Here is a 72,089-nt window from a genome sequence, read left to right as displayed (position 1 = left end):
ACTCTGATTGTAAAATAATCCAGTCTCCCCCTGACATTTCAGTTGGAACTAAAACAGGGTAAGGTAAAAGGAATCAATAACTTAACCCTGAGCTTAGAAGCCTATGAGATGAGTATGTGATCCTAAATTGACTAGCATGTAGCAATGTTATGTTGCTCTATGCTGTAATGTTCTAATTTGGATCAAGTCATATTCATTTTTGAAGACTGTGTGTGTCATGGATCTACCACTTATGGGACAGTGAGGCTAACATCATCTAACAAAGATGGATAGTAATTTTCAGGATTTAGCCTTTCAAGCTATTCTCCGGTAAGTATTTCTTTTGACATATATCTCCTTTTGTTCGGCCAATCTTGGATCCTTTCAATCGTTGCTGATGTGAGAAGCATGGCAATTGTCATATTTAGTTTGAATTTGTACATTTTCATTTAGCCATATATGGCTCTCTCAATGTTATTGGGAACTTAATTATTTATTGATTTTGAGCAGACGTAATTCTGACTGATTTTATTATTTTTTTTATCAAGTCAATGTATTGATGCACTGAACAGGATGTAGGCCAATAGTGTAGATCTTTATGGTGTAGGTTTCTTTGTCATATCTATTAAAGTGCCTTGTGGGTGATTTCATAGGCTGATTATTAAAATAATGAGTTAAAAACTAGCCCAATACCTTCATTAACTTTTTAATTCAACCTTATTCATATTGAAAGAGAAATTCAATTAACACGCTTTTAATGTTATCATTGTCAAACTTTGAGATAGCCTTGGAATTACAGAGATGACAGGGAATGATAAGTTTTTATTTTGAACTTTTGCTGTAATTTGAGATGATTTTTTTTTTTTTTTAATATCACCTTTATTCAAAACAAAACAAAGGGAAGTTACAAACAATGAAAATAAGTCCAGGTTACTCGTTTTTTTAGGACGAAGTACAGGACTAATAAAAAAATACAGATACACAATATATAACATATCACAATCAAATTTACATGAAACGATTATACATGGTGATTGCAGGAAAAAAAAATGAAATAGATCAAGCACACTCCCTTACAACTGAAATGAAGAGAGGATAGAGGGGAGATAGAAAGAGTGAACTTTATGAAGGGAAATAGGTGGAAAAAAAGTGTGACGAATGGAAAGAAGGGGGGGGGGGGGAACAGGATAAAAGGAGAAGGAAAAAGAAGAAAAAGAGGAATGAGAAGAAGTAAGGGAGTGCAATACGAAGTTTTGTGAATGAGATATTGCATTACTGGATATATGTTAAAAAAAATCAGACTTAATGATATTCAATGAGTTTAAATGCAATTAGTGTGAACAGGCCCCTGTATGTGTATAATATCTATAGGAAATAAAATCAGATTATATGCAACCCCTCCTCCTGAGATTGTCTTCTTGTTTAAATGTGAATGTGGTCAGCCATAATCTTGTAAGCTTCATGAGTTTTAAGCTTCAGTGAATCATTTTTAATTAAATTTTGTCTCCCGCATGGAAGGAAATACATGGCCTGATATTTTTTCTACCTCGTTAGAAATAGGTCACTTTAATAAGCAAGTCCACCGTCCAGCTAAATTTCTTAGTATGTTGCTATTTTGATACTTTGAAAATGAAACATTATGGGTATTGGTTCTTGTAAATTTTACTTGCAATGGATGATGCATTGATCATTATGTACAAGATCATTCTTAGTATTCTGTTATTCACTCATGGGTTATCATTGTCATGTGTTACATAGATTTACATGTAATGGTATTCATACATTTTTAGTGTATCCATATATACAGAAAGGTAGGAAAATAAAAGTACTCATGCATTTTGCAACTTGGCTGTTAGATTATTCATTGATATTTACTCAGCAAGAAGATCCATACATGTATGTAAATTGAAAACTTGATTCACTTTGTTTTTTTTTTTTATTATTAATTTCATTATAGTGAATATGAAGATTACCTTAAAAAACCCTGCTTTGATCAGCATTCATAGATATAGTCACCATTTTGATCAACCTGTTGCTGTCTTTATAATATCATATACACTTGAGAACCTCCAAAGCTCATTTCAGAATAGATCCATGGTTGGAAAAAACCCTCCAGAAATGGGCCGGAAATCAATACACTGTTGTGTTCAGATTGTACAAATTACCCCAAGTGTAGCTGTTTATTATTCATTATTGATTCAAACACAGTCCAGTTGACTGACCCAGTCAGTGCAGAAGCCAAAACCTATATTACTCCAAAGGTAGATTTACAATACATAGATTTACTAATATCATATATAGTTGGAAGGATCCTAATGAGATGCAGTGATGTTGATTGATACTGTAGGTGCATAGGCAGTATTTTTCATATGGACATTAGGTTGTTTGACAGAACTTTTTATGTTCATGTGTTTTTATGCAGAAAATAAGAGAATTTTTTCACAAAGATTATGTATGACTGAAAATGGCTCTTATTCCAAATTGAATGTGGTATATAAAATCATTTATGAGACATACCACATTGATCTGAACATGCTCAAGGTTAAGAATGGCTATGGATTGAATAATACATTTTAATCTAAAGATGGGTTCAGATATTTTGAAGCTTTCGTACATGTAATGATTGATTTTTTTTTTAATACATGTACATGTTCTTATAAATCAAGTTCAAATCACTGTCTTAAATATGAAGATAGAATTCTATGGAATTTAAATCAATAGAGATCGTTATGCACTATCATTCCATAGTCATGATAACGAATCCCCCATCTGTATTTTCTTAGATTCGAATGTGCTAAATGTCAAATCATGTTATTGTGAATGGATTTTGAATATTGATGTGGGTACATTGTTAGCTTAAATTAGTAACTTCCAACAATACAGTTAATTAGTTAAGTGATTCATAATCTTATTGAGTAGTGGACAGTACAGTGTACAGTAGGAGAAATGACCAACAAATTGTGTTGGTGTTTATCTCCAATGTACTTTGTATATATGGACGTATCCTATAAGAGAGCCTCAAGCTTCTGACTATGATAGTGTATGTGTGGGAGAGGCGAAGAGAGAGAGGTGTGAAGATGCGATAGATGCTCACGAGATGAGCCAATCTCCACAGCCTACCCATGGTGATGCAAGATGTAATTATCAACACAGTCACATGTGTAAAATGGTTTGCCGGGGTACATGTAGATAGATAGGTGGATGGATGGGAATACATCATTAAATAGATAGAAAGATAATGAGGAATAAAAATGATACAAATGAAGAGATGGAGAAAGAAGGGAAGGGAAGGGGAGTATGACCATGTTTTACATTTGGCAGAAGGAGGGGGGGGGGGGGTATATGGATAGGTGAGATATGAAATCTACAATGGATGTATGATGCCTAATGATGCAAACTTTGTGTGTTAAAGTTTATGTGTAAAAAGGTATAGATGGATAATACTCCACACCAGTCTAGTTTTATCTTTTTTTTGGTTTTATTCTTTGAATATAGGCAAGATAGTACTTTATATTTCTAGAATTGATGATTATGATTTATCTTCTCTTTCCATGTCCTTCTTGAGGAATAGTGACAAGGATAGTCTTAATATGATAATATCAGACACATTTATATGAATGAAGTCAATATATCTTTTTTATTGTGGCTCTTGATATTGCCAAGCACTTTTCTGGGTGAATTTGTTTTCTGCCCTTGGTGATGAAAAGTTCTTTAATTATGTTTGAATCAAGGTCTTTTGAATAGAGATAAATAATTACTGAATAATATTTCTTGTAACATTTTTTAAATTGATCTCATAGGGCTGGTTTCAATGATCTATTGCATTTTTGCTTGTGATAAAAAACAAGCCACGTGATCAATCACAAATCTTATAACTCTATAGACAGTATAATTATTTCAAACCATTCTTTATCAGATTTTCCCCCTGGCATTTTAGGCAAGATAATATGCCTGTTTGATTCACATTGCTAAAGGATATAGGAGGTATTTTGCTAGTATAGATGTGGCAGGATGTGTATCTTTCAATGGTAGTACATACTTGGAAATTTTGAAATGACATATGCAGAAGAAACAAAGGAAAAAAACTTTATAAGTGATTGCCTTTTAACAGATCTGCAGTTGCAATTGATAGCTAAAAAATGGGAGTCCATAGCCGATTGAACAAGTCTGCACCAATATGTGCAGGAAAAGCAATTCTTACATGAGAGACTATCAGTTATTTGCTTGGGTGAGGTATGATGATGGTGTATGGTTGAGTTCAGGGTTCAAGTGTGATGTTACAGTCAACAAACTTGTTCAATTCCACACATGCAATAGATGATAAGTTCCTTGCAAACAAGCCATTCCCATACATGTATACACATGGAACACTATACCAATGAATGAAATAGTTTATCTCAAACTAGCAGTGAATGAAATACATGTCTCCTATGTATTGAAATGTATTTCTGAATAAATCATCATATGAGGCTGCGTTTATGCGACCTCAAGCCAGAATCGTGATTTGAATAATGATTTGAATCATGATTCAAAACACAAACATGAATCACAATATCACAGAATCAGCATTTAGACGACCTTCATTCAAATGCCGTTTCTCTTCAGTTTCGGGCCAATCCAGTGCGCATCACTAGTGCACAGATAGAGGCTATATCTCCTTGGTCTGACCATGGACCTACCATGGTCTGACAGAGGAAGTTTTTCGCACGTGCTTTGGCTCTCGAAAAATCTTTTGCATCCAGAATTCAGTCTTGCATGTATACCTCATTTTGTTAACTTCTATCATAAGATCCATGCTTCTATTCATCTTGTCGGTTCATCGAAAATTGTGTTCAGAAGTGCATTTCAGTGTAGATCCAATTCAATATTGACACTGTTAAATCAACAAAAACTGAGATATTTGTCTGTCCAATTAATTCATTTATTAGAACTTGAAGTTCAAGACATGACCAAAAAATGAAATGACCAACACAGAACTTGAACATGATGAACTTTTTAAATGCCTCTTTTTCCGTGTTTCGTGTTTGTGATTTGATAGACGTTTATTTTCACTTTTGACTAAACGCAATCGTGATTCTGCAAAATCATGATTTGAATCATGATTCAGATCATGATTCTAGGGTAAAAAGGTGGTGCATAAACGCACCCTGAGTTATTTTGTTAAAAAAATTGTTACTTACTAAACAGGTCATTTTATGCCATACCCTCCTTAGGACTCTAATACCCTTTTTACACAGGATTTTCTTAACCCCGGACTATCGCTAACCCCGTACTATCCTTAACCCCGTACTATTTTTTTTCCTTTTCACACATGCCAAATTGTTATTGCTAACCCCGGATAAGGAATGCTTGCTTTTTACACACAAAACTCGCTAACCCCGGACTAGTGGTTTTTGTCGATCATTCGTAGTACAAGTACTTCACTCGTACACTTTTTACACACGCTAAAATTTCCTTAACCCTGTACTATTTTGCCCCACCTATAGTACGGGGTTAAGCTTAGCCCACTTTCGTTTTACACTAGCGATCTTAACCCCGTACTATCGCTCTTAGCACCGCAATTGCTGGGATAACCCTGCTTTTTTGCAGGGCCAAATAATCCCGTACTATAGGTGGGGTTAGCCCACTTTGCAAAAATGCTGTGTAAAAAGAAAGTGGGCTAAGCTTAACCCTGTACTATAGGTGGGGCTAAATGGCAATTTAGCCCCACCTATAGTACGGGGTTAAGGAAATTTTAGCCTGTGTAAAAAGGGTATAATAGAGTACATAATGATTTTACTTGGTTTGCTGTATTTCATTTACAATCACAAATTGTACAGGGCATGGTACTGCTGAGAAAGAATGAATTCCTGTAAATAATATATGAGAGGACCAACAATTTATACACTGTCTGCGAGGGGTATAAAGCTCCTCCCCTATGAAAAAGTGACAGCCTAGACACATCCTTATAATTCTGTTTTGTCTCACCATTTCTTTTTTTCAATTCCGTTTTTATTACATCAAATTAAAGTCGATTACAAAATATAAAAATGATTATTAAGTGATTGCGAATCACATAAATTGTGTCACAATTCCTTACAAATTCGAGATGGATAATCTTCAAACAGTTCCCGATGATTCTAATTATGAAACATTATATCCTTTGCTTTGTAAGAAAGTCAAAGGAATTATTAACCTATCATTTTAAGGATATCAAGAAAATACATTTTTCAGTATTTCTTATCATCTTAACCAGTTCTGAATTATTACCAATAATGATAATCAAATATATGCTCTCTTGAAAAATATTGAGATATAAATGACTTTCATCTCCACAGATATTACACTCATCTCTAAATTTTCCACAAAACTTGAAATATTGGGTATTCTTGATGCTGACTTGGTAAATTTATAAGTCTATTCATTTATAAACTTTACCCATGACTGTACATGATATGATGGGGCCTTGGAATATTCTTTCAAGTCTAGGAGATACAGGAAATTTGGTTAAGGTAGGCCTAAACTCGTAATGAGTTTAGCTGATACAGTGATCTGATAATCAGCATTTTTAAAGAGAATCTGGCCAGACTTTGGTATGTATATCCTGTATTATAGAGATTAATATCGTAGTCTGTAGGCTAACATATGTATTTCAAGAATTCAAGCAAAAGCAAATATTTGAGAAGCATGATAGTGTCATCATTTTAAAACATACTGCACCATTTTTAAGATCTTGCATTGCTTTATCCATAAAGCTTTACTTTGAAAATTGTTGATTATAATTTCATTTTTGTAGGAAATACTTGTGATAAACTAAAACTTGTGATACATTTTGCCATTATGCATTTTTTAAGACAGAGAATTGGCAACATACCAGATCAGTTATAAATTTGATTCATATATAGGCCTAAATGAGCTAAAGTTATGATGAGAGTAGTACACGTATGACTTACATATGCTGTTTTGCAAACGCTATTCAAATCAAGATTTTTTTTTGTTGCTATGGTGGACTTGAGCTTTAACTGAGTAATAACATCAGTATTGGACATGACAAGATGACAGGATTTCTTGTTTTCCCACGAAATTTGGTATTCATGCTACAAATACGGAAGTACCAATATAACTTGCATTTCAGTTTGGGTTGATGTTCATGTAGGAAGAAACTACTCAATTTGATAATCAAGATTGAAACTATCTATGATGGGTCTGATGTGATAAAGTAAGTGCTGTGATATCCTTTTCAGTGATTTTAAGGCAAGGGGTATCTGGAGACTACCGATATTGGTGAAAGTTCAAAAACATATTAACATTAAAGCTAAATAAAAGTAGTTGCAGTCAAACACTGATTTCGGGAAAAATTCTGTATAGAACCAAGGTTAACTATACTGTATCATCGTGGATATAGGTCTGGTACAGTAACATAAACTGAACTTTGTGAAATCATAAAATCTAAGCTGAAAAACGATCACACTGAAGATCGCCAACGCAGATAGGCACACATGGGACAGTGTATTATTATTGCTGGAATAAAGACCCGACGGAAGTGCCCGAATCCACGCTTAGTTTGCTTATTTCTCAGCAATTACACTATTTCTTCCAGAATCCTTTGGCACATATTTTTTATCCATACAACCCGACACTTGGGTGGTCATTATATTGGATTCTATAAAAAGTCATTTTGAGATCGTTACCACAACTTGCGTTTACCTTTAAAGTGAATGGCTAGAGAAAAAAATGGGACTAAAAATAATGAATATGATGGGAACTATAACCTGCCATTGAACCCAGTGCTCTTTCCGAAAACCTGCTAGAAATTTGTTCTCAGGTGAAGACAGACTGTATACTGTGTATGTAGGATAGGTTACCGCAGGGCTAACGATTATTCACATGTTGGATTTATTTGTAAGGTGATCACTCCATGCATACAAATCAAATTTATCCCTGTAAATTCTCTCCTTAACCCCTTTAACCCCCCAGACTAAAACCCTAGCAAAGAAGTCAACCATCTTGCGTCTCACCATGTTGTATCATTCACAATCACATTATGCTTTTGATTACTGTAGTTTGGTGGAGGAATTTTCAAGTCACATCTGGGCTTGTTACATGATATCCACAAAAGGGGTAGTGTTTCTTTTGGAATGGTAGGAACAATCAATCGGTGGGAAAAGCAAGGTACATGATTTTCATGTTAACGGAACTACCATAATAACATTTTTATGGCATAGTGTCATGCAAGCTGTTTTCGCTCCTGATTTTGGAAAGTGAGGGAATATGCAGTTATTCAGACTGTCTCATACACCTTTAAAATATTTGTTCTCAAATTTGCGTAGAGAAGTTATATAGAGGAATGAATAAAGATTAATTCAGGTAGGCTTATACTGCATGTGCTTGTACTACATTAAATCATGGGGAAACCTTAAAGACAAAAAGTTTAGATTAAAAAAAAACAGAGAAAATCATTGTCCATTATAGAATTCGGTGAAAGTTCAAGTGAGGTACATATGTGTTTTATTTTGCAAACATGTCATCTATATTTTAGAATTATAGTCCAAGTAGCGTGCATACATTTTTTAAATGTGGTTTTATGGACGTTATTTCTCCTTGTAATTTTATAGCAAACGAAACTACAGAAGTGTCAGAGTAAATCACTTTCATTGCTTAATAACCAATCCTTCAGACAATTTTAAACTTGCTTTGCTTCTCATTTTTCAATAAAATAGTCTGTGTTTAGACACTCGTTTGAATGTATCCATTTATCTTACATGGTCTGTTGGAGTTCATCTTGTAAATATTTATAACACTTTCAAAATGCATGATAAGTTTAGGACTGAACACAACTGACATGAAATCCAGGTATATACGGTCCAACTTATGTGAAGTTATCAACATGATCAGTTGCGAGATATATTCCACTCTTGTGATGTGATCTTTTTTAGTAATGTAATTAAATGTCAAGTCCACCTACCCCAGAAACATATTTATTTGAATCAACTAAAAAGCAAGTTTTACAACTTCAGATTTGAATTTTTTCCTTACCGCTTGCTATCTATGCTCTCTCACGGAAAAAATAAAGCGTATATGTTATTATGATCAGATATCACTTTAAATATGCTTTTCTCAACTTAATTACTACTGAAAACACAAAATGACTTCATGCAGATGATAATCTCATGGTAAAAATATCTGTGTGCACCAATATGCCAATTTTTACATATAAGACCCCATTTTAACTGAGCCGCGGCTGAGCCCGAGCTGAATTGCGGTACTCGGCCTCCCTATTTTGTGCGTTTACAGACTTTACTTTTAGCCTTTGAATACTTTGTTGTAGTGAGGCTCTTCATGCAAACAAGTGATTATTTCCCACTGGCGCGAGAAGAGGCATAAAGTCCGAATTGCGAAACATGAAACTAGAAGTTATTTCCTATGATGTAGCGATCCTTTCACTTTCAGAGTCGCGATTGGTACCACATTTGGCCCTTTTTTGCGCTAATGGTGAAAAAAGGCTGGGCTGGGGTGAGCCGTGACCGCGATAATATCCAGAGCTTGGCCAAATGCGTGGCCGCTTTTGGTACCACATTGGCCTTTTGAGCGTTTACATTGAATTTTAGGCCGGGCTTGGCTTCGGTTCGGCCCGGCTCGTCCGACTCGTCATCATTGGCGTACTTCCCCCAATATACCTCCAACTACGTCACTTTGTTGTTCACTATATCATCATTGTCTTCAACATCAAAATCATCAATTTGAAAATCCAAACCTAGATAAAATTCTGGGTTTTCTTTCATTTCGGGATCGAAGTATTCAGTGACAATGAGGAAAAAATGTACCCTCGCAACAGGTTTTGCATGCAAGTAGAGCTTCACGTGGGAGAGCCAATCACGCCTCTCGTACGTCATAAAAAATCCCCAATTTCGCGGGTCGTAATTCTGCGTGTTTGAAGCATTCAGAGAGAGAACTTTAAACTATCAATTAACTGAGTTTCATCGGTCTCAATGATAAATGATGTACACCATCGTGTTCTCCTTACTTTCTCCTTTTATTTCATGTATGATTCTCCATTTTTACGATTTTCAATATATTTCTACTTCAATATTTTTTCGATGGGGGCATACATGTAAGCTGCAGGGTCGAGATCAGTTGGTAGATTTAAAAATGACCAGAATTTAAAAGTTCAAGAAATTCACATGATCCCTGAAATCCTTGAGAATGTTTTTATAATGTGTAACAATAACTGCCAAGTATGTTCTGAAATATGCTGTTAATTAAATTCAGTGATTTATAAAGAATTATGTCAAAGTCACATTTATTTATTTACGTGTATTTACTCTCAACAATAATATACAGTCGAATTGTAGCTTAATATTTATTGCTGAATGCTTAAAACGCATTGGAGATTAGATGATTTTCCATTGGTTCCTGTACATCTTGTCTACAACTGCTTGATTAAGACAGTTGAGCATGATCTCCTCTGACTAAGCTCTACAGTATTTGTTTATGTGCAAATGACAGGTAGTAAATATTCTTGGTAGTCAATGAGGAATTCAGATCTGTATTCATAGCAGTCTTTGACTCTCATTCATATTTCTTCTTTCTTTCAATATTCATTTGATTTACATGTACATAATTCGACTTTTCATCCATGATTTAGGGAAAGTTGCTGAGATTTCTTAATATGTCATTTGTGGCGAAAATATGTTAATTAAAACTATGTTATTATGGTTCATTGAATAGTCCAAAATATGTTTTTCATAATTTGTTATATCTCCAAGAACAATACACTTGATTTTTTCTTCAACATCTCTTTCTCTTTTTTTTTCATTTCATGCTTACATTTGCAATTCAACCACCATTATAATGACTGTACACTTTTCAGGTAAGTAACAATCTTAATTATTTATCAGACTATCATATGCCTGCAGAAAGTTTCATTTTAAACTCAATTTAAAATTTGTGTTTCTGATTGGTTAAAATCAAGATAATAATAATAGTAAGTGCAGCAGCAGTGAGATAGCACTTAATGCAAATGTTCTAAGCACTTCAGAGTTTAGTCTAAGACCCTTTCTCATCTACTGTCATGAACTGGATTTCCCTTAACCAGTTTAGAATATCGTTAAGAAGTTCACTATACTAGCATCCTCATCACCATCTCCTGAACTGGTTTCTTGTTGCTATGGGCACCCTCTCATTGGAGTCACATGTTTCACACAATAAGCTTAGCCATGCTAAACTCAGAAGCATGCCCAACAGGCATACACTTGTACTTCTGTGTGAAGATTTCAAAGAATGGGTATGTCCTCACCTACACTTAAACCACTATGTAACAAGCCAAAGCAGTCTTGAAAACCACATCTCATAGTGGTTTTCCACTGGAAGACCAGTTATGTTTGATTCCAAGACCACTCCTGGCATCCCCATTAAACTGGTTTCTACTAAATTAAAGAAGTAGATGAGAACGGGTTTAATCCCACTTTTGCCCTAGCCCCTACAAGATATGGTTATGTAATCTGGATATAGCCTATTATTGATGAAGGTTTGTCATAAATCCATCAAAAGAATAACTGAGTTGCGTTTGCTTTTGTTATATTACCTTATGAGCAGTTCCCCCATTTTTCATGTTATGAAATTCTATTAAATGCAATTTTTCTCAGAAATTTAAAAATAGGATAACCATTGCATTCAATGTTTTCTCGTTCACTTTATTCATAATTACATGCTTCTATGTGAAAATATTTTCAGTCATCATGAATCATCCACAAATGACATTTACATGGAATGTTTTATCACGAAATGTGATGTGGTTGCTCACATCATTGTAACAAATAAAAAAAATAAATACAAGTCTTAATCTTTGTTGGATTTTCATTAAACCTGCAATTTCATGGGATTTTTTCCATATTAAAACCAACTTCTGTTCAGGGTGAACTTCCTTTCTAATACCCCTTTCATAAACTCAATTATGCGGATAATAGCCGCATAATTTGGTTGTAAAATCGAGGACCAGAGTTATCCGCATTATTTCGATGCTGCTATTATCCGCATAATAGCAGCATCGGGACCAGATTTTGACTTTATGAACGCATTTCCAAAGTAATGCGGATGATTGCCATGGTGTGGTGCCAAGGTCACCCTTTTGCAATGCAACCCCATCAGAGGGGGGTATGCAGTGCCATGAAAATTATCTGCCTTAATCAGGTCAGGTGCTCGTAAAAAAAAGTGTGGATTATTTTTCGGAGTTTGTGAACGCAATTATTATTGAATTATCCGCATTACTCTTAAAGGCGGATAATTGGAGGATGGGTTTATGAAAGGGGTATAAAATCAATGGTAAGATAATGACAAAGACACAAAGAAATGTGAGATGAAGAAGTGTAAGAACATGATGATAATGATGATAAGGCAAGCAGCCTGCATCCAGACACAAAGACTTGGTGAGTGTTAGGTTGTGTCATCTATTTACTCTGTATTCGCTTACCTTGTTCTCCTAGAATGGGTAAGTTTGCTCAGCGGCGGTAGTGAAGGCAGGCAGGCATCCACGTAATGGTAGCACTTAACCTTGTCTACATTGCATGTAAATGGGAGAACCATTTTGAATGTGAAGATGCTGTTTGGTATTAGTGGATGGCATCAATTTACCCATCTCCCAGGTTATGTTGTGTGGAAAGTTCTCTCATAGGAGTTGTGTACAGTTGAATCTGAATGTACATGTAGGTTACTTCAAACCATTGGAGCCACACTGAAGTTATGCAGCTGCCTTTTACCCTAAATAGAATTGTGCAGCTGAATGATATAAAATACTTTGAATTGTGCATTTTGTGACAAATTTCAAAATATAGTTTTATATGTAGATAATTTGCTTTATAATGATTAAATACAGTGTACACATTGTCTATGTATGCTTCATACTGCAGCAAGTTGAATATGCCTTTATGCAGTATCTCTGTTTTCTTAACAGAATATACATGTATAAAGACTGAGCTCCTCACTATAATTGGCCTTGTCACAGTAACTGATAATATTCATATGTAAGATTTATGTTATCAAAATTCATTGGCAGCATGAGATTTTTAATTCATGAAAATCTCTTACGACCTGGCTCTTGCAGCATGTGTATATGACATCATCATACTAGATTTAAAAAACCCACATTATGAATGAATAGAGCAGCATTTGAGAGAGTAGCTGTTTCCATGGAAACATCAGGGACTCGCTTTCATCATTATATCAATGTATGAATGAAATAGCTAGTGCCAGAATTGTTCAGCTCAGGCTGTGTATGGATTGAACCATGTATGGCTTTTCATTGAGAGACTGTTTATGCAGACATGTATAGCATAGTGTAATTTATTGGACAATATCAGTCACACTATTGGAATGATGGATGGATCTACACCCTTTTCTGTTGTGCATTAATATTTATTTTTTAATATTTCAATCAAATTGTTGTCTTTGATGAACAAAAGATAGAAGATAATGGTCCAGCAATGTTTGATTTAAGAAAAGAATAAGGATAAATCTGATAGAATTCCCCGTAATCATTGTTTCATACTCTCATTATTGGTCAAAAGCTTACATGGTAATTTTTGTAAAATGTAACAAACGAGTTTGGTCTGATGTCATAAGACTACTAGTCTTTGGCTTTAGTCCATGTTTTCATTCATTTATTCCAATTTGTGTTGAGTCACTCAGTATCTACCTCCTTCCCTCATAAATCATCATGTCAAGGATGGATGAGCAAAAATACGAGGCATGGCTACTGCGTTGTCCAAGACTAATTTGGAGGTGTTCTTGTCCCGATAGTGCCCGATGAGTTTCGTGTGTATCATCTGGCCTTAGCAGATCAAATGTAATTATTACAGCGTTGACGTCAACTCATCCATGAGATTGAACACAACACATCCTTATTTAATTTGCATTGTCTCACTTTCAAGGCTGTTGTCTCAGTCAATGGTTTTGATGTATTATATATTCACTTGTTTCTGTCACTAATATGTCAGAAGATTAAATACTGTTTTTATATAGTTGGCTGATGTTTGATCATACATAATTTGCCCATTAATAAATTTGCTGAGATTATACTATCTTAGATTAATGCTGCAGTTTATTCTTTTACAATATATCTTGGTTAAGAAGTCCTAATTTTGCATTTCCAACAATTGGAATGATATTGTTTTATTTTGAATAGATTTTGACCTGGTCATAACAATTTTCATATTTTATTAATTTATTTTATTCTCTATTACAATTAACATATGAACATAATTTATCAGTTAAAAAAATGAAAATAACCAGTCTAAACAGACAAATGTTGGATTCTGTAGAGAAACTGATAGGAGAGGGTTGCCTCATCCCACTTCCCAAAAAACTTTGGCAACATACAAAACAAGTAAAAATAGTCATATTAGTGAAATACCCTTTTTTCATATTGAATGACATGATATTGTGATCTTTTTAAAAATCGTATAGGATGGAAATGATATTGAAATTTTATTCAAATCATTGTTATTTCATTTCTAGGAAATATTAATTGATATTTTTATATATGAAGTACCATTTAATATGATTAATTGCTTTTTCAGAATGATAATTTTTGCCCAATGTAATCTTACCCCAAATAAATTGTTTTGTGCTGCACACAAAAGCTATACCGAGTCTTGAATAATTCTGTGCTTTCTTTGGGGAAAAACTGTCATTTGTATCACTTTTTAGAGAATAAGATGAGTCATCACATGTCTTCAATCCATCTTTCTTTTATCTCTTGAATCAAATATCCTGAGGGGAGAATTAGGCAAAGTAACATATGAAAGTGACATCCAAGCCTTTGACAAGATTCAGGACAGTAATGATGAGATAGCATCAGGAGTATAACTTGAAGAAATTAAGACTGATCTGGGTTGCCTCCTGGGGAATGCTAATTATTCAAAATCATGGATGTAAAATGAATTTAGGCAATGTCTGTTATGGTTGATATATGATTTAATTTGGAATAAGTTTGTATGGCATTGGAGACTATGTACGCCTACAAATGTTCTAGTTTTGGACAAAATAATGGATGTGGATAAAATTAGAAATAGAACATTTCTCTGTAAGGGAATAGAATATCAAAGATATTAACGTCAAGATCGTTTCTTTCCTATTTTCAAGTATGTTATATAATATGGGATGCTGTGGATAGTAATTAGAAGTATATTTCTAGATTCATTATAATTTTTTTTATTATTTGAATTGAAAACCAAAAAGTAAAGCTAGTTCGAAATTCCCTTGCTCATATTATAATGTACTTAGTTATTCAGATTATAAATATATAGGTGTAATGTATCACAAGGATGAAAATGATTAAGTTCTTGATGAGCTATGGGATTAATTATTGTTTGCAATGTTCAAAAATTAGAATTGATATATAAATATCAAACAGTGCATGTAGGGAGTCTGAAGGACAGACTAATGATTGTATTGATTGTGTACATTCAGAACAATTCATGTCATTACCAATATAGATTTATTCAGACTTAGTGTCTGCTATATTAATAATATTCATGTAGGGCAAGCTGTGTAGATTATAAACCTTGTACAGTGGTGCATCTGTCCACTTCATGAAATTAGGATAGAAACATTTAATTAATGCATAATGCATAAGCTGACTTAGCAATGACCTGTTAGCTTCATTAAATTGCCCCTATATTTTTTAATGCAGGCTTTAAATGTATGTTCAAATTGCTTGTAGTCAAAAAGTTAATAATAATAACAATGATAAATACAAGCAACATTTATTATGTACCATCATATTGAATAAACATTCAAACAAGAAAATATTTTCATTAATTTACATTATGCATTTATTGCATAGTATTTTCAAATGAGTTTATCCAGCTTTTCCTTTTTTTAATCATGAAATTCAGAATCTTTGATTAGGAAGATGTTATTTCAATACATATTCTTAAACCTTACATAGGATTTTTAATGTAAGATATTTACACAATGAATCTTGACCTTTCTCCCATAGTATTTGCATTCATGGAAAATATTATTATACAAACATTATGACCCAAATTCATAAGGTGGTTTTTAAAACCATTTTTTGAACCCAGGGTTTATGCAGATTTCCTGTACAAATTATGCTTATTTACTGCATAAATAAAAAATGTCCAATGCTGATGTGTGCTTTTGTCACAGTGCGCCAAATTGATGCCTGTTGTCATGGTGAAGTATGCTATTTATTCATGAGTCCACTGCTTGAAGAGTGGGCACATTAATTCAAAACAGCAGACTCATGAATAAAATTGCATAAATTACCACAGCAACAAGCATCAATTTGGCACTCTGTGACAAAAGCGCACATTAGCACTGGATATTTTTTTAATATACTTGGTAAGGGTAATTTGTACAGGAAATCTGCATAAACCATGGGTCTAACCGATGGTTTTAAAAACCACCTTTGTTAATTCAGGCCTAATGGTTTTCATTGGATATAAGCCCTACATGAGACCCAATCAATACCTAATATTAAGTTTTAGGGAAAATCAATATCAAGATGTGGCTACACTGGCTTGTGTGATGCTTGAATATTGTTACACTGATTGCTTAAGGTTGTTTTCTTTTCTTTAAAAGGGAGGGAGAAATATTGGTAGGAAAATCACTGTTTTATTATTGTGATTGTATAGGACTATGGACCTAGTGATAAGGACAGAAGGGGTGCACATTAAAATGGAGTTGCTCTCAGGGAAAATTTGATTGAATGTTTTTTTTTATTAAATCTTGGATACTGGTAGCATATTATTATGAAATACTTTCTTGACATGTTAAAGCAATTGTCATTCAAAGTTATTCGATAATAATTCAATTAAATTCTATTATAAAACGGGTTCAAGGATGTAGCCAATGGTGAGTGCGTATTCAAGTCACGTGTTCATGCTTTAATTATGCGCAACCTTCCAGTCGTGCATTTTTCGTGCAGCACTGTGCATTTTTTGTGCAACACCGTGCAATTTGTATGCAGCATTAGTTTCAGTAGCGCGTAAAAACTGATACGCGTTCAGTAAAAGAGGCTGGCTAGGATTTTGATGCGCTTACTTAGGCGCGCATAGTAGATACGCCCGTGATGTCATAATTGACAGTCTTGTGATCTCTTCGTCTGTGCGATCGTACACAAGTTGGAGGGATTTGAACAAGATTTCCATGAAAAAATCATTTTGCCGACCCGTTTTATAAAACAATTAATGCACATTTTAAGATTCGTGATGTTAGTGACGATGCGAGCAACTCTCGGGCATTCACAATACTATGCAAAAGCACTCGGCGCAAGCGCCTCTTGCTTTCGCATAATTGTGAATACCCTCCAATGTGCTGCATCGTCATAACACACTCATAAATGTGCATTAATTGTATATTGTTAAATCCAGTGTTATTTTGCTCTGAAAGATTTTTTTTCAAATTATTGCAAATTTATGTGAAAAAAATATTGTAAAGATTGTATTAAGTTTTGGTAATAAAAGTTATTTAAGAAAGTAGGATTTATATTCGCTGTCAGGTAAAATGAATGTCACAATACAAATTTTGTGTGAAAGATTTACTTTAAGATCAGATATTCATATTAGGTATTTTAATTTGGGTTTTAAAAAGTTTGAAAATGTGTATTTGTTACTTTTTAAACCAATTCTCAAGCATGGAATTTGGTGAAATTTCAGGATGCAATCACTAAATATGTAAGAAAAGTTGTCAATGGCTAATATTTAGGGAATAAAAACAAATGTTATTGATGAAGTGACAAATTCTGAATTTTCACAATGATTATCAGTCACTGAAAAATGACATAACTTTCAAAGTTTGTAAGATTTGAGTGATAGAATAAACTATGATTCACATTTCAAATATTTACCAAATCTCTGGACATGCTCGGTTCAATACTGAATTTGATGAAACTGTCATTGACATGTATTACTATATAATATGTATTTATTTATATAATTATCTTGTGATACAAATTTCTTTTTCTTGACCGATGTGCATAAATATATCAACGTCTGAAATGTTCATTTCATTTGCCTTTGTTAGATTCAGGCTGTATATGAGTATATGGGCACTTTACCATTCATTATCAAGAGCTAAATGTTGCATACAGCTAACATATTATGTGGCGCCCTCAGTAGACCTTGTTCAGACATGATTCCGAGACACACAAGAAATATACATGGGGGAAATCATATTCTATTTAGTAGTCTTTAGCTCTTATGAATGACAAAATGTTGAAGGTAAATGAGGAAATATAAGATTTTAGGAAAGAGGGGGCTTGTTGATTAGTTTTTTATTCACCTTTAAAAAAAAACTTGAAAGATTGTTTTTCCCCCAAGTAACCAAGTGAATTCAAGAGCTATTAAAATGCTTTGGTTATTGGAAGTTTGTTGAGAATTAAAGATTTCTTTGCTTACTATAGGAATAATTTAAGAAGTTTCTTTTTTAAGAGTTGAGAGTTTTCGCTTGTATTAATTTTGTGAAATTGTTTATTTTAAAACAATGCCCCCCCCTCCAAAAAATAAGAGAGAAGAAATCTAAAGTATATTGAGAATTTAAAAGGGATTTCCAAGTTGTCGTTTCATCATTATTCTGAATTTTTTTGGCATTTGAATACTGCTAATAAGTAAGCAGATTACTTTGTGTTATATTGTTTTCAATTTTATTTATTAATAATAGTATTGATTTTATAAACAAAATTGCAAATACCAAACCATTGACAATAATGCCTGAAAATACTCTCAGTCTTGTTCATGTCATAACTTTCAAGTATATTATTGAAATAATATAAATCAAGCGTAAGGATATGTGAATGTAGCCTTTGTATATGGATGGAAAGTTACAAACTAAATTTTTTACTTTGGTTTTACATGTTCATAAATTATGTATACATGATATTGTAGACTGAGGAAGTAGGACTTCCTATATGAAAATGAGAGAAGAGGGAGTATCTGCATTAAGGGGGGGGGGGGTGGCAAAGAAGGGAATTAGGAATAATAAAGGCAAGAGGAGACAGAAAGATAGATAGTAGATGATGGGTTTACAATCAGAACATAGTTTACTGGAATCTGATAGAATGATGAGAACAGGGTCACGTCTAACAAAGTGATTTGATCAATCTCATCTATGGACATCAATGACATGACTTTCTTTCAGGAAATTTGTACATCACCCCTATGGAAACAACGAGGAGCATACTGAGTCGTCTAGAAACTGATGCATTAGAACATTATCAGACCTGTGTATTCTAAATGTTGGAGTTACCATAGTTGTAAATCATTGGATCAGTTGCAATTCTTTGTGAAGCAGGGGGCCTAAATGCCCTTTCAGTTCAAGGTTAATATTGTGAGATGGACTCAACTTCAAGATGGGAAATTGATTTACCAATCAGAGGGATGAGCTTTGTAAGAATAGTGGCACAGTAACACACTCTATATTGTGATAACTTCAACGATAATAGCATTGTGGTAACTCCATTGTGCCGTAGATTTGGTAAGTTTTCGGTGATGATGTATTCTATATGTTGTTTCATGGTAGGGTTTAGTAGATGGATTTCTGTTTCATAATTATTTTTGGTAATTTTGAGTAATTCTTTATAGATATAAAGACTACTGAGCAGCTTGTTCAGGCTCTTGTAATATGTCATCTAGATTACTCTAAAAGTTTACTCCGTATAGGATGCCAGATTCCTAAATTAACAAATTACAAGTAATTCAAAACTTTGCAGCACGACTAGTTTTCCATACTAATAAACATTCCCACATTTTACACCTGTCTTAGTTAAAGGACAAGTCCACCCCAATAATAGATTGATTTGAAAAAAAGGGAAAAATCCAACAAGCATAACACTGAAAATTTCATCAAGATTGGATGTAAAATAAGAAAGTTATGACATTTTTAAATTTCGCTTAATTTCACAAAACGGTTATATGCACATCCTGGTTGGTATGCAAAAAAATTAATGAGGAGACTGATAATGCCATCCACTCACTATTTTTGTATTTTATTGTATGAAATATGAAATATTCTAATTTTCTCTGATTAATCCCTCCCTGAACATGTGGAATTGTTTAATACTATGTGGTTCAGTCAAGTTGGTCCTTATTGTCAAATTTGTAAAAAAATAAATATTGTGTAATTCAAACAATAAAAAAGCAAAAGAAATAGTGAGGGACATCATTGACTGTCTCATTTTGCATGTCACTGAGTCGTGCATATAACTGTTTTGTGAAAAAAATAAGCAAAACTTTAAAATGTCATAACTTTCCTATTTTTACACCTGCTTTTTATTAAATTTTCAGCATTATCTTGATTTTTCTCTATTCAAATCAACATTTTTCTGGGGTGGACTTAATTTTCAAGTATGTACCGCCTTGCAATATTAGATCAGCTCAGAAAGATCTTTTGCATTGTCCTAATTTCCAGACCAAGTTTTATAGGGAACGATCCTTTGCCCATGCTTCATTTTTTATTACCACCCCATCATAACGTCAGCGTTCATGCAAACCAACGTAAATCTCTTAATTTTGGTCAAAAATTTGATTTGAGATTTTTGCAGAAAATGAAAGTACAAGTACTGTTCTATTAATAACTAAATTTCTAGGCAGCAAATTATTTTAGTTTCTGAGATATGAGGGTATTTTCACGCTGATGACATACAATTGCCCAAATCCCAATCCCCAATGCATGTGGTCAGCCAAACCGTCATACACGGCCATCGACACTGCATTGATTTGCACGTGAATAGCAATACGAAGTTTTGACAGAAAGCGCGCATTGGAATCGCGGTCAGGGTTGTTCTATCCCCTATGGCGTTTTTGTACAGGGGAGATCTAAACTGCTCAAGTGAAATTACGAGCATGGAGCTCTTTTTTGATATTTTTTTCTAATCCTTGATTTTGTGTCTGATGACTGCCGACGATATGTAAAGAACTCTTCTACACCTAGGTTTAAATTCACATTGAAAACAATACTTATTCAAAACGCATTTGAATGGGTAAGTGCCACGATTGCCAGCAATATCTTCTTTGAAGAGTGCATAGGACGCATTTGACAGTGATATGTGCTATATAAAGCGCATATATATAAGGACTCAACCGTGGGTTGTCAAAACCACCTTTGTGAATTCGGGCCTAAGAGTCACCTATTGCCTGCGCAATCACCATCATGTTGATGAGAAGGTGAATATCATCGTTAATACCTTCGGATAGTAGTGCATCTATTTCAGTAAGTCCATTGCCTCCGCAATCATCATGATGTTGTAGAGAAGAGGACTATCGTTGATTGGTGGTAGAGTCGCGCACAGCATCATCATAATCTTCTCCTTCCTCCAATAATGTCGGAGATCAAAACAAATCATCTTCTTCCTCCGCTTTTGTCAAATTCTGTCATCAGTGTAGCTTGCAGCATTTGTCCGCGTGCCGGACTCCCATAAATTTTGATGTATTTTTTTGTTTTTGAATATCTGCCGATCCAATATCCGAACCGATTTCGATTTTAGGAGCAAAACTTCCGAACTGAACTCCGATCCCGTTATTGCTCCAACTTACAATATTGCTGAATTTCTTCATGTTTATTCTCGATACAGAATAAGTAACCCAAAACTGACACTTGATCTAGATGGCACTTAAGTTCATGCAAGTAGAACATGTAGAAACTTAGGGAGTACTTTTGATGATTAATTCATGTTTGAACATTTTGTTTCTCAAACATGTCGGTCAGCATCTTTCAGACTACATAAAATAGGTAAAATTTGCAGTTTTTTTGACAAGACGCTTAATTCATGCTTTCGTTATGTACCATTTTGATTTTTTTTAATAGTTTACTTTTTGGTCATCCATCTCGTCTAATTCAAAGATTACAGCTAGTTCAAAATTCAGCAGCAAGATCTGTAACAAGAACAAAGAAACATGAACCAATCTCACTAGTCTTAAAAACTTACATTGGCTCCTATCCATTCCTGCATACATTATCCTACCATTATTTTGCTCCATGTATCTCAAGTAATTGTTAAAACCATAAGAATGCTTCGTTCAAATAATAAGTCCCACATACAGTGACAAAGTCATATGGGGAAAGATCATTTTCATATGCAGCTGCTGTTTCATGGAATAATCAGCCGGAAAATCTTTGGAATATAACAAACATATGAAAATTTTAGAAAGAGATTAAAAACACTACATTTTGTAGATGATTAGGAACCCAGTGCTTTTGCCTATGTATTTTGTGCTATACCGAAATGTTTCATCATTTTATGAGAACCTACATGTAGTTGGTACCCTGTGTTCATGACAATCAAACTTTGCAGTTGCAATATCATCAACAAATATGATTTATGTGTTAGCTACTCATTTTCAGCACTGGAAAGAGATTATACAAAACATAAATTTGATATCTGTCAGTTTTAAAAGCAATTTTAATTTTTCATTTCTAAAAGAAGGATTTTATGCCTCTTAATGTATCAAGATTAGGAAAATGGGGGAAAAAGGCAAAAGTAACTTTGACATTATGAATCTAGCCAGAATAGAAAGACAACCTACTCACTAACTCAACAAAATTAAATAACTCATGTATTTTACATAGATTCTTGATAATCTCATAATTGATGATTGTATTAAGTATACTTATGATTTAATAAAAGACCTATATATTCCTGCTTCCATGTCTATGTGCAGGAAATTTGAGGAGCGGTGAGTTCAAAATTATATGTTGCATGATGATAATTGGTTATTACTTAAAGCGACCTTATATGGAGTTTTAATATTCAGAAATTATTGGAAGTAAGCCAGTATACTCCAGGGCATTGGAAAGTTTAATGTGTAGGCCTATCCTTCACAAGACTATATCATTCTTGTTTGATAATAAATTGTTTTAGGTATACTGTTTTAGTATATGCATGGAAATAGGTATTCATTGTACCTCCATGATCCAGCCCAGTAGAAAAGTACAATATGTATAAAATTTGTATTTTCCTTGTGTATTACAAAGTGAAGTGACAGTGACCCCATGGTCCAAGAGTTATGTCAAAGTTTTGTACTTTGGAACAAGATGGTAAACAACAATGTCAATGTCAATACCAATGGTATTCCAACAAGATTAATGGTATTATAAAGCATAAGAATCAAGCTACTTTTTTATTGTCAACGATGATTTCTTTTTTATTTTTAGTTACTTCCTCTTTAGAATACGATCTAAGCATGTATTGTAAAGAAGATTTAGAAATGTGCTTTTGTAATGTTACCTTTTTTTTTTAGGAGGGCACTTTCAAAACTTGTAATTGATTTTGAAATCACATGGTTTATAGCCACATGCACTTCTTCCAACTGTTTGACACCTACCCCAAATATTTGGAAAGAAGAAATGTTTGATCATGGAGCTATTACATGGTTTGATACTATGCCAGCATAATAGGTTCATGATTCTTAGAAGCTGCCTACTACAATTATTTTGTGTTATATAAATTATTTTTCATAGAGATGTTTTTAAAACCACCAAATTCTCATGCTTTTCTTCAAGTCATAAGATTGAATCAGTAGCTTGTTTTATAAGTATACTATATAAATGGAAATTAATTGTTATTGTTGCCCATTTAATGTGGGAATACTACAGTTTTGTTTGAGTAGGCAACCCCCTCATTTCAACACCTAAAGCCACACTGTTTGTATTATACTTCTCAACGGAAATTGTCGTGAAGGTAAATATTCACAATTATTATTATTATCATTATTTTGTTCAAAAATTTTAGCCTCCTCATCAAATGATAAATTTGTATGACATTGTTTAATCATTGGTGTACTCTGGTATTTAAGTAAACATAAGCCATTGTTTTTTATATGTTAAAACCCATCATGCAAGACTTTATTTATAGAGGTTTTACAAATTATTGTGAAGAGAGAAAAAGAGTAAAAATTGCATATACTTCCTCCAGAAATTCCACGTACGAAAGCAGTGTGCCATTCTTTGTACAATACGTGCTTGTATATGAAAAGGAATAATTCATCGCAAGTCACAAAGAACCACATTAATCATGCATCAAACTGTAGTTGAAGAATGGTCTAGCCTGTGGCATTGCTTATTTTCTTAACCCATCTTATAAAAGTAACATGAATTGAGATCAATGCTATTTGCCTCTGGTTTGCTAACAGAGTAGGTTGTGGATTATACTGTTGTAGTGCTTGGATTGTTTCATTCACTCTGGATTATACACTTCCAAGTATATTATTTTAAGTAAGTATGATTATTTTATAGACCAGCTAGTTCATAATTGTAAATGATTTTTAATAATCACTAAGATAAATAGTAATACATGACATTTTGTTGGGGGTCATCTGAACCGTCGTATCACACATATGATGTTGCAAACCCATTTCAGAGAAAATCAACTTCAAAGTTTACTATAATTTCCACACTTACTTCCCCAGCTTAACATATTCATTGCTAGAAAAATACATGGTTGGAAAGACCAAGACCATTGCTTGACATTGTTCAGTCAAAACGTATGTTTTTTCACATGCAAAGTCAATACAGTGGTGATACGATGGTTTAGATGACCTCGCGCATTGAAATTGTGGTCAGTCAAAATGTCGTATCCCTCTGTTGCTCTCTTACAGTACACGTTTCCAATGGAATTTGTGCATTTTATCAAAAATTTGTATGGCATCATGCCTCATATCTCAGAAACTACAATAAATTGCTGCCTAGAAATTCAGGTGTGAGTTGAATAGGATTTGTACTTTCATTTCATTGCAACAATCCCAAAATCGATTTTTTTTCCAAAAAAAATTGATTGATATGATGGTTCGGATGAACGTGGACGATTTGTGGCCTTATTGGACATTGTGAAAAGGGTGGTAATACATGTATAAGCTTTCTTGGCATAGGGATGTTTAGGTATGTATTTAAAAGAATATTTATTACTATTTTTTTGGCCCCCATTTTGTACAACATTATGTGTAAGTGTTGCTTCAGGATAAACTAAAAGCATAATTTACGAACGTGGGCACTCTGCAGAATAGATTTGACGCATGATTAATCCCATTGATTTTCATAAAAATGTGACCCATGTGAAATATGTATGTTGAATTAATCATCAACCAATTACTTTACAGTTATTATGGGAAATAATATTTTAGTATAGGTTTTAGTGAATCAAGTAGCACAGACGGCACTGGAAGATAACCAACCCTAATGAATAAAATTTACACATGTGGCTTATCACTTGTCATATACTTGCTTAGTCTGTCATGTACGTGACCAAATTGACCTTTCCATTAAAAAAAAAGAGGAATTGATATGAAATAGTGTGAAACCTCTCTAGGGTGAGTGTAAATAAAAGGTGATGTATGTCACCCGTTCATCTTCACTCAAAATAGATTTATTTAGGTGGGTAATGTGGAACTCAATGATGAGATGTAAATCAAATCACTTTCTCTTTGCTTTTCCCTTCGTATTTGATCTAATTTTTCAATTAAAAAAAAATTCTTATTCAAGGCTCAATGTAGGTCTATTATTATCTATTAGGGTGTTTTAATAATGCATTAAAGAAACATTTTTTTTGTCTGCATGATTTTTCCGTGTCGTACAAATGGGCATCTGTATTTTAAAAAAAATTCTGGTCAGTATGGTACTTCATTGAATAGTTTAATCTGCTATTGTACGAAATATATAATTCGCACAATAATCAATACGTGATGCGCAGCATAAAGCGCACTGGTAGTCAGTGATGTCATACTGAGCTACATGTAAGTCACATTCTTATGATTGAATTGATCTTATATGAAGAGGGGCTACATTTAACTGAATGTGATAAGTGACATGATTTTCTCATTCACATCACAGTAGGGAATATATAATAATTATATTGGATAGCTTTATTTCATGGAATTCCAAAAATATTCCTCTCATCTGCGATTTGTGGAATATTGATTCTTACTCATGGAATATTTCTGATTTTCCATTCTTTTAGCTATCCATTATCTTCCAGTTTCTGTTGTTTCATCCCCTCCTCCACACTCTGTAGGCGGTGCTGCACCATCCCGAGTTTGCTCAATCTCTAGATTTTAGCCCGATCAGCCCTCTTCGCGATTAATCTCGAGATTCAAGAAACCCCGTCTTCACCATCGCAAGAAGAGTGATTCTTGCTCAAGCGAGGCAACAAGCCCGGTATTCCAAGCATGCGCACTTTCGATCTTGGAGTTTCAATGGCCCGCGCTATTGAATAACTTCCCGCGATATGCAATCAAGTAGTACATGTACTCTTTTCACCAGCACTTTCGCCGAATTCGACCGTTGTTATGCAACAATCCTCTCAGCTCAGCCGCGCTATAATTATAAGCGAGTGAAGTATTCTTCGTTTAATATGATGGCGAAGGAGGCAACGACAGAGGGGGAGAGAGATAGAGAGAAGGAGGAAAGAAATGCTATTTGCTCACATTTTGCGAAGGAATAAGACGACACTGCTGTCATTATTGTTATTGACTATGACCATCGTCGATAATGAGTGCCTCCCCCATCGGTCTGGTCTCTCCCAAAATCCATTCACCGGGGGGCTGGGGGGGACACCATCGTTGCTGATTGGGGAATTGATGAATGCTATTCGCGATAAAGTTGACTTTCGCATGCGTTCGGTACAATCGCGATGTGTTTATGTTTTGACCAAGGCGGAAATGGAACGCGAATTGCATTATGGACTGACTTCATGAATAAATTAACCCAAGTCCAATCCCGAGTGCGTCTGCACCTACGAATTAGCGGGATAATTCGTAAAATAGCGCGCTATTTTGCAAATAAACCCGAGTTGACTTGGGATTGCAATCTCGAGATTAATCCTACGAACTAGCGCGATAATTGCGTCTGCATTACAAACAATCTCAAGATTTTTCAGATTGGGATAATTTGCCGAATCAGAAATAGCGTGCTAATTTGAAAATTCGGGATGGTGCTTCTGATATTCCTTGTTTTATCACTCTTTCTCATCTTTCTGTGTTCTGCACTTTAAAGGTCAAGCCCACCCAGAGAAAAGTCGATTTGATTCAAAAGATAAAAATCAAACAAGTATAGCACTGAAAACTTCATAAAAATTGAATTTAAAATAATAAAGTTATGAGTGACACTTTTGCTTATCTTTGCACAAAATAGTTATATGCAAAACTCAGTGATATGCAAATGAGAGAGTAATTGTCCCTCACTATTTCTTTTGCTTTTCATTTTTTGAATTGTATGATGTTTTAATTGTTTCACATGACATCGAGGGAAATTGAATGTAAAATATTTATTTTAGATTTCATATAACGAAATATAAAAGAAATAGTGAGTGATGTCATCAGTCCCCTATTTGCATACTTGTGCATACTATATGTTTTGTGAAATTAAGCAAAATTGTAAAATGTGATACTTTTCACATTTAACATCCAATTTATATGAAATTTTCTCTTTTTTTTGTTTCAAATCAACTTTTAGCTGGGGTGAACTTGCTTACACTTTTTTGTTGTTGATAATCTATCCAGTGCACTGTGTTTGTATTGCCATTGCTTCAAATACACCCTCATACAAGTTTCTCTTATAAAAAGGCATACACTGCATATTTCTAATGACTACCTGTGTGATTTCCCTGTACTCATTGTGTTTCTGATACAGTGTTTCTTGCATTTGTAAATGCTGTTTTGTAATTAATAAAGGTTGTAAATATTTCAGATCAAACTTAAAAAAAGAGAAAGTTTTTGAGGTTTGCATTTCCTATTTAAAGTCAGAGAAACCTACAAATTTCTTGAGAATATTATCTAACTATGAAAAAACCTGATACTGAGTAAAAAAAAATAAGGAAACAATACTTACTGCATACCAAATAGATGAAATGACAGTGCAAAAAACATTAACGGTCTTATGGCTTATATCATTTAATGACAGATTGGATTTTGGGCTTGCTTCCTGTCTGATGAAAAAATGTGTTTAAAAACAAATAATAATAAGAAAAAAATGTAAGTTTAAACTTGAGGTGACTTATTGATGTCACTTTATGTATAAAGCATGTTGTAATTTTTATTTCACATTTCCTCTTTTAAGTGTGAACAAAAGACAAATTCCCCCCTAAAAATACTCCTTTTGAATAAACGGAACCTTTGAACCCTTGCCTAGAACAGAGGTGATATCTCCTTGCCTAGAACAAATAGTTTGATCCTAACATACATCCAATCAGTCCTTGGTCTGATTCCCATTTGAAGTCTAAAGTTCATAATAAGATTGAGAGGAGCTAATTACTGTTACTGATTGTATAATGTCTTTTATGATCAATTTTATCTGACAAAGGATATACCTTGTAGAGATAAAACAGACAAGATACGTGGAGGGATAGCTATGCAGGGGGTCGGGGAAGGGGGGGGGATAGTATCTTACATCTCACTGCATTGACACATGTATTTTAGTTGTTATGTCTTTTTCTTTTTGTTTCAGATTTTTATTTGTCCATAATATATTGAAAACAACTTTTGATTTAATTAATAATCCACCCAGGTCACACTCTACAAGCAGTGCTTTTTAGTTGATCCTTCAATATTCATATGATTTGTAGATATGCTTTTAGATTTGCTTTATTTAAATTTTCATTAATGTATATTGTCATTGTACACAAATTATGGGAAAGGGGGCTCTTTTTCTGGATATGAAGGATATCAGTCAACTCTTGAAATTATGAACAATGCAATTCAATGAATATCAAAAGGCTTGGTAAGTTAAATTGACAAAATCTGTCATGTTAAAAAGGATTTATTGAAACTTATTTGAAGGATCTTCACCTTCAGATTGACTTGATTTCAAATTCAAAGATACATATACTAATATATAAGCACTGTTTCCAGCTACATAGAGGCTGCATGAATGTAAGTCTTATTTCTCTTTAGTCTAAGAATCAACGTTTTTCTTGAGAAATTAAAGTTGAATCCGAAAGAGGACTAAGTTAAATTGTGAATTGTTTTTACAATGAACTGTAGTGCCAAAGATCACAACTCTGATGGAAATGTCATTTTTCATGCCAAGATTTATTTTGCTCTGTTCACATGTGTCCTTCACCCATGACCTTGATCCCTTTAGAGATTTTGTTGTATGAACGTACCTTTAGTATCTTTCATACAGTGTGAAGCATGTCATTTTAACTGGGCATTAACTATTTGAAACGTACAAAAAGTGCATTGAAGCTTGATGTTTTGCATGTTTTGTGTGTGCTGGGAGATTGTGTGTGTCTAATGATAAGTGCACTCTGGCCATGCATGGTGTAAGTCAGGGGGTGGAACCAGATATTTGAGGGTAACATCTATCACCCATGGTTTGTACTGGATAGCACCAGCTGTATGATTGTCTCCAGAGACAGCTGTGAACCGGCAAATCAATGAATGAACTCTCTAGGAAGAATAGGATCATCAGTAGACATCTGTATCAGCTCTTCTGTCAAACTGGATAACCAGATATTTAGATGCAGAATCTAATGATTTAATACTTTCTTCGGAAAATCAGTCGACCTTGTGTCTGATGTCTGTCCTTATATTGTGTGATCATTAGTGCATTCTGATGTTATTTCTGTTCGAAGTTCTTGATTGCCATTGGACATAGGTGAAGTTAACAGTTTCCAGATCATGCTATCTTGTCACATTCTATATACATGTATTGATATAATGTGAATATAACCTTTATTTCATACATGAGAACGAGATCACCTACATAGCTGATATGCTGCATGCTGATATTCAATGTTTTTAATTAATTGGATTGATTAACACAATAAACTAACTGCAAAATCATGATGCGGTCCCACAGGCGTAATTCCTATTCTCCCAGGTATGTAGAAAATTCATAGGATTTTGATAAATCAGTGTTGTAAGTGTTGACAATGTGTCGGCCCTTGTATATTATGTGTAAATTTGTTACATAAGTGAATCAATACAGAGAATTTGAGAATGCCTAATTAGTCCTATTACTAACTCTATAAAAAAATTCTAACTGAAAATAGAATCATAATCAATTTGCAGGAAAAATGAAACTACAGTCTAAGTAAATGAACATAATGAACTGATTTCAATGATATTGTAGAGAAAGTGATATTACAATATTGTAGCCTTCGTACATTACTTTTTTATACCCATAATCACTTTGTTGAATATATCGACATGAAGTAAATGTTTGGACATCCAATGATTATTTATTGAATGTTAATTAGTTGAAATTATGCCTTGTTCAGTTCCAATATAACATGAACTATTTTTGCTATTTTTTGCCACTTTTTTGTTAAACATGCAGGGAAAAAGGAACACTTGCATTTAAAATACAGTATTGATTTGAAAGGTTAAGATATATATGCCAGTGAAAGAATTAAATTAATTCCTGCTTAATAGTTGACAGGCAGCCATACAATAATCCAATCAACAAATACTTCATTTGCATACAGTAAGTAAGACAGGTTGCTCAGATAAGATTGGATCATAAAGTAATATAATTCTGTGGTCCTTCATTATCGATCAGAATTGAAGCGTCTTGTGTGAATCCTTGGACTGGTGCATCACGCGTTATAATCAACTCCTCATCTTCCAGGCCTATGCCAGAAGCTTGAACAGCCAAAGGCATGCTGCTACACAATTAACCTTTGGTTGTATCGACGTAACATAATTAGCTTCTATTAATTAAAATAGCTGGCATTGGCATGGCTGTGTTGGATTTGTAAGTAAAGCTGTCTAGGGACTGGTGTTGAAGTGGTCACCAGTTTACACCTAAGTGGTATGTCTAGGGGGAGTTGTCATCATACTAGGCATACTACTAGGCATTGTTCTCATTGCAGCCAGTGCTCTTCTGTTCTTACTATTTCAACTTGCCTTGCATTGGAAGTGTCTTAGTATGAATGTAACAGTCTTCTCGTGGATGGATTCATGGATTTTAATGCAACTTTGGTTTAGCAAGAAGTTTTTCAGGAAATTAATCTGTACTGAATATTGGATACAAGTAATCTCTTCCTCTCAACTTGACAGTGCATCTATTAATTTTGATACTTACCTCCATTTCTGTAAGTTGCTATTCATATTTTGTTGTATTTTTTTACCAGTTCAACCTTCTACAATATTTCCCTTTAATCATCTTCCCCTCATTATACTCTAGTGCTTCTATGATATCAGGGTATCTGATGTACATGTTTACATGTCTCGTAACAATCATTGGCCGTACATTTGATTAAAATCATTAAATTGTGTTTAGAAATAAAAAAAAAATTATTTAATTTATGAGAAACTGAATGTTTATAATTCCCAGTTTATCTTCAACTTTGAAAGATGTTTTCCAGCAACCCTTTTCTCTCTCATGTGTCAAATCTCTCTTTCATTCCTAATCTTGTTTCAATACCAAACCAGTCAATTTATGAATCTGATTGAATGAAGGCTAGCAATAATTGCAATTTTTAGGGGCTATTTTTCACATTGGGGCTGTTGGTAATCTTCCTTTTTTTTTTGGGGGGGGGTGGGGGATGATTTCATTTATTTTATAGTAAATGCAAATATCATTTTGTAGTAGAATATAGATTTCAATGATATCTTAGGGCAATTCTAGAAAAGATGGTTATCCCAAAGCAATCCATTTTTAAGGATGATTAAGGCTGTGATGAAAATGAAATTATCTTTTGCCATCAGGTTTTCTATGCTCTCTGATAGTTTTGAACATTGATGAGAGAAATGATATGATAAAAAATTAGTTTAGGTGCCTTCTTCAATACATTATTGGGGGTTGATTCTTTGAATAGTAATTTACATACCAACTAGACTTCATAATTATGTTTAAATCCGTTAGAAACTGTGGTTTCAATAACTTGTATGACAGTCTACATTTTGTTCTTCATAAAACAACCTTCTTTAAGCTAGAATTACAAAGTCGAATCACAAATCAAAATTATGCAAACATAAAATAATGTCACTGAAGGCAAATTTACAAGCAGTTTTATTTTTATAAAAACTTATCTTCATTTCAAGCCCACCCAATGCACAGTTTTACACATGAAGTATAGGTCCATGCATATCCAAACCTCAAGAAGGCCTGTTGTGTAATCATGATTGTTGTGTTGAATCAAATTTCAATTTTCAAAAATTGTCTTTCAAAGTGCCTGTTTTTCCACAGTTCATGTTTGTGATTTTAAAGACTTCATCGTTACGACTAAGGACTTTTGTAGAACATTTTTTTGAAAACTTTGTCTCTTAGGTTAAGAATGTGTGCAGCCCATATCACATGTACAGTTACATTTATTGAGCAATTTAGCCTTCCTTTAAAAGGACATGAAATTATTGACTAGTTTTGGTTTCTAAATACTTCTTTCTGAAAAAATCTGAATTTATTCCAATTCTTATTGTCTGCATTAAGAGCTATCTTCTTATTACATTGTTCTTCTAACAACAAACTATCCAAACTGTCAACTTGAGCAGAAATCTTGTATTGGTTTTGTCTTGAGTAGCCCTTGTGCCAACTGATATTCAATATGTTTTTCTCTTATACACAACCAAACTTGTCACATATCTAGATAGATCTTTGGATCACTTGTTTTATCATTTGCATTAAATTTTGTCTGCAATGAATAGCTAATACTAGGTCAGTGATCGCAGACAAAATGACAAAAAGTATAGTTTAATTAAATTCCAAAGTTGTATGTTTATTCATTCTGAAAAGATGTATATTGATTATGTTGAATTTAGTCTGTGTGTGTGCGTAACTATGTCTTGTATTCATCCCATCCTATGTAATCCCGATATTTTTAATATTGGGATTTGGCAACATATCGTTGGCGTTTATCCGAATTGTCATATCAGTCAGTTTTGGTAAAAAAAAAAAAAAAATTTTGAGATTTTGTAGTTGATGAAAGTTCAAGTCCTATTCTAAACATACTTAAATTTCAAGGCAGCAAATTATTTTAGTTTCTGAGATATATGGGGATTTTCACTGCGATGCCATACAAATTGCTGATAAATTTCACAAATTGCATAGGGAACGTGAGCTGTAGCAAAGCAAACAACAGCTGCGCGCACTTAATATGCAAATGCAAAGTCAGTCACACCATCGTATCGGCTATGCATTGACTCTATGTGAAAAACGATGAAACATTTTGACTGATTGCGCACATTGAAATCGCGGTCAGGGTTGTTGTATCCCCTATGGTGTTTTTGAACATGGAAAATCTAAACAGCTCAGATGAAATTATAAGCATGTAGCTCTAGTGATTGTCTTGGTCTTTCCAATTATTTCTAGCAATAAAAATGTTGCAAGGCTGGGGAACAAAGTGTATAAATTATAGTAAACTTTGAAGTAATTTTTTTTTAAATGGGTTTGCACTGTCATATGTGTGATACGATGATTTGCATCGGCGGATCCAGGGGGGGTGCGCAGGGTGCGCGCGCCCCCCCTAATATTTGAGGGGGGCGCGCGCAAAAACAATGTGCAAAAAGCATGTGCAAAAACAATAAGATGGTAATGTTACACAGAAATCAGCAAACGAGATTGAGCTACACAACTCGTTCTTTATTAAAAATCGTGCTTTTTTTTATTTAAAAAAAATAAAAAAAGTAAAAGAAAGAAAAGGCGCCGCTTGAAAAATTAAAATAAAGGAAAGAAAGGGAAAAGGCGCTGCTTAAAAAAAATATACACTGATATAACATTAGCAACAGTAAAGGAAAGACTATCCCCAGCAAAGCGTAATCATATCATCTTCCTTATTTTTTCTTTTAACTACCCTTTTCCCAACAACTTCGCCGGTAGCAGTGCGCTGCCTGCATATAACTGGCGCCAATCAAGAATAATCAGCGCCACCTTAATCTAAATCGGCGCCGGACAAGAATAATCAGCGCTATTTAGTTATAAATCGGCGCCAGTCAAGAAAAATCGGAACTGCCAGAGTGATCAGCGTCCCCTGATTTCAATAAATAAGCGCCGGTAGAATAATGAAGAAGGGCCTATTGCTAACCAAATCTAGATCGGCGCCGCGGTCAAGAATGATCGTTTTGCCCTCCCCCAATAATTCCGCATGTGCAAAAACAATAAGATGGTAATGTTACACAGAAATCAGCAAACGAGATTGAGCTACACAACTCGTTCTTTATTAAAAATCGTGCTCAAATTATCCGCTTTTCAGATTGGAACATAAAAATTTTCAGCTCGCGCTTCGCGCTCGCATCATTTCTGTAGCAAAACCCCATACTTTTCATGATTAAATAGGTGAATAGAATGTCCCGTTTTTAGTTCTGAACCTCAAAAGAACTCCCGCTTCGATTTGCAATAATCTTTTGTTGGATATAATCTTGTTCTTTATTAAAACGTACATTAAACTGTAATGTTTTCAGATCGAAATATCAAAATTTTAAGCTCGCGCTTCGCGCTCGCATTTTTTTTTAGATACCCATCTTAATCATTGGTACCAAGAATGCTTAGAATATCAAGCTTTCTGGTCAGAATATAAGTAAATTTCAGCTCGCCCTCGGCACTCGCATTATCTGTGTAGTAAGATATGTATCCTCATGAGTTACTACAAAAAGTCCTACAGGCACCTTTTTCCTGTTTTCAGGTCAGTATACTTTAAAAATTTCAGCTCGTGCTTCGCGCTCGCATTAATTTGTCGGTGAAATATGTGTCTCTATCTCATGAGTCATATACATCTATATGATATGAGTCATATATATATATATATATGCATGTGTGTGTGTGCGTGTGCGTGTTTTGACAGGGTCAGGCATTACCCCTTTTTCTTTTTCAACATTTTCTTTTATGGCGCCGGTGAAGTGCAAAAATATATGCGCCGCTCGGCAGTGCGCCCCCCCTTTCGCCAAAAGCTGGATCCGCCTATGATTTGGATGACTGCTTATAGTCTTGGTGTAAAAAATTATTATCAGACTGGTGTTATAAAAAAAAACACTTTTGAACTTTAAACTGATTTATAAAAACTTTTTTTTCTGGGCTGAAAACTGAATGTTTTATTTTCCCATTCCAGCAATGTTTTCTGCCTGAGTGAATGGCATGCCAATATGCTAGTTTTGTTACATCAAGAAATTTTTTATAGTTGTTTGCTTGCCGTGTTGCTCAGAAGATGATTTTTTGTTGATAAAGTGCAATATAAAGGCTGAATTGCACTAAATGGATTTGAAAAGTAGGAGAAATTATTAAGAAAATATAGAATATTAGATACAATGAAGAGAAAAATAAATGGGAGGGTTGGGGGGTTTAGAATGATTATTTTCCTATAATAATACATGTAATTAAAAAAAAAGATAATATATTGTAATAATAATACAGTAGCGTACGCAGGATTTTTAAAACTGAAAGTTTCAAGCTGAATGAAATGTTGACAACCTCCCCCCCTCCCCTCAAAGGTTTTTTCCTACCCCCAACAAAATTGACAAGCAAAAAAAAGAAAGGTCTTCGCCACCAATTTTAATTTGTTTTGTTCCTCAAAAAAATTGACAAGCAAGAGAAAAAGGTCTCCAAAAAATTTTTTTTTTTTGGGGGGGTTGTGTATCAAACATTTTTAGAGGGAGGGGGTGAACCCCTTCAACCACCCCCTGCGTACGTCACTGTAACAATATATTGTAAAATGTATGTGCCAAATGTTGGCAATGCAAATTCTAATTTTGCCAGGCAATGTTTTTCTCAAAATTATCAACATTATTTTGTTGGGGATTGTTTTGCTGAATTTTTGTTGAGAAACTCTAGCAATCATTTTCCAATTTCCCATCTAAATCCTTTTTAGATCCTTTTTTATATGTAATTTTGTTATCTTAGGTTTCTGGCAGGGTTTGTATTGTGTAACAGTTTTTAGTATAGTAATTGTTAATGTGAATACAAGGGTAATAAATGGACTTTGAATACTGATAAAATAAGTTTCAACCCGGTTATAATACAAAGCATTGGGCTTGGAATGGCTGTGTCTGTCCGCTTGAATAAGTCCAGTATTCTGTTTTTTTTTATTTTGTAAGTACTTCTTTTCTCATGTTTGTTGATAAAGTACCTTCTTTAGGTGGGCGAAACCATAGTCCAGGCCATTGCGGGGCCCATAAACAGGCTGCATGTCCACATTGTTCTCTCTCTTTCTCTTATGATGGATTCAGAGGCCACACCATATATAAGAGAAACAGTGCTTACTCTCTTTTTGCCTTAGTTATAATGGAAAGAAGGTGGTGATGTGTTTATATTGCATTAATAATAATAATAGTCAGTTCTTATATTATAGCGCATAACATAAATTCCTGCCAGGTACCCATTCATCTGGGTTGAGTGCAGCACAATGTGGATAAATTTCTTGCTGAAACGCCATGGCTGGGATTTGAACCCAGGAACCTCTGTTCCAAAGTCCGAAGACTCATCCTCTTGGCCACAACACTCCATATAATTGTAAAATGTATGTAAAATGCATTATAATTTGATGAATGAAAAAAATAAGCGATCGGGCCAAAGTCTTGTTTTAAACTAACAATGAATGAAATAATTATTTAGCAGGCCTATGTCATACTCTGAATTTCAATACAAAATTTTCCAATGAAAGTGTTATTGGGATGTGATAAGAACTTTTTTTCAGCATAATGAAAATTAGGTGTATTGATGTTTAATTCAAACAAGCCAATATCGGCTAAATGTTACAAGTATTTTATAAATGTGACAGCCACACTTTTGATTCCAGAATGGCTCTTTTTCAAAACCTTTCTGTTTCATGTGTATTCTTCTATCTTTCTTGCTTGCCACAACTCTGTGCTTATTTTGACCTACATGTCAGCTGACACAATAGCAAAGTCACACCTGACTTACTCACTACTATTAGAGAAATATAGCAGACAAAACAAGAAATACCTGCTTGAGGCATGAAATTCAATCTCAGTAACTTGCAATACTGCCCTGTACTGCTACCTTTCATATTAAAAGAGGAGTAGCTATTATCATACCCTGCGTGATGTGTGTGAAATGGATGTGTTGTTTACAGAAATAAAACTCACAATAAATTGAGAGATATTTCTGACTTTGAACTTGTTATGACTGTTTGACCTTTCTCTGATAGAGTAATTCAAGACCCTGTAATAACCTTTACATACCATAATTCTGCATATATGTTACATATTGAATGTAAAGTGATATCCAAATATAAAAACAAATATTATTAAAGAATATCTGATGAGTGCAAGAATCTACAAAAATATAGGCCTATTAGTACCATAATGTCTTGAACAATCTATTCTAAAATCACACAGTCATATTACTTTAAGAGATTGCTGCAAGCAATTGAGCTAAAATCTTTTTGAATTTCGAAAATTGTTATTTAGATAGATAGATTTTAAGTTAATTTGTTTGATATGTAATGATGTACATCATACTTAAAGGACAAGTCCACCCCTACAAAAACTTGATTTGAATAAAAAGAGAAAAATTCAACAAGCATAACACTGAAAATTTCATCAAAATCAGATGTAAAATAAGAAAGTTATGACATTTCAAAATTTTGCTTCATTTCACAAAAACAGTTATATGAACGAGCCAGGTACATCCAAACGAGAGAGTCGATGATGTCATTCACTCACTATTTCTTTTGTTTTTTATTGTTTGAAATATGAAATATTTTGATTTTCTTGTCATTGTCATGTGAAATGAAGTTTCATTCCTCCCTGAACACATGGAATTCCATTATTTTAACATTTTTTGCTTCAGGCAAGGAGGTCCTAATTGTCAAATTCTGAAAAATTGAAATATTGTATAATTCAAACAATAAGGAACAAAAGAAATAGTGAGTGAGTGACATCAACTCTCTCATTTGGATGTAACTGGCTCGTTCATATTACTATTTTGTTAAAAATAAGCGAAACTTTGAAATGTCATAACTTTCTTTAATATTTTGCATCCGATTTTGATGAAATTTTTAGCATTGTGCTTGTCTGATTTTTCTCTATTGATTCAAATCAACATTTTTCTGGGGTGGACTTGACCTTTAATGATTCATATAGAGCATTAATATACAGACTTACCCAAAGATGCAAATTTAGATTTAAATTCTATTAGTAATTATAGGACCACACCTTTGCTACACTCATGGCTGTTATCCTAAAAATCTAATCTCAACTCATAGTTTCTTCCTCACTGTTTCCCTTAATGAAAATGGTGTTGATGTTTAGTCAGAGGTGATATGTGGTATAGTCTTATATCATTGGGGAAATTATTGAAAATTACATCTTTTCAAAGATTGCAATATTTAACTGATAAGTACAAAACCATTTTTTCATAAAGTATACCAATTTCATTTAAATATCTAACTGGCATGTGTCTTTTCCATCTTCATGGGAATGAATAAAGTTATCAAGATAATTTTTATGTTATTTTTATTTTATGTATATATATATATAAATATATTGTCCTGTATTTGGAGTCCTTGAGAAATGGGTTCCCACCCCAGAAAAAATGTTGATTGAATATACAGAAAAAAAAATCAAATTAGCATAATGCTGAAAATTTCATCAAAACCTGATGTCAAAAAAGAAAGTTATGACATTTTAAAGTTTTTTCCCAAAACAGTGATATGCACAACTCAGTTACATGCAAATGAGACAGTCGATGTTCCTCACTCACTATTTTGTTTTTTATTGTTGGAATTATACAATATTTCAATTTTTACAGATTTGACCATAAAGACCAACTTGACAGAGACATATGATATTAAAAAAAGGCTAATTCCGCTTGTTCAGGGATGATTAATCAATGTTTCTCTTGAATTGAAGAGGAAATTAGAATATTTCTTATATTAAATATAAAAGAAATAGTGAGTGGATGACATCACCATTTTCCTCATTTGCATACTGACCAGGATGTGCATGTAAATGCTTTATGAAATTAATAGAAACTTTCTTATTTTACATACAATTTTGATGAAATTTTCGGTGTTATTCTTTTTGGATTTTCTCTTTTTATTCAAGCCAACTTTTTGTTGGGATGGACTTGTCCTTTAAATGGTTTTCAAAATAACCTTTAAAAAATATCCAAATTGGCTGTTTAATGTAATTTGTATAATTTTAAGGAAAACTAAGCATCGAATAGTATACAGATATTGTCTACCTAGAGTTTGAATGTAACATTTCCTCTCCCTGACGGAGTTATATTTTTTCCAAGGGATTATATTTTGCCCGCAGCGCTGAGGGAAAATATTCTCCCGAGGGAAAAATATAGCTCCGGAGGGGAGTTGAAATGTTATTTATTAAAACGATAGACCAGGCAATATATGTTATATTATATAGTCTATGTGGATTAGCCATCAGAGATTGCATTCATCATCGGGCTCCAACCCAAAATTCTTGCTACAGCTCTGATCCATCTCATACTAGAATTGTCTTTGAAAATACATCAAGCGCGTTCTTCATGCAATCGACGCGTTAACACTAGCGCGTACATAATTACACAACTTGTAAGCAGCGAGTGATGCACTTTAGTGAATATAACACCGCAATTGACAATACAACGTAGTTATATTCACTAAGGTGACGTCAAAACTTAGAATATACCAAATGCGATCCTCGCAGCAATGGTCACGTAATGGCGTACTGACCTATCACTGATTCAATCTACATAACCTGTGTAATATAACCCTCTATTAGAGTGAAAGGTCTCTGAAACCTTCAAGTTAGTATAGAATATCATATAATTCTGGGTTTCAACATAGTACTAATTTGATAAGTGTATATATAGATTTCATTGCAAATTATTTTTTGATATTCAATTAAATGAAATGTTATAGTTAGTAATTTCAGAAGAAACATCATTTCATCTTTATGGTAATTGATGATAGCATTTCATAATATGACCAGCAGGTAGAGATAAATTGACTACAGGCCTGGAAATTGATGTGACTAAGTCAATTAATTTGATATTTACCGTAAGGTTGATTCTATGTTTGGTCAAGTACTTTGGTATATTCAGTTCAGTGTACGGACAGCTCTCATCACTTATGTGTACCAAGTTCTTACATTTAAATAGCTTACGTTTGTGAGTCAGCTCAAATTTTACAAATTACGTTGAACAATGATTATACCTTGTTCAGAGGATTTTTTCAGAATTAATCCGTGTTCTATCCCTTACTGAAAATTAGTTGCTATTTGATTGGTCGAGAGCTCTACATGCGACTAATTTGGTCGTTGACATGCGTCTCACATGTATTTCATTATGATGTCAGTGACATCACTATACATCATTGTACCCTATGTTGCACATCGCATTACATTCATTGTTGTACACATTGTATCATGCATGAGCACAAGACTATTAATGAATATGGCCTCATATTCAACAGCAATTTTTGTACAGGTGCCTATGGGATGTTCGTCTGATTTTTGGTACTTTTTAGAGATAAGCTCTGATACTGCACGGGCAATCATTGATGCACACCAAAATATACGTGTTTAATGCATCGCTAAAACGCTCCATAGGCTTATAGATGACAATAATTTTTAACTTCAACAATATTACACACTACACATTCACAGTTACTATTGTACCTAAAGGACTCCATGAAAGAAAACAAAGAATTATTCACTCCTCTTATGAATTTAACTCTCCAGTTTCTGAGATAAATTCTGATACAAAAATTTTAGTCTTAGATATTGTTGAATGATATCAATCTTCATAGTATCTAATGTTGATATCTAGCAATAAAGTGTTAAATGTATGCCTCACTTTGATAATGTATTTTTTATTTTGTATATACAACAAGGATGGTATTGAACTTAGCTGTAAATGTCAGCTAGAGTAAAGTACTTCTCCACGTCTGCGCATTAATTAATCTAGTAAGCGGTAAACCTCGTTATCCCTAATCCTGTAGATATTTTGGTAAGCAGTATGACCGATCTGGCATGCTCTGTAGAATGAGCTTGCTCTCAATAGAATTCAGTCAATGATATGCCAAAAAATGGCAAATGCTCAGTTAGTTATACTCTTTATTTTTTGGTCTATTCCTCATTCCCCTCAAATGTTTGGTGATGGAGAAAAAATGGTTTGATTTGGGAATAGAAAATTTAGGAGTTCAAGTGAGATTGCTTTTGTCAGTTCTGGTAAAGAAAAGAAACCCACTTGTTAGCAGTAAGATTGAGTTGTTCTCATAGATAATTAAGTTTGTGTTCAGATTCAATACAAATGTATTTAAATTCCATTCAATTCAATCTTTGTTTCGCAAATAAGATAAAAATACAAAGAAACATCAAATTTGAGTTGATACAAAATCAATGGCTTTCTATGAAGGTTATAAAAACCTGTAAGGCTGGATCGCCAATAGTGTATAGTGGCCCTGAATATAACAATTATTGTTTTTTATGAAGATTTTGTTATCTATAGATCACAGAAACTAATGTAATTAGTATTCTTGAGCTGTATCTGAATTAATATTGTATTAGATTTAGATGCTTTAGATCTTATACACATATTTCACACATACATGTAGGCCTACATGCCTGGGAGATACCTCAGAGGTTGTAGCGGTTATGAATTCCTTTTGTTTATGTATGCATGCGAGATGACATTGGAACCACATACCAATGAGATCACTTACAACTAACCAAACATTTAGTTATGAGATACTGATAGTATGATGGACACACACTTAGGATGAACAAAATGAAAACAATGAATACTTGGGGTACTAACAATATATATTCTTATTGCATACACTATACTGATGGTTTTTAAAGGCCTGTGTAGAATAGGGTGGATTCATAGTCGGAACATTATTTTGCATTTAAAACCTACATCCGTGTTGTGAAACCAGTGGCCATGATATGTATTTGGTCAGTATAGGCCTTGATTTGGTACTTTGGATCCCTGCTTTCTTCAAGAAACTTTTGAAAAATGAATTTTGATACCTTTAACTTTTTGTGAAATAGGCCTTGGATGATAATAATAATGGGAATCAGTGGTTACATTGACAACAGTGTTAAGGAATTGCTGGAAATGATTAAATGACTGTTTTGAGGAAATCAATATAAAAAACTTTTCATTATTATTTTTAATTATTTTACTTGAGCAATGCCATCCCTCTGCTTTATTGACAAATATTGATATCATATAGGGTCTAGTTGTAAAATTTCCAATGTTCTAAATTTTTCAAAATTCTTCAAATTCAAATGCTAACTTATAAATGTCATCACTGCCAAGGTTGTCATTAAAAACTCATTCGCAATAATCAAAATTAGAACCTTGTCTTTCAAGAAATCATCTATCTGAAGATGTCTTTGTTCAGAGTTTAGTTCACTATTCAATTGAAATTTTATATGAGCAATATGAGCATCAAAGACTTATTGTGTTTTAAACAGTGTGTTTATATTGATTTTTTTGTGATGGAACTCCATGCAAATGTTTGGATTGTATATATATATATATATATATATATATATATATATATATATATATATATATTGAAACTAAGACATATTTTGAAAACTCAAGGTTCTAATTTTTGCTATTGTGAATGGGTTTTAAAGTCAACCTTGACAGTGAGCTATAAATGTATGCACTATACACTGTCTTTCTCCATCATGTACATATCTGCTCTTTTGACTCTGAGCAATAGTGACATTTACAACAGCATCAATACATAAATTATTGTCATGGTGCAACAGCTGAGCAACATTCAAACTATATGGATTTGCTCACTTTATTATCTGTCTATTAAAATCTTTCAATGAATATATTATTCAGTACTTTATTTCAATAGTAAGTTCTGAAGGTAAAAGTTCAGTTAAAAGTGCAATTGCTCATGGTAGAGTTAGATGTGTTTTATATGAGCCATAAATTAATTTCAACTCAAATCTTATATACAAGTTGTGCAAAGTTAGCCCTTTCATAAGAGTGATTTATCTTTTATTAAGCCATCTTTTTCTTCAGTACCATGATAAGTTTTTTTTATCAAGTAATAAAAGAAGGGAACTGTTTGATTTTGATGATATGGAATATGGTGCAATTCAGTTTATGAGGGTTACTACAACTGGAATTTAATCAACTTTGTTACCCCATGCATCTATCACTATTCCAATTCATTACTAGATTATTTGAATGTGTATGCCACGAAAGAGTTATGATGTAGTGGCTATGAAAGTATACTATTTTCACTAAGAAAAGGCTGTTTAAAAAAGCTTAATTTCAGTGGCTTCTACACTTCTGTAAAATTGGCCTATTAGATGACATTGGATTATTATTTATCTTATTGAACGTTAACCTTAGCTTTAGCCAGGCTTTAAAGCCTGTGTATAGCTTTCAAGTGTGTATTGTGTAGACTATGACACATATATAAAAGTGTTTATCATATCAAAGTATATTTGTATTTACTATTTTGTAAAAGATATAAACTCATATTCTTTAAAATAGATGAAAGTATACATTTTATTTAATATTCAAGCTTTTGTAGTACTTGTTATTCTTCAAAACTCTAAGATTTTATCAAATTATTTTTGGTAAAATAATTTCAATGACTGTCCAGAGTATAATACTTGCAAAACAAATCGCCGTGTTATTGTGCCCTTTTTGCACTATGGATGCTGCTGGGTTTTGGTTAAGCATCAGAACATCATCTTGTCTTTTAATCTGCATTAATGCTCTATCTTCGCTTAAAGATGGTATATTTGTGTATCTGAGAATACCATAAAACATGTGTCTGTATACATATCATTGGATATAATTGGTCTTGCCTTTATAACATGCTTGTACATCTATCTTCGTGATCCCAATTATTTTATATTTACTGACCTCTTAACGCGGCACACGCCAAAGTGATGATCACAAACAGTGTTCCCATTGCTGGATACCAAGATAGTCATACAGTAGTCTGAAAACCCAACATTTTAGCCAAGTCAAATTGAGTCAGTTAATTAAGGATTGTGAACTTAATGTTACCAGTCACTAGAAGAGTCATACCTAATAAGTACTGTGTTCACGTATCCAATCTTCTATAGTAAACTCAATTTGGATGTTGAAAATACAAAGGTTTGGGTGTGAATAGTTGTAAATGTAAGCTCTTGCATATCCAATGCAGAACTTGTCAACTTATCATATTATCATAATGTGGTAAATTATGCAATGTTCACTGGCTAAATGGACCACTCGTATGACATTACAGTATATCCATACATGCATTATCATTCCAATATTGAAAATTGTAATGGATGTGGGCAAACATTGGGTAAGTGGAAACATGCTTTAAGATGCTGAAGCCATGTATCATAATGAGGGTGGGTGTCTGTTGGCTAGCTCAGTATACATCACTGTATAGATGACTAATGGAAAAAGATCAAGCATTAGTGAGTGGTTAGGCATCAAGGGTAGTGAGTACAGTCCAGAATGCACTATTATCAATTACTACTAATATACCCTTCAAAGAGTACTGGCATTATGATGATCAGATCAAGTTCACCATCGTCAGTGGAAAGGTTTACTAGGAATCATTCCCAAATGATCACGTATTATTGTGTGCGCTACTCTGCAAGACGGTTGTGTGTAAAGCCATAGGAATAATGCCTTTTCTACTCTTATTCAGGTGATAACTGTTTGTATAGAGTATAATAATTTGCAATTATATCACCCAGCATAATTTATATATGTTTTTTTATTCCTGGAATGAATTTGAAGATTGGCAATGTTTCCTCTCACTCAGACACATTAAATGGAGAACAGGAATAGAGCTCAAGGTAGCATTGTAAATGAATGATAGGTATTGACTTTACAAAGCAGTGTTTGTTGCATAAAAAAGAGAGTAATTGATGAAACTTTCCAACCTTATCAATTTTCTACAGGGATGCAGCATTAAGAACGATGCCTCGGCCTAGGACACAGTGGTATGTGGACTTGTAAGTATCCATCACTTTGCTCTCTACCTTTCATAATCATGCAATCTGAGATTTCATGAACATAGTGATTTAGAAATGGCCACCTCATGACCAGCACAGACGCACAGACAGTGACATATGACATGTTATTTTCCTTTGATGTTGCATATTGGTTAGAAAATAAAGCAATAATGCTGAAGATCAAAAAATGACTTGAAGATTGATAAATTCTTTATAAAAACAGATCCCACAAAAACCTTCTTCTTGATAGAAAGGAGAAAGTGCTGTGGATATCAGCAATGTTGGAGTACATCTTAAAAAAAATGCTATTTATCTATTTTTTCTTGTCAGATTTGAAAATGAACATGATAATTGAATAATAATGACAAGTGGTTTCTTAAGTATAGTACTCATGTGCAGAACTGTAAGATATTACGCTACTGGTGTACACAACAGTTATTATTAGTAACATTTTACTGATTCTCTCTAAAACCATGTTATTATAGTAGTTGAAAAATGAGAATTAAAAGTTTATAATGGAGTATGGTTGTTATTAATTCCCTTGTAGTGATAATCATAGAAACTTTGAAGATGATATATTTAGTCATTGAACTTTCATGATAAAAACTTGTTGTTTTGAGATAGGAAGGACTGGAGGGGAGGGAGAAAGAGAGGGAAGGAGATGGAGGGGGAGGGGAGGTGAAGAGGGGGGGGGGGGGGGGGGAGGGGAGGTGAAGAGGGGGGAGCAGACAAACAAACTTAGGACAGGGTAATGTTAACATTTGAGTTATTGTTGGAAAACATCACATAACTTTTATCGATTTTGAGGGTAAAGAGTCAACACTTGTAAGTTGTATAATTATGTAATCTGTCTGAACTTTCAGCTTCCTGCAAAAGTGATAACAGAGTAATTAGGAAATCAGAGATTGAACTGTCAGTCTGTATGTTTCTGTAGACAATCTATGATTCTTTGCCAAATTCCCAATTAGCCAAGTTTTTATGTGGTCATTCTGATAATATGAGATTCTACTTTATTCGTAGTTTAAAAGCTCCTGTTACATTCCAACGAGAGGACCTTGATTAGCTAATGTCGTGTTATCACATTTTTTGATAGTCATGATAGTAAGGTAGTGAAACAAAGAGCAAAGAAGGCATATTCAGATAGACTTGAAGTTCAAGAATACCAGGTATTCTTTGATCCAGAAACTTATCTTTATCAGAGAGAGAGAGAGAGAGAAACCACGTCAAGAAAAAGGTGATGAGACCCCTAGCGAATTGATCTTCTTAAAGAGAAATTTCAGTAGTTGCAGTAAACACTGATTTCATGAGAAAGTCTGTAAAACCAGGCTTAATTGTCAGTATATCATCGAGGATCTTGATCTGGTACAGTTACATAAACTAAACTTTGTGAAATCTTGAAATCTACGCTGAAAAATGTTCAGACTAAAGATCCCCAACACAGATGAGCACACGTGGGACAGTCTATAATTATTGCTTTGAATGTCGGGCCCGACGCTCTACCCGAATCCTGTGCTTATTTGCTGATTTCTTAGCAATTACACAATTTCTTCCAGAATCCTTTCAGAGCATGATCGGTTAAGGGTTCGCATTGAGGTGAAAATTTTTTTTTAAGGTACTTTTATCAAATTTGCTTTTAAAATAATCTTTGATATCTCAGGTTTCAAAAAACTAAGTTTCATGAAGATTGATGATTCCGAAAGTACCGGAATAGTCCATTTTATTCATGGGGGTGCTGCTACCTCTCATCACGGACGGACATTTTTACTCAAATTAAATTCACTCTAGTTTTATTGTTTTTAAAGTTACTCTAATTTGGTTTGGATGTTCTTACACTCTGAACATTTCTCTATTATCAGACATAATATAGTAGAAAAAAAATATTGGGAACTAATTTTTTTTGGTAGGTGTTAACATTTCCATTTTGAAATTTCCGTCCGTGATGGAAAAAAAGATGAAAAGTTTTTTTATTCTTTATCAGAGTAGAAATAAAAAATAAAAAGGTTTAGAGGTATCTCTCTAAACACTGTACATTATTTTATTTGAACATGGCTAAAATCCATACATTTTTTCCATATCATAAAGTCAGTCAAAAATGATCACGGACGGACATTGATTTGATCACGGACGGACAAAGTTAATTCACTCAAATTCATTTCACTCTAGTTTTATTGTTTTCAAAGTTACTCCAATTTTTTTTAATGGTCTTGCACTCTGAACATTAATCTATCATCAAACATAAATTAGTAGGAAAAAAATATGGGAAGTAAACTTTCCTTGTAGATGTTAACATTTCCGTCCGTCCGTGATGAAATTAATGTCCGTCCGTGATCATTTCTATTAGGATAATGTCTATGGACTCAGCTTTTTATTCTTTATCAGAATAGAAACAGAAATAAAAGTGTGTAGAAGTATTTCACTGGACACTGTTCATCATTTTATTTGAACATAGCTAAAATCCATACATTTTATGCATTTAATAAATCAATGAAAAATGATCACGGACGGACATTAATTTCATCACGGACGGACGAGTGAAATACTTGTGGAAAGATTCATATATGCAAATGAGAAACTTTGCTGAGCAGATTATGAGTTTAATTTTAGCTTCTAATTGCAGTGAAAAATGGCTCTGAGAATTATTCAGAACTCAAATGGAATAAGCCTACAACTCTTCACAATTTTTTGTGATATCTTTGTTTGGCCGTTATTGGGGCTATATTGTTGTCAGGAAAATTGTTAAGCATTATTGGAATGCAGATAGAGTTGAAAAGCTGCATGTACATGTATATGCCAAAAAAGCGGGAAACAAAGTATGGCAAGAACAAGTCCAAAGCTGTAGATTTCATCAATTCAAGCTTGCAGAAAGTGATGGAGAAGAAGTAGAATGCAATGCATAATCTGATAAGCAGAAAAATCAATTTTTCCATGTACAAACTTATGGATTCACAATGCTTCTAACAGAACATACATGTAGGTTTGTGAAAATTACATGAATACCTTTTTTTCGAAGTCCATTTTGGAGCTAATTTTAAGCAAATCGCTTTATCTGGTAAACTGTGAAAATGCATAAAGCTTGCAATGTAGTGTTTAGAATTTAAGCTTTGGATTGGAATATCAATTTCAATTTTGGATTCGGTCAGGGCCTAAATACATGAGGGCTGTTGATGTTATGGGGTGTCTCCGCTTTGATATATGCAAAAGATGGATTTAAAGAGAGCCCCTGACAAGTGTTGATCCAACAAACAAGCATAAGGATCAGTGACCTGTTAATCTTTTAGATTTAGTTTTTGGACCTTAAAAAAACATCTTTGCTCTTGGAAAATTAATGCCTAAAATCATCATGATCATAAAAATACTTGTATCAACATGATCAATAATCAACTAGCTGTTGATTTTGAACCTACTTGTATTCTACACTTTAAAAAGACAATAGGGGAAGGCGGGGTAAGTTGTGACACTTTTTGCATTTTGCACGTTAGAATTGATATGACTAGTAATATTGTAGAAATAAGTACCTTACCTTTAAATTTGATTCTTGGGAAATATTTTTCACCTATATGTAACTTTCTACCCCCACGCTGAATGTCATTGTGACCTTTGAAAAAAAGGATGTCAAATTGCTCAACTTGCCCCATCTGTGGGGTAAGTTGTGCCATCGTCTGGGGTAAGTTGAGCCACAAAAACTATGTAAAAAATGTATGCGGGAAGAACCAGGATGTCAATTTTTCATTTAAAGTCTTTTCACTTGCTAATTCTCTATGAATACTAACATCTTCTGAAAGTAAAAGGACTGTCATGTGAATTTGCTCCTTTCTGCCTGCATATCAATGGCTTTTTACGTTTTTTTATTTTTTTTATTATACAGTTGTACATCACCTATTCTTTACGTTCGACTTTGACAAGAAATGTGTTAAGAGCAATCGTATGTCTAGATTATACTGTGCGTCTAGCATAGAAATCAAGTTGCTACATCTTAAATCAAGTTGCAGCAACTTGATTGAAGTTGTAGCAACTTGATTGTGCAACTAATACTGTTTAATATTATTAAAATATGTACAAATCATCAAAACAATTGCATTTGTTTACCAAAAAAGTACTAAGAACTTTTTACAGAGTACTTCCATTGTATTTTAATTGTGTCCGTCCGTGATGTCCGTCCATGATGTCCGTCCGTGATGGAAAATATTTGCAATTCTCTCGGAAGTTTGATATTGGTTAAGAATTCAATATGCTGAACATAGAAGCTAACATACCCGAGTGTTAGGTGCATTAACAATAATTGGTCCATGTAAAGCTGTTTAGATAGAAACAATAAAAATGTACAAAAATTCTAAAAACCACATTTCTATCTTGTCCGTCCGTGATATGGCACATTTAGTGGATACCTGTGTTTGTAGGTAACCATGGCAACAAACTTTTTTAATCATTCAGCACACTATGTCCTACCCTTCACTATAAAACACAAAGGAACCTTGTTCATCTTATTCCTAATTTGTTACAAGCCTTCAAAACTTTCAAAATCTATCAAATGTCCGTCCGTGATGAACCGATCTTGCTCTTTAGCACATGTGTTTTATTTATACAAACAGACACTTTGGTGGTAATTTCATTGGATTCTGTACGAACTCATTTTGATATCATTACCAAAACTAGTATTTACCTTTAAAAGGTATCCTCAAGAAAGTACATGAGAAGGGGGGTCTAAGTATAAAGGTTTTGCTACATGGTTGTAGTAGGTCCATGATAGTATGGACTCTTGAATCTGAATACTATAGGTTAAGTACCTGCATCATGCATGTAATAAAGGGGAAGTTCACCCTGACAAAAAGTTTATCATGAAAATATCAGAAAGAATTTTAAAGAATATTAGTGAATGTTGGAGGAAACCTCATCAAAGAATAAAAAAAGTTACTAGAATTTTATTATTTTTTACTTTTTTAACATCTTATGTGAGTGGCTTCACATGTATCTTGAATGTAAAAAAAATTAGATTCCATTCTCTCAAAAAATCGAAAATGGGTTTTGTACCTTCAGTATATTACTAAGTATCTTACACCTGCTCCAAAAGGAGGATTTTTTTTCATGAACCATTAAAAATTGAAATTTCTACATTTTATATTATGCAATTTCTGGAGTAGCTACTTGTATTTGATGTCACAAATTGAAAATTCTAATAAATGTATTAATTTGTTATGGATTTTCCTCAAACCTTCACCAATATTTTTATTTTAATTTTTTTTTTTTGCAATAAACACTTCATCAGTTTGAACTTTCCTTTTAAATGATGAACTGTGCAGAAAGCAAACCAGGTTATTAAAGTTATACCTCATGGCATAAAGCACATTTTGATGCAAATCATTTTAAAAGGGAATATTGATTGATGTGGGAACTTTGTAGTGTAACTTGTCATATCTTGTCACCAGCTGTCTAAAATTTGGGATGTTTAATAATAGCTTTGTGTTTCAATTATAAACTGTGTCCAATTTGATTACTTGCAAGTATTTCATATTTTTTGTCAAATGGATACTCCCTACCTTGCAACACTGTGAACACCGAGTGAAATATAATATTAGTATCTGATTTTCAGGGATTAAACAGCATTTTTTACTATGTGTTTAAGCCACTATGTGTCATTATGAACTGTATATTGATACACCACATTGTGAAAATGTGATTTATTACAGTAGGAATGGCTATATGAATGTAGTGTGACCACAGAATACAACAGTGTTGTCACAGTGTGGTCACATTGTGTTTTGTTACTGTCATGGTAGGAGTGTCTTGACACTCGCATGTCTGCATATATCATATCTTAATAATAAAAACTAGACTAAGATATGAAGTTGTTTATATTTTGTAAACATGATTCATTTTGTAGGCTTATTTATATAAGAGTGGGATGAGTTTTAAGATTCTGTTTAAATAGACATTTTTTATTGACATATGCAGCGTAAATAGTTTAATTTACTTCAATAACTCCATACATCTACTTGATTTGCTAGTTCAGCCCTCTGGACTGCCATACCCGAATAGAACTCCCAAGGATTTAAAAAGCGCGAGCGCGCCCTCTCCCGTTCAGGCTTACTACCCATGATCACCGCGCAACTAGCGTCCATCTTCCTCTTTTGCTTTCGGCAAGCCACCTGTCAAGACGTGCTCAGATAAGTCTCCTAAGAGCTCAAATCTTTTTGAGCTTTGGTATATTATTTTCGCTTATCTGTGGTGCATTCTCCCTTTTAATTTCAATCTTTCCATTTGTGTGTAAGATTGTGTTCAGAATTTACACTTGGCGTGACTTTTTAGACGTGTTTTTGGTGACACTTAAATTGTTTTCTAACGTTTGAGTTCTCGTCGCGCCGCATCGCTAGCGCGTTCGCGAGGCACCGGGCTTGGCCTGCCTACGTGGCAGCAAGCCTTCACCACCTGTCATGGTTATTGTTCTTCACGTTCAAAGCGTGGTGGCTTTTGGTGCCGTTTTTGAATTAAATTCTAGACAGCCTCTACACTTTGTTGTCGATGGTGTTATTGTTATTTCTTTTTGCAGGTTGGGATCTTCAACTCTGTTCCTTCCTTGCTTTCTGGAATTGATTTATTAAGATTTTCGATTGATTATTGATTGATTAATTCTTCAATTCTCTTTCCTTTCTGTTCTGAATAAATTTCTTAATTGATATTTTATTCACAGGCGGATCTTAAAGCTCAATTCCTTTTTCCTTCTGTTCTGAATAAATTTCTTGATTGATATTTTATTCACAGGCGGATCTTAAAGCTCAATTCCTTTTCCTTCTGTTCTGAATAAATTTCTTGATTGATATTTTATTCACAGGCGGATCCTAAAGCTCAATTCCTTTTCCTTTCTGTTCTGAATAAAATTCTTGATTAATATTTTATTCACAGACGCTTCGGGGATTGTTTAATTCGGCTTACGCAATTATACCTGATGATTGTTTGGTTATTCAATCCCCCCTAAAAAAAAAAAAAAAAAATTTTTTTGTTCTTTACAGGTGGGGTCTCCTTCCTGTTAGAAATTTTTTTGACCTGTCCCGGAATTGTTTTCTTCGTTCAATTCCCTCTTCCCTCCTAGTCTTATATATTTTTTCATTTCAACAGGCGGGCTCTACGATTCCCTTAGAGGATTTACTGTGTCGTTCTTCCTCTTGGAATCGTTACTAGAGACGTTCCTCCTTCCTCCTGTTCTGAATTTCTTTACCTTTCCACAGGAGGTTACTTTTTTTTTTTTTTTTCCTCTTGGAAATTATCGTAAAATTTCTCTTATCTAGGAATTATTTGTCTCTCAATCCCTTTTCTTCCTGCTCTGAAATGCTTGTTTTTGTGTTTCTTCGCAGGTGGAAACTTCTTTCTCTTCTGAACTTGCATTCATTTTTGAATTTTTGTTTCGAATTTTTCCTTCGGGCACAAAAAAAAGAGAATATAGTAGGGGAACCTTGTAGGAGTTCTTTTTTCAAAGTCTCCGACCTCCTTTTTATTTTCTTACAGGCAGATACCTAAACTATTCTTAGGTTCTTCTTCCTCCCTACCCCTCCCCTCTTGTTTTGTTCTGTTTGCTCAAACAAACTCCTTTTAGGAGGAGGGAAAGACCACTCCGGTCTCCACTTTTAATCTAAGCGAGATCTTTGTAAAAAAAGAAAAAGAAAAAGAAAAATTCTTGTTTTTCCTTTTTCAGGGTAGAGAGAGGTATCTTTGAATGGGACTAACACAGCCCCAGAGGACCTGGTGCCCTCCACGGGGACCGTCCCGATTGCAAGTTACAGAAGTCGGCCGCCTCCAGGCGAGCAGGAGGGACGCCGCGGTGAGCGCCCAGCGGCGGTGAGTATGAGGGTGCGTCGATCAGCATTCCGAATTTGCGGTCGGATGCTAAGAGAAGGAAGGCCAAGACTGTGGTGCCACGGTCTCGGACAAAGGAAAAAGTGGTAGCCAAGGCTTCCAAGCCTAAACTAGGTCCTGCCGCCGCAGCACCCATAGGGCTATGCGACCCACCGGCTACCGGGTCACCAGAAGTCCGGAGGGAGAGTGCGGTTCTCTCCCCCCGGCACAGGTCAGGATCTCTGCCGTATAAGTCGTCCTCCGTTGACAGCATCGGGAGAGATCGCCCAGCCCCTGACCGCGAGAGGCGTCACACAGACTGTAACCACAATCTGATCGTGACCACAATCTGACCCCGTCAGATTCGGGTGAAGTTTCGTTGTTGGCGGCCGCCCTGCCAGGGGCGGCAAATCGTAAGAGATCACCCGTGCCTCTTGTGCCTTCTTCTGCTCCGGCCACGCCGGCGGAGCCCGCAAAATAAGAAGAAGAAGAAGAGGTCGAAGGAGAGGTCGGCCAGCCCTGTTGCCATGGGCATTCCTCCTTCAGACCCTCTTATCGGTGGCCAGATGTTACAGTCATACATGTTATGCTGCTATATTCTGCTACCGCGAGAGGCGTCACACATCGGGCTGTGACCACAATCTGACCCCGTCAGATTCGGGTGAAGTTTCATTGTCGGCGGCCGCCCTGCCAGGGGCGGCAAATCGTAAGAAATCACCCGTGCCTCTCATGCCTTCTTCTGCCCCGGCCACGCCGGCGGAGCCCGCAGAAAGAGAAGAAGAAGAAGAGGTCGAAGGAGAGGTTGGCCAGCCCTGCTGCCATGGGCGTTCCTCCTTCAGACCCTTGTGTCGGTGGTCAGATGTTACAGCTATTCATGCTGCTACATTCTGCTACCGCGAGAGGCGTCACACATCAGACTGTGACCACAATCTGACCCCGTCAGATTCGGGTGAAGTTTCGTTGTTGACGGCCGCCCTGCCAGGGGCGGCAAATCGTAAGAAATCACCCGTGCCTCTTGTGCCTTCTTCTGCCCCGGCCACACCGGCGGAGGCCGCGAAGAAGAAGAGGTCGAAGGTGAGGTCGGCCAGCCCTGTTGCCATGGGCGTCCCTCCTTCAGACCCTTGTGTCGGTGGTCAGATGTCACAGCTATTCATGCTGCTACATTCTGCTTTCGAGTAGTGCGGGTTCACCCCACCCTCGACGTCTACTCACCCCGCTGATGCCCCTGAGCATCAAGCGAGACAAGTGGGCAATAACCACCAGACACCCGGGAAATCCTCGAGCGATTCTGTTAAATCGCCAGCCAGTGCACCGACTAACCGGGTGCCCCAAGATCGCGTGTGCTTTCCAGCATTTTCGTCGATCTCAGAGCACGTGTCCCAGCCGACACGCGGGGCCACCCCGGCGCTTACTGGACAACCTCCCGGTTCAGTCCATAGAGCGAGACTCCCTTTACGAGGACAACCCCTATCCCGCGGGCGACTTTTCAGTAAGCGCTCAGGCGCTGCTTGACAAGTATCTACCTCACATCTACCCTCCGAGCGGGGGTATTGAGGAAGCAAGGGAGTCCATATTTTCTCGCCCCGCCTCTTCAGGCGCTCCGAGCTCAATCGGCCGAATTGGGGGTCTCGGAGAGTGACGGGGTCGCTCTAGACGAGGCGGCTCCTACGACGAGGAAGCCGCCAGCTCCGTGGGTGTAAACCCACCCCCGCTCTGCTGCTGCCCGGAAGCGCCAGGCTCCGGCGCCGCCGTCTCGAAATTTTCAAGCCTCTCGAGGCTAGCGAGAAGGCAGAGGCAGGGGGGGGGGGGCGATTATTATGCAGGTACTCCCGAATTCGCCCTCTACGTCAAGCTCACATACGGCGACGACTCCTTCAGCGGTAACCCTCTCCATTCTTCCCCCTAAGCGGGCCCGTAGATTGGAGGTATGAATCTCTTACATACCGCATGCCGCACTTCTCTCGTGAGAATGTTTGGCTGCTTTGAGAGGACAACCTATCACGTCCGCGGACCGTCCGCCCAGGCGACGGGACCGTCGCTTTTCTGGCCTGAACCTCACTTTCTATTCGAAAGTAAGGGTGCCCTGTCTTACTTAGCTCCTACCCTTGCAACGCCAGAGTCAGGGCTATAGTACAGACACCCGTTCTCCAGCGATCGCCGCTGAAGAGAGGGCGACTCTGATATGAGCACCATCACCGCTCAGCGGTATGTCTCACTATCTCATAGCTCTCCGAGCTTATGAGTATGTATATCGGATCTGAATGTCACGGCGATTAAAAGTTCTCCTGTGCTTAATAATCGCTATGCCTTCACCACCCGATGCATTATGGTTATGTTAACCTATTTGTCTCGTATTCGGGCGGCTCGTACGAACCCTGCCCGAGCTGCCATCACCGGTCGTCCCCCCGGACACCGCCGGCAGCACCCGCACCGAATACGTGGAAGGAATCAGCTTTTCATATGCTAGATATCCCTCCTGTTGACATTCACAGCTGTTCCCCGAGTCTTTCCCGGTTGGGTAAACATCATCTCGGAGGAAAGTAACCGCCGTACATCTCATGAGATTGTTGGCTATGTACGTGCGTTCAAACTTGTTTAAAGCCCCAGGATTCTCTGTCGGCATTCTATGCCTACTTTCTGGGCACACCCACCGTACCGGGTCGGCGAGTTCACACCAAACTGTACACCGCCAGACCATCGGTCGAGCTCTAACTGTCTATCTTATAGACTGCCCTCTATGTGGGTCAATCTTGCGGGCGTCTCCGCCGCTCCCTCCTTGTGCGGAGTGGTCTACGGTGGATGTCTTTACCGTGCCCGTTAGTCGAATCGGCTTCTTTCTTAGAAATTTTTTCACGGCACACTCGAGTCGCCCCGCATGCTGCTTTCATCCTCCTTCCATGCAAGGCATGTGGCCAGGGTCACCGCACGACCGAGGATGATGTAACAGTGGATGGATGTATGCTTATGCCTTCCTAACCACGATCACTACGACCCGCCTTCTCTCGGGCCGACTGTGGATGAGCCTCTCCATGTAAGTGATTTACTTCACTGGAGTTCTTCTTTTAGAAATTTAGATTCTCATCCCCCGCTGCTTAGGGCGTCATTTTTGCCGCCCCCCCCGCAGCTTTTTGGAGCTCCTTATCTTACCGATATCGGACTGTTCCACGCTGCCGCAACCGGCGCCGGCGGTGCTCGCTCTTACGATCACCTGAGAAACAGGCCTTGTGACTGTTTTCATAAACAACTGGTTCTCACCGCAGACTGATGGAAATTTTGTGATTACTTCCTCAAGTCTCCTTCGCTTGTTTCTTCAAGCGAGGACTTCGACACTCTTAGCCAGTTTCCGTCCCTAACTTGATAGGACAGGGCCGTTGCTACCTCATTCGATTCCGTTGGGAATGTAACGGTTGAGGTATCATATCTGGCGATGTCTGTTCGTTTAGAGCATCTCTTGATGGTCGTTTACACGTAATATCGTGACAGATTTTTTTTCGCCAGCTCCCTCTGGCGTACACTTGCTGCTGCTAGGGATTCCCCCGCCCAGCGGACAGCCATCGCAGCCTAGCCTCACGGGCTCTCTCGGCGATGGTGGCTTGAGCCAAGCCACCTCTTCCACCGCGGGCACTGCACCCTCAGATGGGTGCTTCAATCAGTATGGGAGAAAGGGGATCCTGAGTTCTCTCTCGATCACTCGGTCTAACACACTTTTGTCGTGATGTGTACCGCGCTGTATCCCTGACACGCCCGGTTGAGCTGTTTTGACCAGACTGCTCTATTCTACATAGGCAACATGTCCGCGGCATTCCTTATTAACAGGATGGCACTCAGTCGCTTTCTCGACCCTTGTCTGCCTTACGAGTGGTTTTCTTCCTAAATCCCTACTCTCCGTCGTTCCTGGTCCCCTTCGGACCGCTAGTAACTTTTTACCACAGCTCTCTATCAGAATTCTGCAGATTTCTGCCCTCACGCATTTGAGACAGATATCGAATTCTGGGCGTTTTCTCCCACGCGGAGGCTTCCCCTACAGAAATTTCCAAGCTTGCGGGAAGCGTGCGACTAGCTTGCGCAAGCTTGCAGCATGCTAGTAACTAGCATGCGGTTAGCTTAATAAGCGTGTGATATGCGTGCAGAGTAATAGTTAAGCGATCTTTTAGCGAGCAGGGACTGTTCGCTAGCATGCACTCGCTTATTAAGCGAGTGCCCTGCTAGTCGCATGCTAGTTACTAGCAAGCGGCACGCTTAAATTTCGGTAGGGGTTCTGAGATATCTCGCCTTCTCAGGTTGGTCGATTGATCACTTACTGAGCCTTAAAAGCTTCAGTTTTCCGATCACGATTCTTGTTGAAATTTTCAACAAATTTCGATTCTTACGCTCTAGTCAGCAGGTGATGTTGTTCTCCTGACACTAGGCCGAGGGCCCATGATACTTAGTATTCCTGAGTATACAGGGCATTCCTCTCGAGGACATTTTTGAGGGCCGCCTTTTGGCGCTCAACTAACTCCTTCACTTCTTTCTACTTGAAGGACATTCCGTCCAGCGAGGCGAGATTTGCTGCTTCGGCGCTTAAAGCAGCTGCGGCTTTTTCCCCCTCTCCCTAAATTTCGTTGTTTTTGTTTTTTCTTTTAAATTTTCTTAGGCTTACAATTGAAAACATGCCTCCCTACGGTTTGAGTCCGTGCTGGTCTAGCAAATCAAGTAGATGTATGGAGTTATTGAAGTAAATTATGAAAATACTTACCTGATTTTCTTATTTACGAGATAACTCATACATCTACTTGATACCCTCCCACCGACCCTCCGCCTTGCGTAGCAACATGTTTCAACGTATGGGCTTGCGAAAGGTGAGGAAGATGGACGCTAGTTGCGCGGTGATCATGGGTAGTAAGCCTGAACGGGAGAGGGCGCGCTCGCGCTTTTTAAATCCTTGGGAGTTCTATTCGGGTATGGCAGTCCAGAGGGCTGAACTAGCAAATCAAGTAGATGTATGAGTTATCTCGTAAATAAGAAAATCAGGTAAGTATTTTCATACTTGATTATAGAGGATGATGAGAAAATAGCCCATACTTCATTCAAAGCAGTCATTTCATTTATGACTGAAACCAATCTGGATATTTGGAGCCTATTGACTATTTCTAAATTTCTTTTAAAAATTAGAGAAAAGTTCAATATTTATTCAATCTTGTTATTTGATATAATTATTTTTAGTCATCTCTTTGTTACCTCTGAAAATATTTAAAGCTAGAGTAAAGTGTAGATCTTGATATTATTTTAAAATCTTTGATAAATGCTTGTTTGATTGATTCAATCATGGTTTTCCAAAGAGCAACCTATAAGTACAATATTTAAAGACGATCTGAATAATAGAGACTTAAAATGTTGGCCTATTACATTACGGTACCCATTTTATTTGTGCATTGCATTTCATGAAGTGGAAAGCTGAACATCACATTCATATAGTTATTCTACCTATTATATTTCATTTACGAGAAGTTATATCCTAATTGATATGGAAGAAAAATATACATCATACAATAGTGATGGAATTCATCCCTTTTTTGTAGTTAATGCATGCCCTAACTATTGAGTGAATGCAGGGGGGGGGTCTTACCCATTCCAGTTGTCTGTTTCCATCTGATACATGTATGTGTCAGATGATGAGATGATGATGTGAAACTTCATAAATCCTGCAAGGTCTGTTTTCTTACTTTCTAGTAGCTATAATCATTGATTGCTAAGAGCTGATAAAAGGTAACATGAGTAGAATCTTGAAGAAATGATGAAATATGTTATATGATATTACATTGCTTGTCAGAGAATGGGTAGAATTTAGACAGCTGTCTATGACCAAAGGCTCCAACGTTGACATGTCTGACTGCTTTTGTGAGACAAATAGAAAAATGGATGATTTGCTGTTGTGTGGCCTTGTGTGTCTTGTGTTATTGATTTTCATTTCTCAATTTTCAGAGCATTTGTTGTATACCCTGTATTCTCTATGGCATATTCAGGCAATATTCAAAACCAAACTTGGCTAAATGCAAGGAGGCCTACTAAGTTTTCTTTGAATCTTTCTCCCAGAGCTTTCACTAAGAATATGACATGATTGCATAGTGTCATATGAATAAAAAAAAAATAAAGGAGTTGCCCCCTAATCCTCTATATACCCCACTTCACAGTGACAATGGCCGATTTGAAATCTTTATTTATAGTGATTGCAACTTTTCAAAGAGTTTTCGAATCATTTGATTTCATTCAAAATTCCTTCTTTCTAAATCTGCTTTTATGATTTTTTTGTTCTTCCATGAGCCTGGTTGGAACTACCCCTTATCGACCACCTAATTTTATAAGCATGATGTTTGCGAAAATATTTATCAGTTTTACCTAGTTTTTGTCTCATTTGTGAAGAAAATCAAGCAGATCAGATCATCAGAATATTATGTTTAGATCGATGACTGATTCTATGCGCGTATATATCAACAAACAACCAATGCAATGATTCATTTGCACCCTTCTTTTGAAACCTACCACCCACTAAACACTGATTTTACGGCCGATTCTTGTGGTGGCGAAATATTTTTACTCTTTCAAATAATTTCTATGATGTCACCCTGCTATATGATTGTCTCATTACTTCCTCTGTGAGCTCTGGCACATGATTCGACGATTGATGATGGATATTTGTTCTAAAGCTGTTTCGTATCAGATTTCTTGGTATGAACAATTGTTTTGCAGCGGGATTCGGGTCTGGTCAATACAATTTTGATAGATTCTTCCATTGACGATTGGATACCATGTACGACCATGGGGTCTCGAAAAGCACCCTTAACAATTATTTCCATATTCTTAAAATGCACCCCATAACAAAACGATACCCTTGGCAAGTATTCCCTGAATTGAACCCCTAAACAAGTACAGCGATATTTTAAGTGTTATAAGTCATGGACGTCGGTTATACCTTTATCTGCATCATTGGGTTTGGTACGAGGGTTTATACGGTGCCACCTCCCACACCTCGTGTAAATTGGACTCTAATCACGTAGTGTTGACTGTTGGGGCAAAAAGTATATCCTTTTGATGATAAAACAATTTTGTCTATTTTATACCCTCGCAAATTTGACCCTATACAAGTAGCTTTCCTAGCAAAATAGATATCCTTTTTCATTATTTTAGTGTTTTTGACACCCTTATTGTGTTACGTACGTCATGTGTCCTATCTTGAAAAGACATCCCTTTTGTTTTTTGGGTCACGGATGGTATCCAGTCGTCAATGTAAGTGCCCCCCCCCACCCCTGGGATGGAGGTTGGATATCTGCTTGACCAGTTGAGTGACAGTGACCTATTATTTTCATCACTTCTTGCACCACTGTCCATCATTTTGCTATTAACACAGAGCAGTAGTAGCTCTATGCTCTTACTTCATGTATATTACTGTACAGTACACAAATGCCCTTTTTACACAGGATTTTCTTAACCCCGGACTATCGCTAACCCCGTACTATCCTTAACCCCGTACTATTTTTTTTTCCTTTTCACACATGCCAAATTGTTATTGCTAACCCCGGATAAGGAATGCTTGCTTTTCACACACGAAACTCGCTAACCCCGGACTAGTGGTTTATGTCGATCATTCGTAGTACAAGTACTTCACTCGTACACTTTTTACACACGCTACAATTTCCTTAACCCCGTACTATAGGTGGGGCCAAATTGCCATTTAGCCCCACCTATAGTACGGGGTAAGCTTAGCCCACTTTCGTTTTACACACGCGATCTTAACCCCGTACTATTGCTCTTAGCACCGCAAATGGTGGTATAACCCTGCTTTTTTGCAGGGCCAAATAATCCCGTACTATAGGTGGGGTTAGCCCACTTTGCAAAAATGCTGTGTAAAAAGAAAGTGGGCTAAGCTTAACCCCGTACTATAGGTGGGGCTAAATTGCCATTTAGCCCCACCTATAGTACGGGGTTAAAGTAGGTGGTTTCAGACCGCCTCGAAGTTCACCAGTTCCAGGTATTCTCTGATCGGGAAATTTACCCCGATCAGAAAATACCAGGTATTTTGGTAATGTGAAAGCAAACTACGCGTAATTTCCCCGAAAGAAAATACCCCGTTAAATAGTAGGTACTTGGCGAAATTACGAGAACTTTCGCGGGGAATTTCCAAGGTCGCAGGTATTTTGGCGATGTGAAAGCAAATTACGGGAACTTTTAGCCCAGCGTGTCGTTGGGCGCGGCGGCGTGGGTGGCTTCTGGGCAAGTGATTTTGAATCTTGCGCCTTGCCTGCTTATCAGACCACACTGCCCATGCTCGTACTTATCCCGAAGGATGTGTTTCGGGGCGGTGTGAATGCAGGAATAATTAACGGGTATTTTTTAGCCTTAAAAAGTTCTCGTAATTTAACGGGGATTCTTGTGATCGAGGCGGTTTGAAACCACCTAGTGATTGGTTAACATTGGTTTGACTTTTAAAAAATCTGAGCTAGAGGGTCACACTTGTCACCTGTGTCTGTGATTTGTTCCAAAAATGAAGCCCAGAAAAAATTGTGTTCGAAAATGATTATTTAGTGCTTCAAAAATTGAAATATAAAGTAACCGGAAACACCATCTTAATTTCATCCCATACACTTATGTGTACTATTTAGGTGTCTATAAGACGCCTATTTACAAAATCGGGGTTTGCCCCTTAGTTTTAGCTTTTCATTCTCAATAATGGTTGTTTTCAGGGTTTATTAGTTCTAATACATGCACTTGTACACATGTTTCATCTTGGTTTGAGAATTTTTTAAATCGGCTGCTCACAAAGTTAAATAATAGCTTTAAGGAAATTTTAGCCTGTGTAAAAAGGGTACTATGGAGAAATGCTTGACTGACCACAACCACATCATTATGGCAATAGCTGTGATTATCATGTCAATAGATCAATGTAAGAACTCATATCTGTTATCTGATAAGCTGTGTGATATGTGTCTTAGTACTAATCTGCTAAAAGTCTACTTGATTGAAAGGTTTTTATCCTGTTGGTAGGAACACTACATCCTTAGCACAGGAGAATGGGGAGTAGGGTCATAAAACAGAATTTAAAGGAGAATGAAACCTTTGGAACAAGATAGCTTGTGTGACAACAGAAAAATCAAAGAAACAGATCAACGAAAATTTGAGAAAATTTGGACAAATAATGAGAAAGTTATGAGCATTTGAATATTGCGATCACTTTAATGCTATGGAGATCCTCAAATTGACAATGCGACAAAGATGTGTGATGTCACTTGTGAACAACTCTCCCCATTACTTTAGCATATATTTCACTTAAACTGCCTCTTTTATCACATCTATCAGTAGATCATGTGTTCTTTCTGGAGGAGGGCATGTAATACAGATTTTTAAAGGATACATCATGGATAAAAAGTTTGTATCACAATAAGAAAAAGAAAAAAAGAGACATTTAGAGGGTATATTATAGTCCCTCAAAGGGAAAGTTGTTCACATGTGACATCACAAATCCTTGTCGCATTGCCAATTGGAGGATCTCCATAGCATTATTGATTGCAATATTCAAATGCTCATAACTTTCTCATTATTTTGTCCTATTTTCTCAAACTTTCTTTGTTCTTATTCTTTGATTTTTCTGTTTCGACACACACCGACTTGTTCTAAAGGTTTCATTCCCCTTTAATCAGATTGTTTTACAAAGTAAGCTTTTTTTTACCCTCTTTCTTATTCTTTGTTAAGATGACTTTGTATCATTGAACAGTTCACTAACAATCCGCGTTTTTATCATGAAAAAGAGACTTAGAAGTGAATACTTTAGTTGTGTTAGTTAGAATACCTCAAGTCTTAAGATCTTTTTAGCTGGTCTGTCTACGACAGATCACCTATTGATTTCGTCAGAATTTTCTTTATTTCTTTATTTCTTTATTCTTGGCACCTATGTTTGTCGCCAACTTTTCTCGAAATTGGCTGAATCAATTTTGCTGATTTTTTCGTCATATATAGAATCTATCATAGAGACGGCAAAATAAGCTTTTCAAGGTCATATGGTCATGATGACGTCATCTACGCGCCATTTTGTAAAATTCTTCATTTGATCATATCTTCATTATCAATTATCAAAAATTAACAATATTTACATGACATTAACTTCATGTCAAGGGTCAACTGTCAATGTCATCAAAGGTCATGTAGAGGTCATGACACGCGCGTACGCGCGCGTCAAAGGTAAAAAAATCGTCCAAATGACCTATAATTTTTTTGGGCACGTTTCAGGTCATTTTAAGCATTTCAAAAATTTGCGCGCGCGCACATATGCGCGCGCGTTTCCGCGCGTTACACCTTAACGCAACGCAGAAAAACCGTTTCTTTTAATATCATTGCATTGCTAATAAAATTCTGAGCAATTTGATACCTTGATCAACCTTCTACAACCATTAATATAGAAATTAACACCCATTAAAGTTTGCAGCACGTGTGCGCGCGAGCTCTCACTATAGGCCATATATGGGCAAAAACATGCCTATTGTAAATTCACTGTAGCTCTTTAAAAAGTCCGTTGACCCCCAATTTTTTTTTCATATATCGATAGAGTATGAGTTGTAGATTTGATTTCATGTCACCATTGTCCCTAAATTATATCGTGACGTCATCAAATAGGCGCCCAAACTAAAAATTTCATTTTTTTTCAAAAATGACGTCATCAAATTTATGCAAATTTGGCTGTAACTTCTCGAATATAGATCATTTTTCGCCCAGATTTCAATATGTTGTAGTTTATAATGTACTCTTTCTCCTCAGTTAACATGAATATTCGTTTTGAGAACTGCATCATTGCGTAAGACAGCGATGAAAAGAGGCATGTCATTTTTCCTCATTTTGCGTGTAATCTCTATGGGACATGACTTTTTCCCAAAACTAGATTCGACATTCCTCTATTTCGTGAGCCATATCTCCATTTTTTCTTGTCAGCTTTCCTTGAGCTTTTAACATGTTGTAGCTGAGATTCTGGGCTATCGGATGTGTGCCTTTCATTTTTTGATCAGATGCCGGGATCATGCCCGTATTTCACTTGCAAAATTGGACTTGTAATTCTCAAAATTGCTTACGTGTAATCTCTATGGGGAATATCGTGGCTCAATGGATAACGCATTTGACTTGCTTTCTCGAGGGCGGAGGTTCGATTCCTGGGGTAGAAAAGATGATTTTTTTTTTCATTTTTTTTTCTTTTTGCCACCTTTTACATGATCCTTTATGATAATTAAAAGATATGAAAGTTAAAATTTAGCAAGATAAAACAGATTATAATTGTTTTTTTCATATCACATGTATTTTGTGTGTAATCTCTATGGGACATGACTTTTTCTCAAAACTAGATTCGACATTCCTCTATTTCGTGAGCCATATCTCCATTTCTTCTTGTCAGTTTTGCCGGAGCTTTTAATATGTTATAGCTGAGATTCTGGGCTTTCGGTAATGTGCCCTCCACTTTTTGATCAGATGCCGGGATCATGCCCGTTTTTCACTTGCAATATTGGAATTGTAATTCTCAAAATTGCTTACGTGTAAAGTCTATGGGAAACATTAATAATCACATTGAGCAATGGTCAGAATTTATTCTTAGGATGTCTAGAATCAAGATTATCAATCATATCTAAATTATTCATTTTATACATTAGCCGACTCTGAATGAAAAATCATGACAGACCACCTAATTCGTCCGCATGACGAATTAAATTCTAGTTCCTTTTAGTATTCTCATTTGAAGATGCAGTCTACACCTCAAACTGAGTCAATACTGATATAAAAAACACATGAAATAATAGCTATGGTTGTTTTTTGTTTACTTACAGCTTTTATATCAAATACAAATTAGTTTTTGAAATGGTGTCTCATTAGAGCTGTCATTATTATGTGAAATGTTAGAATTTCAAATGTAATTTGAATTTTCCTTAGCAAATCATGCAATTAATTATTATGCTCTTTGTTTAGGCCCATATCATTGATTAGTGTTTTTCATTGATGATATACTTAATTGAGGTCTATTGTTCTTCTAATACCCCATGAAGGCTGTGGTAGAATGATGATTATTAGAAGGGGAACACAAGATCGTCTGGTGCCATGGCAACTGCTTGCACCATGATTGACAACCTCTCTGGTATGTTAACCTCTCACAGGCCAAGCTGTTTCAATCATCTTTCGTCTACCAAAGACTGTTACAATTAAGATCCTGTTCATACTCAGATTAATCTGGGTCAATCTAGGGAGCGAATGGTATGAATTCTTCAGTCAATATTTTGATGAAGATCTGGGAGCTATACCCTGTGTAGTAAAATCTTTTCTGCTAAGTCAGTGATAATACATGATTTATTCAACAAGTTCTTCCTCACAATGAGACCTTTTGGATTCTGGTGAAGATGTGAATACATGAATTATTCATGAGCATCCCGGTGCGGCCGATGCGCCAATCAGCACCATCGATGTCTATGACGTCATGGGACCGAGTTCATTTGCTTCTGCGGCACAGGGTCATACAGGATTCACTGATGCAAGCAATACACGTACTGATTTGGATTATGAAACAATGGTTAACATAAGAAATCCAAATCAGATTCGTAATGGCCCTGTGACTGAACTCTAGATCCTCGCACTCACTCAACTTTTTGTGGATAGTCTTTTTCCAGTCGGTAGTATGTGATATAAATATCACAACAGACACTGCGCCTTGTTTAAAGGCTAACTATCAGTATCAGCTTGGTTGATTTGCTCCCTTGGTTATTATGTTGTATTGATTTATTTATTTTTGCCTGAGCTACAGGACAAAATAAAATGTTCATGAATTCAGTCACACAACAGCTCAAAATTTGATAAATTGGTGTCATTTGCTGTAAGGTCATTGTGACTTTGGCAGTAGTTTGTTCAGTTTATTATTTTACAAGACATGTTGGATACATGGAACACAATTCTCTTTTGCTGTTGAGTATATCCTCATTAAAATGACTGTGTCATGGATGATGAAAAGATTTTACTTACACATTCTCAGTCTTTGATTAGATCTATGCATCATCAATTGAAGCTGCATGTTGTGATTTGATGTTACAGTCTGTCAGCTGTTCAGTGTTAGAAGGTCATTAACATTCTACTATTATTCCTGGGAGAAGAAGCCAATGAGCTTTTTGCTGTGCCTTCGTAGTACTGAAATACTAACCTACTTGATTTATATTTCCCCAAAGTGAAACCTATTGTGTAATTATGATGCCTATTCGCCATTAATTTGAAGTTTTTTTTTTATCGTAGTTCAAGTCATACTTGATCGTCTGTTCGTGCTGATAATAATTTATGCACGGTGAATTCATGAATGGAATGAATTGTTGATCATTCAGAGTGAGAGTAGTAAGGGGCTGTACATGGTCTGTGTGCGAGTCTGGACTGTGACTGTGAGTTGACCGAGAATTGTTCAGATCGACTCTGCGTGATTTTGTCTTCCATATTATTTTATTTTGAACACTGTATATTTCATCTGCAAATATCATTGTTTTAGATATTTTGGGAAGAATTCTGTTTGAGTACCTTTTTTTTAGTTGTTTTGTGGTCATGGATAATACAGACAATCTTTATTGCTCTGCATCCAGCTACTTGCGCAATGCTTACCCCGGCCCTCAGCGCATTTCAGCGCAGTCACGACGGAGTAAAATAATTGACTTGATATTAATTCCCGCCTTCAAATTTCGATGCATTGATGTTCGATGGAATTAAAGTTGTTTACAATACGATATGACTTAGGCCTAATTCAAGTTATCTTATTATGTAACATAACTGGCTCTCAGTGTTCACAACGTAGACATGTGTACACGACCGAAAAACACGCCGTGTACACGCGCATCAAAATTGGACTTTCAAAACGGGCCTAGTTTTGAAAATGATAACCTTTCAGGTGTTCAGCCAAATAGATGTTCTAAGGGTGCATTTATACGCCACTTCTTTGCCCTAGAATCATGATTCTGCAAAATCAAGATTGCGTTTAGTCAAAGTGAAAATAACTTTCATATCACAAACATGAAACATGGAAAAAGGGAGGTTTTGAAAGATGTTTCTGTAGAATCGCAAACGAAAGAAGTCGTATAAACGCAATCTTGATTTGAATAATGATTCTGTGACATCACTGTGTTGGGCTTCTTCTGCCAAGTTCAAGGCATGCACTATTTTAATGTGCTATGCATGCATTTCTTTTATGATCTCAAGTCGTTGGCACATGACAGCAATACAGTTACAGGTACGGTCCCGGTACCACAACATGTCAAATGACGAGATGAATACATGGATATTGATTAGGCAGACGGGAGTGGATAGGCGGTGGCTGCTAACGCAGCCACAATGTGTAGTCTTTGCCAGATCAAACTTATCGCTTGCGTTCAGCATAACTGCAGCTTCCGCCTAGATTTTAGGCTAGACAGACAGTGATCTCAGTTGTTGAGTTAACAGTGTCAATATTAAATTGGATCTAGGCTGAAATTCACTTCCGAACACCATTTTCGATAAACCGACAAAATACATAGAAGTAAACCAAATTTGTTATAATAGACTGACTTCTGGAAACAAATTTTTTTTTTTTTTTTGAGAGCCGAAACACGCGTGAAAAAAGTTGACCTATACTTCGGGTGTCAAACTGTGTACTAGATCGGCCCAAATCCGACGAGAAACGGCGTTAGAATGAAGGTTGTCTAAATCCTGATTCTGTTGTATTGTGATTATGTTTTTGTTTTGAATCATGATTCAAATCATGATTCTGTCATGAGGTCTCATATGGGTTAGTATATTTTAATTCATTCATGACTCACTTAAGCATGTTTAATTGTCACCCTTTGCTTATTGTAACCGGGATGTTCCTGTATAGGGATACAAAAAATTGCATATCATCTTTATTGGTGCAATTGAGCCCTTAAATACATCCATGGTTTCCAATAATCTATTTTGTTGTAAAACATTTAGATTCTTGTTGGCAATTGTTGACAATGTTTAATCAACAGGGATACTTAGCAGATTTTTGGCATTTTTTCATGAAAATGGTGATGAGGTGAACAAAACATTTTTGCAAATAACATATAAATGTTATTTCATTGAAATAAGAAATAACAGAGGTTTTATTGATACTAGTTGCACCATTTCATTAACATCAGCCTCAAGAGGCATCTATTGTTATTATTAAGTTGCGTTCCTTTTATGTGTTATGAAGGTTATGTTCGTGTTTATTATTCATGTTCTCCAGTTTGTAGATTGATAACAATGTTTAAATGATTGCCCCTTCCCCATTAAATATTGGCTGTGAATTGGCACTTCAGCATGACTTCATGTCACACACATATCACACTTCACTATTTGTGAAACACATTTTTGGTTGTATTCTTACTCCATCCAGCCAATATAAATATTGGTATGCTGCCCTCTTCTGGTAGAAAATATATACTGGTTATGTGTTCCCGTTGGAGGGAAAGAAAGAAGATTGATACAAGCATGAAGAGGTATTGAGAATGTGTCTCTGAAGAGGCTTCAACTAAGTATTCATTGTGTTATTTCCACGTTTATTAATCATACTGTACCAAAATCGATTAGACTGGTCATGTTTGAAGAGGAACATCATTTCCAATATTGTGGGATAAAAGTAATAAATATATGTGATCTAATTATTACTCTTATTGCAAATGTATGAAATCATTATTATCATATTCTATTTCATGATGGAAAATACATGTGAATTCCAATAGTTTTTTGCCTCGATCACAAGAATCCCCGTTAAATTACGAGAACTTTTTAAGGCTAAAAAATACCCGTTAATTATTCCTTCATTCACACCGCCCCGAAACACATCCTTCGGGATAAGTTCCCGAAGTTACGAGCATGCGCAGTGTGGTCTGATTGCAGGCAAGGCGGGAGATTCAAAATCACTAACCCAGCAACCACCCACGCCGCCGCGCCCAATGACACGCTGGGATAAAAGTTCCCGTAATTTGCTTTCACATCGCCAAAATACCTGCGACCTTGGGAAAATCCCCACGAAAGTTCTCGTAATTTCGCCAAGTACCTACTATTTAGCGGGTATTTTCTTTCGGGGAAATTACGCGTAGTTTGCTTTCACATTACCAAAATACCTCGTATTTTCTGATCGGGGTAAATTTCCCGATCAGAGAATACCTGGAACTGGCGAACTTCGAGGCGGTCTGAAACCGCCTAGTGTTAAGGACAGTAAGTGAGCGTAAGTCATTTATCTTGTGGCAATGGAAGTGTACTAAGTGTACTCATGAATGAAATTGGTTCTCCTTCAGCAGTTATACTCCCTGGAGTATGAGTAACAGGCATAGTATAACATCAATTCATTAAGAGACAAGCTACAATGATGATAGAGTCTGTTTAAGGATACCTAGCTGATGAAGAGATGGCTAACTCAAGCATCACTGTCAGGATTACTTTTAAAGGGAAATCTATGGTTTGAAGACAGTGATCCATCTTTGTTTAAGATAGGTCTTTATTTACATGTATATCATCCTGCAGTCATTTGAGGAAGTATAAACTCTACATTGGCATATTCCCACAAAATATATTTTTCCTAACTCATTTTTTCTCATTTTTGTTATGGTTGGAAACCATTAATAGGTAGCAATTTCCTTTTCCAAATCTGTTTTAATCATTAATTACATTTCAGTTAATGATTTGGCTGCATGGTATATTTCATTCCATCAATGTAATGAAGACATAATAAGACAGAGGTACATTACATTGTATCTGTGTGCATGTGCCAGGTGATTCAAGAAAACGATTGCTCTCTAATCAAGTATCGGCTGGGCAAGCCAGCACATCAGTACAATACCTATCAGACAAGACACCAAGTGCTTTCTGCATCAAATTAGTCAGATTTACCCATACCTTGAGGCACACAGATTAAAGTTATATATTCTGTTATCAATATCTCATATTTGAGAGAAAAGTATCTGACATGTCAAATCATACTGAAAGTATCTTTTTTAAAATAAATAAAGAGCAAGTAGATTTTTCAAGTCAAAGATATTTATAAACTGATTTAGAATGAGTACAGTTTTTAGATTGAGAATGCATTCACATTGCAAGTCTCATCTTTGTGATTAATGATATTTAATTGCTTTGCTAGACAGGAAAATCTTTTAAAAGGATGGAGGAACAGGGAAGAAAAGAAACAAGAAGAGTTGAACTACCGCTAAATGCCCCGACAGATGGTTGCCGAGGGCAGAAATTCACACGCAGCCCCATCATGTCCAAGAATTCTTGACACAGCACACCTTAATACTATTATGAATGACATGAATTCTCAAATTACTGCTATTTCTCCAATATCAGAGATAATTTGAAATGAAATGAAAAAGAAAAAAGCTGAAATGATAAATGACCAAATTATATATAGGATAGAATAATAACATGAAGATCAAATTTATCATTCTTTTTCTCTATAATGTGGAAATTTATATGTAGGTTCATCTGCAGGAAAAGTTTACTTTGTTTTTCTTCAATATTTTGTTTAGAAATCTTCTCCTGAATATATATATATTGCCCTGCATTTTCTCGTTAAAAGAGAAGTTTCGTTGATGCATTGTATTCCTTCAATGTGCAGATTTGCAAATAAAATATCTTCAAGTATTTTCATGTACGAGTATGTAGTAGGAATGTGGGATAGGATCTAATAAGAATCATAGTTTGAATAACCATTACTGAGTAATAATAAAATTAAACCTGATATATTCATGCTATTGAGCAATGTTCTTTTTGTAAACGTGGTAAAGATGCCTTTAAACAGTCAAAAAACTATTTGTGACCATTTGTTTCAAATATGAAAGTCTGTACAAAATAGAAGGGTATGGAAAAAAAAGAGTGAATGAAAATAGATTACTGAAAATGACTAAATATGTGGAGAGAAATAAAGAGTACATGGATACAATAGTATGTCATAGAAACATTCAGGGAAAGAGAGAGAATGGTACCAGTCTTTTCTTAGGATCTTCAAAGAATTACATGAATACATCTTGGATGATTATGAAATTGCCTATTAATTTTCTCAATACAACACTGCAATATACGATGTACCTTCCATAAAACTGGGTCATTTACCCATAAACACTAATCATATTTTATTGGTAATTATATTGTAAGTACCCTTATTTATGGAGAGGATAAAATTGGTAGTCAGTATAGTGACCAGTCATTATGTTTATGAGATGAAATACCCTACAGAAATGAAGCCCATCAGTCATCAGAAATATATTCTCATTATTTAAATGGGTTCATGCATCATTATACAATTTGTTTTTCCTTTCGTTGTAACAAACCTCTCTATACAAGAAAGTAGCATTGTGACTATTATAGAATTCTTTAGATAAATAAATGAATAAGAACTTCTTGTAAGCATTTTTTAAGAGAAACTGAAGTTAATTAAAACAAAGGTTTTTTATTCACCTTTTTAATATTCATGATCTTCCAATCACAGTCTCCACTTATCTTAGATTTAGACATCAATGTCTTTGTGTGATCACATCCATTCATTCATCTCCCCTGCAAAGCAGCCTGGTATTAATTGAAGCAAGAAAGAATTATATCATCTGAAATACTACCCGGGGAGGGGGGGGGGGGCATTTCCATTGACGAGTGGATACCATGGGGTCTTGAAAAGCACCCTAAACACGTATTTTCCATTTTCTGAAAATGCACCCTTTAACAAGTATTGGCGTGTGAAACCCTTCCCTAACAAATATTGGAAACAAAATGATACTTTTGACAAATTCTCTGAATTGATCCCCTAAACAATTACAGTGATATTTATGTCACGGACGGACATCGGTCGTCGGTTTTACCTTCACCTACATCATTGGGCTTAGTACCTCTCACATCTTGCGCAAATTGACTCTATACACGTATTGTGTAATCTTGGGGCAATAGTTCATCCTTTATAAAACATTTCAGTCTTATTTTTTACACCCTCGCAAATTTGACCCTAAACATGTAGTTTTCATAGCAAAAATAGATACCCTTCATTATTTTGGTGTTTTTGACACCCTTATCATGTTACGTATGTAACATGCCCTATCTTGAAAAAGACATCCTTTTTATGTGTTTTTTTTTGGTCACACATGGTATCCACTCTTCAATGTAAGTGCCCCCCCCTCCCGGAATACTACAAGTATTGATCTGGCATTATTACCTTTATTACATTAGAAAGTTTGATGATACAATACATACTTCATGAAGAATTCATTTTCATTTCATGTCATAATTTCCTTCAGCGAGAAATTAATCCACATTGTGCTGCACTCAACCCAGGTTGCATGGCAGAATTAATTCCTCGAATGCACTGAGCGCTGAAAGGCATCCTGAGCTAAAGCCAGGGTAATATTAACAATTATAATTAACAATGCACCTCAGAGTAGATGCCTATTGTTATTATTATTGCTATAATAT

The sequence above is a fragment of the Lytechinus variegatus genome, chromosome 3 (genome assembly GCF_018143015.1).
Source record: "Lytechinus variegatus isolate NC3 chromosome 3, Lvar_3.0, whole genome shotgun sequence".
NCBI classification, from domain to species: Eukaryota; Metazoa; Echinodermata; class Echinoidea; order Temnopleuroida; family Toxopneustidae; genus Lytechinus; species Lytechinus variegatus.
The sequence above is the reverse complement of the archived record's forward strand: the minus strand, read 5'-3'. Positions refer to the sequence as shown.